The sequence below is a fragment of the Glandiceps talaboti genome, chromosome 10 (genome assembly GCF_964340395.1).
Source record: "Glandiceps talaboti chromosome 10, keGlaTala1.1, whole genome shotgun sequence".
Lineage (NCBI taxonomy): Eukaryota > Metazoa > Hemichordata > Enteropneusta > Spengelidae > Glandiceps > Glandiceps talaboti.
Genome location: NC_135558.1, coordinates 2,148,611 through 2,220,699, shown reverse-complemented (window position 1 = coordinate 2,220,699; position 72,089 = coordinate 2,148,611). Strand labels below are relative to the sequence as shown.

The 72,089-nt window shown below is 33.9% G+C and overlaps 1 protein-coding gene and 1 long non-coding RNA gene across 2 annotated transcripts in view; one reads left to right on the top strand and one right to left on the bottom strand.

Annotated features, from left to right (window-relative positions):
- LOC144441381 (kinesin-like protein KIF21A) overlaps positions 1-30,058 on the top strand; it is a 57,945-nt gene extending 27,887 nt beyond the window's left edge. The window contains exons 20-37 of the mRNA XM_078130945.1: positions 441-641; positions 1,224-1,292; positions 1,508-1,696; positions 3,925-3,939; positions 6,422-6,523; positions 7,032-7,206; positions 7,788-7,842; positions 10,350-10,458; positions 12,126-12,367; positions 15,957-16,064; positions 20,653-20,769; positions 20,961-21,097; positions 21,560-21,743; positions 22,054-22,215; positions 22,652-22,772; positions 23,212-23,382; positions 24,149-24,348; positions 25,769-30,058. Of these exons, the coding sequence (XP_077987071.1) occupies positions 441-641; positions 1,224-1,292; positions 1,508-1,696; positions 3,925-3,939; positions 6,422-6,523; positions 7,032-7,206; positions 7,788-7,842; positions 10,350-10,458; positions 12,126-12,367; positions 15,957-16,064; positions 20,653-20,769; positions 20,961-21,097; positions 21,560-21,743; positions 22,054-22,215; positions 22,652-22,772; positions 23,212-23,382; positions 24,149-24,348; positions 25,769-25,871 (2,460 nt within the window). The 3' untranslated portion in view covers positions 25,872-30,058. The remainder of the gene's footprint in view (positions 1-440; positions 642-1,223; positions 1,293-1,507; positions 1,697-3,924; positions 3,940-6,421; positions 6,524-7,031; positions 7,207-7,787; positions 7,843-10,349; positions 10,459-12,125; positions 12,368-15,956; positions 16,065-20,652; positions 20,770-20,960; positions 21,098-21,559; positions 21,744-22,053; positions 22,216-22,651; positions 22,773-23,211; positions 23,383-24,148; positions 24,349-25,768) is intronic.
- Positions 30,059-36,651: 6,593 nt separating this feature from the next.
- On the bottom strand, positions 36,652-71,076 carry LOC144441502 (uncharacterized). The gene is made up of 2 exons (XR_013481246.1): positions 70,603-71,076; positions 36,652-37,164 (listed from the first exon to the last, which is right to left on the bottom strand). It is a non-coding gene; the product is annotated as an uncharacterized LOC144441502 (long non-coding RNA).
- Positions 71,077-72,089: the final 1,013 nt, after the last annotated feature.

Below are 72,089 nucleotides of genomic sequence, written 5' to 3'. Positions count from 1 at the left end.
ATGAACACTGAATATTCATGATTTATCTAAAGGTAATAAGCACGTAGGAGTCTTGATTATTCAGTATTCATCTAATGCATATGTATGTCTGCTAAGACCCATGCGGCAATGGTAGACCACTGGAAGAAGAAGAGAGATGATGACAGAAGCTAGCCAAAGTATAAAATCATTCTCAGGTAATACTGCAGATCATGGCGCCCGATATGTGTAGTTTGCCCTAGTGTAATCTGGAAATCAGAGAAATTAGGAGACTTAAATTTTGATGAAGGATGATGACACAGTCGAGGTTGATGGGATAGTTATAAAAGCATCTATTCAATGCGAACATTGCTGTAGCTGTTAGGCTTGGCAAAGGTCATTCCTGTGTTGTGTGAGTTCTGGTCTGTTTTCTCTCAAATTCTAACCCAATAGTTGAAATTATCATTGTGTGTGTATGACAGGTTGCATCATTGAGACGTAACCAGAAACCAATGTCTGATAGAGTAGCTGGTAGAGTTAGTAGAAGAAATGAAACAAGTCGTAGGAATGTGATGGAAACAAAACCGCTATCAGCAGCCACCAGGAAAAGACATCAAAGAAAGGGAACTAGTGAATACTCTACTAAGGCAGCAAAACATAAATGGCAGTCTGTTGAGAAAAAGGTAAGTTGAAATTCTGTGATTGTTTTCAGTGTCAGTGTGATGTTAGTGCAACACAAATATCTGTCAAATAAGTTCTGTGGAATTAATATAACATGGTGAGTTATTGAATAGCATGGCTGACTTGGTTCGAGCCTTGCTGTAGCTGTTTGTTTCTGAATGGCTAAAGTCTCTCAGTCAACCAAACTGTAGAATTGGGGACCTGGTAGGATATATATGAATGCTTTAATCCTATGCACTTACTCAAGCTGCAATAGATTGTATGCTGCACAGGGAGTTGAGGAAATATAAAGGGCCACTGTGTCGCTATAGATCTATGTCTGGGGTAATAATTGTAAAGCACTAACTTTGAGCACAGTACGGGGAAAGTACTATATTACAAACTCAGATGACCTGGGTGCAATAACCTTGAGATAAACAAGGGCAGTGATTCGTCTTATAACTTGCCTCATCCATAATGTACATTGTGATTCGTCAATATATGATCACATGGTATTGATCATTTTGTACATTTCAATGCTGAGTGACATCACCAGTTAATACTCAAATAAATAATGACTATTTATATTTGTTTTGTGTATTCAGGTTCAAGAGATAGTAAGCCGTCGTCAAACTATTCAATGTATGGAAGATGACATGGATAGATTTATGCAGGTAAATTTACACATTTTAACTTTTCAAATATCTTTCTTGTTATGTTTTCTTGAGATGCAGTTATAGTAAACCCTAAATCGTGATATCTTTCTGATCATATCATATTATATAAATGATATTTAATATCTTACATTATGTCAGACACAATATTTTGACACATCAGAATGTCAACTTTACTAATCACATTATGTACCTTATCTACTGTCTTTTTGTAGAATCGTAAGATGTTGTGTAAAGATCGCAACAAGTTGGTAAGAAAACGGAATGTTGCGGAGTCAATGGGCCAAGAAAACCTTATGAGAGACTTAAATGAACAGGTTGACAGTATTTCAGCCAATATCGACTACGTTCAAGAAAGTATCCAGGAATGTCAAGCCAATCTGGTAGAAATCACAGAAACTAAGGTAAGATGTCTACATATGTACACAGACTTATCAAAGTTGTTTGTCGTTGATAGTTTACCATGCAGTGCTGTGTTATTGTTATCAAATTATATAGAAATGTACAGGGCAAGAGTTTGGAATGCTGTGTCAAACGTACCTTTATATATATCCAAGCCTAGTTGTTAACACTACCAAAATGACGTAGACGCTGACATTAAGGTCATGGATGTATTCTACTAGTGTGGTAAAGTAAACATTGTAATTTTACTCATATATTCCATTGCCAAATTGTTAGTACTTGACAGGATAAGCTGAAATCCAAGGAACTGTATGTATCTATAAGATGTAGTATTTAATTACAATGAGTAACACTAAAGTAAAGCACTTTCTCTATGTGTTACACTTGTTTATAGCATTCATATTACAACTGGTAACACTAAAGTAAAACACTTTCTCTATGTGCTACACTCATTTATAGCATTCATATTACAACTGGTAACACTAAAGTAAAGCACTTTCTATATGTGCTACACTCAATTATAGCATTCATATTACAATGAGTAACACTGAAGTAAAGCACTTTCTCTATGTGCTACACTCATTTATAGCATTCATATTACAACTGGTAACACTAAAGTAAAACACTTTCTCTATGTGCTACACTCATTTATAGCATTCATATTACAACTGGTAACACTAAAGTAAAGTACTTTCTTTATGTGCTACACTCATTTATAGCATTCAAATTACAATGAGTAACACTGAAGTAAAGCACTTTCTCTATGTGCTACACTCATTTATAGCATTCATATTACAATGAGTAACACTGAAGTAAAGCACTTTCTCTATGTGCTACACTCATTTATAGCATTCATATTACAACTGGTAACACTAAAGTAAAACACTTTCTCTATGTGCTACACACATTTATAGCATTCATATTACAACAAGTAACACTGAAGTGATGCACTTTCTCTATGTGCTACACTCATTTATAGCATTCATATTACAATGAGTAACACTGAAGTAAAGCACTTTCTCTATGTGCTACACTCATTTATAGCATTCATATTACAATGAGTAACACTGAAGTAAAACACTTTCTCTATGTGCTACACTTGTTTATAGCATTCATATTACAACCAGTAACACTGAAGTAAAGCACTTTCTATATGTGCTACACTCAATTATAGCATTAATATTACAACAAGTAACACTGAAGTAAAGCACTTTCTCTATGTGCTACACTCAATTATAGCATTCATATCAAGTGTAAAAGTATACTGTTTCAATTGGTTTATTTACAAGCCTAGCATGTAGCATTTCTAATGTGGTCAATTAGAAATGAAACAGTATTCTTTTACACTTGATATGGATGCTATAAACAATTGTGGTGCATACTTTTTCTTCTTAGTAGTGTGGATCCTCATTAGTCAGAGTAGTATCCAAAAATGGTGTCCATACATGTACTAAGGTCAGACAAATTATGAAGACCAGTCCAGTCCTCAACAGCTGATTTAAGTGTGTTTACATACTGAAAACGCTTTACTTTGGTGTTATGGGTTGTATATTATAAAATAATGACATTATAAAAATTGATGTTGTATTCTTTCCATTGTACCGAAAGTTTTACAACTGCTGACATCAGACCGTGGACGAATGGAACCTGTCACATACAGGGAAAGTAAACAAATGAATTGGATTAATAACACTTGGCTTAGTATTACACACCATGGTTTGATAAGAACAGTTTTATGGCCTTTTTATGTGTACGTTGAGTACCAGGGGAACTGGAAATCTGTTGGTGAACATGAACTATTATGTAAAGTGGCGATAAAAAGTGTTCTTTATCAAATGATGGAATGTAATTAAGTCTCTACTTCCAACATGCTAAGCCAGGTGTTCAATTCAGTTGTTTACTTATCCTGTTACAAACTCAGTATTTTTGTCCATGGTCTGAAGTCGGCAGTTGTACAATGACTCTTTTTGTGATTCTACATGTATTCACAATAGTGTATAAAGCACACATTCAGAAGATCTTAACAAATGCAACTTTTGACAAGAAATGTACATACTGGTGGGAATGCACAAGCTATGTATAACCCCTTTCACTGCACCTCAGCAATAGATGTTTGTGTTCTTAGTTAGATCACATCATTGCTGCACACTGTCATGGCAGTCTTGGTGTCTGCTGTGTTTTGTTAACTCACCAACTCTGTCTTCATTTCTTATCTTTTCTTACCATGCAGGCCTGGGATGGTGCGGTATGTCTTTCTTTTCTCCTTACTTCCTAGATTCAAAATATTCTACTTTCAGGTTTCTTCACATAACCATCCTCAATGACTCACAATTCTGTAATCCTCCAGTCAATGACTCATAATTCTGTAATCCTCCAGTCAATGACACTAGATAAATGACTCATAATTCTGTAATCCTCCAGTCAATGACACTAGATAAATGACTCGTAATTCTGTAATCCTCCAGTCAATGACACTAGATAAATGACTCGTAATTCTGTAATCCTCCAGTCAATGACTCTAGATAAATGACTCATAATTCTGTAATCCTCCAGTCAATGACTCTAGATAAATGACTCATAATTCTGTAATCCTCCAGTCAATGACTCTAGATAAATGACTCATAATTCTGTAATCCTCCAGTCAATGACTCTAGATAAATGACTCATAATTCTGTAATCCTCCAGTCAATGACTCTAGATAAATGACTCATAATTCTGTAATCCTCCAGTCAATGACTCTAGATAAATGACTCATAATTCTGTAATCCTCCAGTCAATGACTCTAGATAAATGACTCATAATTCTGTAATCCTCCAGTCAATGACACTAGATAAATGACTCATATTTCTTCAACCCTCCAGTCAATGACTCTAGATAAATGACTCATAATTCTTCAACCCACTAGTCAATGACTGGAAATGAATGACATAATTCTTTGACCCTCTAGTCAATGACTCTAGATAAAGGAATGGCATTGTGTATATCAATAAAAGTCACTGCAAAGAATGAAACTACATAAAATTATTAATACGGTAATACCAGTGTGTTCCTGGAATGTCATATTACAGAATGTGCAATGATAGTGATGGGGAAGGATAAAGACTGCCTCCTTGAGTCATTGTAACCATCAATGTTATGGGAGCCATTTAACAATTGAAGTGTGGATCAAGCGTCCACATTCACATATTCATGTATACATAGTGAAGACTTACCTTGACTCAAGTGTAAAATTCCATTATACCTTATATTGAATGTGATATTTGTCGACGACTTATGCCTTTATAACTATGAATATGTCATGACTGGTGCTTGACACAGATGATCAAACTACAAGATCTGTGTACTTAGTTGTGGCTTTCAGCAATGGATATAAAACTTGGCCTATAGGGTACTAATGGGAGGATGTGAGGTTTCACATGGAATAGTAGTTGGGGTGAGGGGTGGGGTTTCATAGTACAAGTTGGGGAGCAGGTTTCACACACAATACATATGGGGATGTGGGGTTTCTCATGGAATACTAGTTGGGGTGAGGGGTGGGGTTTCACAATACATAACTGGTTTCACACAATACTAATTGGGGGAGGGGAAGGGGTCAAATAAGAACATTGAACAGAGCAAGAAATTAAGTTTGAACTTTTATCATTATGATGTGATGATTTATATGCAAACCAAATCTAGAAAAATGGTTGATTTCAAATCATAAAATGTACTAAACACTTAACAATTAAAAATGTATATTACAGCAAGTACCTTTGAAATGACATTATCTTCTAATATTGGTAAATAGAATGCAAATTAATATTAAGACATCAATTATATTAGGAAGCCCCATTGTAATAGAATCCAACAATGGAAACTTTGATTTATCATAATTTTAACAATAAGGTTAATAATGAACTAATCAATGACAAGTAGTCATGATGGTCACATAGTATAGCTAGGATTATTGGTTCAGAATCTGCAAGATGCTGGTTTGAGCCTCAATGCTACTTAGTTTTTCTGAAAAGACTTTGGGCAAGATTTAAACCATGATTGTGCCTCAGTCAACTGAGCTGTGTAATTGGGGACCTGGTAGGATAGAGGTTGCAATGTGAAGGATTTAGTTTTATGTGCTTATACAGGCTGCAATTGATTGTTTGATGCCCAGGGTGTTGGGAAAGTATGGGGAGCCTTTATGCCAGGGATAATAATTGTATTGTGCTTTTAGAAACACAGTATGGGGAAAGGGCTATGTAATAAATGACATTATTGTTGATATTAATACATGGTGAGATAATTGGTAATGAATGATAACTAGAGAATGCTTATATCTGTAACCAGTGTTCATATTGGATGTATAATATTGTGTTAATGGTTTATAAAACATAAGTCGTGTGTGTGTGTGTGTGTGTGTGTGTTTGTCTGTTTGTTTGTCTGTCTGTTTGTTTGTCTGCTTGTTTGTGTGTTTGCTTCTGCTTGTTTGTTTGTTTTTCTGCTTGTTTGTGTGTGTGTTTGTTTGTCTGCTTGTTTGTGTGTTTGTTTGTCTGCTTGTTTGTGTGTTTGTTTGTATTTATGCATGTTTGTCTGTGCATATGTATGCATGCATGTTTGCCTCAGCATATGCCTGTATGTAGATTTGTGCCTACTGACTGCATTATAATTTTTTACAAAATTGAAATGAAATTTGATAATGTTGAACTGATTCCACAGCATTTATAGTTTTCATTTCTTTCCTTATATGCTGACAGGATGACAGTGAAAGTTTAGAAGTCAATGCTGTCATTAATTCGTGTACATTGAGTGAAGCAAGATACATGTTGGAACATTTCTTAACACTTTCAATTGACAAGGTAAGGATTCTCAGCTTTGACAAAGTTATGAATGAACTTTCACCAACCTACTAAAACACATTATCCATGTGAGGAACATTGATTGATTGATTGATTGATTGATTGATTGATTGATTGATTGATTGATTGATTGATTGATTGATTGATTGATTGATTTGTGGTAAATTCTATACTTGGACAGTCAACTGAGGTTGTATCATATTGATGCTATACCTAGGGGGTCTGTTGTTGTAAGTTGTAATCTTAAAGGGTCTACTGAAATTAGGAATGTTTCAAGATTAATGATTTGACACTTGATAAGTTTGTATGTTTCATGTTTATTTACAGGGTCTTTATTAGTCCCAAATAGATGAACATGATTTGACTCTTGATAAGTTTTGTACATTGGTTATCACTACAATATTTTATTAGGGATATGATAACATTTTGTACATTGTGCCATTGCCTTTCAAAAAAGATGCATAGGACACATTATGATAAGTTGTCTATATTTTGTATATATCCACAGGGTCTTTATGCCTCTCAGAAAGATGCGTTTGTCAAGGAACTTGAAGCCAAGACTCACCAGATGGAACACACAATTTTACTACAGCAGCAGTTATTACAACATGTATTAACAGATTCCGACCAATTAGAAATTGACTCAGAAGTAGCTGGTATTCTTAGTAACCCTATGACAGCTGGTACGAGCTACCATCATTGTATACTATATTCTTCTCATATACTGTTACAGTAATCATATTTATTTTCTCACATGAAAAATTTGGCAGAATGATGATTTAGGAAGTGACAGGCAAGCTTTAAATTGGCAGACAATGCACAGGAAAAGCAGACACTACTTGTAAATAACTCATCCCATCAGCCTGCGTATTCAGTGTGACTGTTGTTGACACCTTTCACAACAGCTGAATGTATATGACACCTCTGTACAAATATATTAGTGTGTATGATAACATCTCCAGCCACACCATAGATACCATGGTATCCTATATGTACAACACAAGTTAATTTGCGTAATGTACATTAAGTGTTAGCAGGACATATTTCTGCGAAAATAAATCCAGCACCGAAATATACATGACTACATTAGATAGCTCAGGTTTTTCGATAGTGAAATTGAATTGATATGTTTAATCATGGCTTCACTGAAATCCAGAACTGTGACAGTATATAGAAATTAGAAATCTACAAAAATCTAGTGAAATGGTCCATCTCAAAATGCTAGAGTTGCATTGCCCTTTATCTTTGATCTCTTGTATTACAGACCAGGGTAGCAGTAGTTCTGAAAGTTCAGCAGCTCCATCACCAGTGGACCCCAGGTAAGTCAGAATAACTAGATAGGAGTCTTGTAAGGTTATGATGATACAGCATAGATTGGATAAGTCAGGGCTGTGCCACAGTTTCAACAATATTCTGTTGTCCATCTAGACAGTACTGAGACAGTGTTATTGACAGAATACGAGTGTGTTTCAATGATTTCAAATATTGATAGTTTATATTTGTAAAATATATGTTTACTTTCAAATCCTGGTATCGGGTTGTTATATACATGTACATGTATACTAATTATTAAAGTCAGGTACAAAATACAATGCAGATATGATGAAGGGGAGAGGTTACATTTGATATTCTGATATTCTGTGTCAGACATATGTTAATGGAAAAACAGAACCAAGTGTGATGAGTTTAATGTTACAGGGTTTGAAATCAGCAGTGGTCAAAACCGTTTTGGATCACCCAATTCATTTTATCAGTGGTTCATTTTTTTATTGTAAAAATTAAAGCATTAGTTCAATAAAGTATGTAGATCTATGTCAGACAAAGTAAGAAATTGACTTCACTCCACTTTGAGTTCTAGGTTTTCCCCCACATGACCACTGACTAAAAAAGTGAATTTCTAACCCTGTACACTGTTACAATGTTTTTTTTCTGTGGTACACATATCATTAGTTTATATATGTACAACATATTAATTAGCAATTTGATTTGGATACATGTTTTGTCAGAATTGAAGAGACTGTCATTTTTGTGACAACATTCTAATTGCACCCTAGCACACATTGCCTCAGTATGACTTATTTTATATTAGTTTCATTATAGAAAATTACAACAAAATTTGTATCAATAAATTTGATTTTACCCAGTGTGAATAGTTCTCATTGGCAAATTTTAGAACTGTTAGTGTTACTTATTTATATTAACTCCTAAATTATCTATGTAGGGACTTCTATAGTAACTTTTGCCATCTTTGCATCTTTGTGTAGCCAGTTTCTGTGCCTTGCAACAGCTAATTCATTCAAACTTTGCACAGAGATGAATAGCCATTTTCTGTACCTTGCAACAGCTAATTCATGCAAACTTTGCACAGAGATGAAGAGCCATTTTCTGTGCCTTGCAACAGCTGGTTCATTCAAACTTAGCACATAGATGAATAGCCACTTTTTGTGCCTTGCAACAGCTGATTCATTCAAACTTAGCACATAGATGAATAGCCACTTTTTGTGCCTTGCAACAGCTGGTTCATTCAAACTTAGCACATAGATGAATAGCCACTTTTTGTGCCTTGCAACAACTGATTCATTCAAACTTAGCACATAGATGAAACATAACATTGTACATTTGATGTGCACATTACTACTATTGACTATTGCTTGATGTTGAATTTATGTAGTAGTATTATTAACAAAAAGCAACAATTTTTGTTGTAAAAATGATAAACTACATAAAATCTCAGAAACATTAATTCATAGCTACTCCTAGGAATTTTGACATATATTATCAGATTCAAGTCAAATTATATACTTGAACATCACAGAGTCTTTCTAATTTAGACTTACAAGTACAACCAAAGAGTTCAGAGTAGATTCAGTTACCTTGTATTGACAATTTGTTTCTTAAATTGTCTAGTAATAATGAACATGTAGTTTCAAGGCCAAACTCTTTCATGCATAAGTTCTATTCCGGTATATTAAGTTAAAATACAAGTGTCCACTACTATGTTTCTATCTAATTAGAATATCTAGTTTCAAATCACATATAACCACTGACTGGCACTGTATTCTTGTTTAGCCACAGCTGTTTATCCAAATACTAAAGCCAATCTCTAAATATATTTCACTGCCAATCCATTTTTACAAAAATTGTTGCTGAGCTGGAAAAGCATATGATTTGACTACATCTATATTGACTCTATTTGATACCCAAATTTCATTGTTTTTGTATGTTGTGTGTATCTTTGTGCGTCTATCTTCTCTTTTTCCAGCATCTTTAATTCTTGCTTTTTCCTCATAAGTGTGTTATATGCTGCTATTGTTTGCTTGTATTCACTTGTCTTGCGGCCTGTGTATGTTTCAATTGTCTCACTTTTCTAACCCATATAATATATTGTGATACTGACATTGTTTTGTGAATGCCAGCAAAGTGAACGCTCACACAAGCTGTTCTGCTAAAAGCTGCCGTATTAACACATCAAACACACCAAACTTTTGATGATAACACCCTCCAATAGTGTTTCCCTTGAATAGCATTATTGATTATTAAATATTAAAATCATTTTTTGAGATATGATTTAATAATATCAACCCTTTCAAGGAATGTGTGCTCAATATTTCAAATGGTAAGCAATATCAAATCAATAATACATAATGGTTTGTAATCATTTCTGGTAATTTCTTTTTTTTTCATTTTTCATTTTCTTTCCTTCCTACTGCTGCATGTGAAACCCATTGACAATAATCATTGCCTCTACTCCTACTACTACTACTACTACTACTACTACTACTACTACCACCACTACCATGATTTACTACTACCTGTGCTGCGCTAGTGGTATAAGCAATGCAGCCATTATTAATATTCCCTTTATTCCTGATATACTGATGCAACCACCTTCACCATCATCACCCACTCAACAACCGCAACGGAACAGAGAAAAGGTAAGATATAACTTTTGATTTATTCACCATAAAAAATCTTATTTATATCATGGTTCATCAATGTATTTGGATAACATTGACCACTAAGATATCAGTCAAAACTTACAAACATATTGATTCAGGACACCAGAGGTTTTGTTGAAATGACCGTAATTTGTTCAGGATGTGATTTTGTAGTGGTTACAGTTCTTCAGAAAGGTCCTTAGGAGTTCATAATACCAGACATAAGATGCCTACTGGTTTACAAGTATAAAAACAAAACTACCCTTGCTAAGTTTGATGCTATATATGGCTAGGAAACTGTTATGTTAGACGTCTATGTGTACATTGAGCTACTGACTTGTACATATGTTAACATTGTTTAGCATAACAAGTAGGAATAACATGTTGCAGAGACAGCATTGATCATTGATATTGTCACATTGCCAACATAATCACCATGTCATTGACAGAAACACATAATCACCATGTCATTGACAGAAACACATAATCACCATGTCATTGACAGCCACTCATAATCACCATGTCATTGACAGCCACACATAATCACCATGTCATTGACAGCCACTCATAATCACCATGTCATTGACGGCCACACATTATCACCATGTCATTGATGGCCACACATAATCACCATGTCATTGACAGCCACACATAATCACCATGTCATTGACAGCCACACATAATCACCATGTCATTGACAGCCACACATAATCACCATGTCATTGACAGCCACACATTATCACCATGTCATTGACAGCCACACATAATCACCATGTCATTGACAGCCACACATAATCACCATGTCATCAACAGCAACACATACCTCCCAGTCATTGACAGCCACACATAATCACCATGTCATTGACAGACACACATAATCACCATGTCATTGACAGCCACACATACCCCCTGTCATTGACAGCCACACATACCCCCTGTCATTGACAGCCACACATAATCACTGTCATTGACAGCCACACATACCCCCTGTCATTGACAGCCACACATACCCCCTGTCATTGACTGCCACACATACCCCCTGTCATTGACAGCCACACATAATCACTGTCATTGGCAGCCACACATACCCCTGTCATTGACAGCCACACATACCCACTGTCATCGACAGCCACACATAATCACCATGTCATTGACAGCCATACATAATCACCATGTCATTGACAGCCACACATAATCACCATGTCATTGACAACCACACATAATCACCATGTCATTGACAGCCACACATAATCACCATGTCATTGACAGCCACACATAATCACCATGTCATTGACAGCCACACATAATCACCATGTCATTGACAGCCACACATAATCACCATGTCATTGACAGCCACACATAATCACCATGTCATTGACAGCCACACATACCCCCGTGTCATTGATGGCCACACACAATCACATTGCCATTGACACCACACATACCCCCATGTCATTGACAGCCATACATAATCACCATGCCATCGACAGCCATACATAATCACCATGTCATTGACAGCCACACATACCCCTGTGTCATTGATGGCCACACACAATCACCATGCCATTGACACCACACATACCCCCATGTCATTGACAGCCACACATAATCACCATGTCAATGACAGCCATACATAATCACCATGATGTTGTCTTTTTTGTTAGGCTCGTCGTCGCACTGCCACATGTCAAGACTTGCTGTATGCAACAGGTGCACAAGATGCACTAAGTGAACCTCCTACAATGATTCCACTGCCAGAATTCAGCCCACCCAGTGATGCTATACCAACTGTACCAGTCTTACCTGACGCATTCTTGATGAGACCACCACCACCACCACCTCCAGTACCATCACAGACAGTTCCAATCAAAGTAACCAGTACTGATATCACCAATGACCTTATAAGGTAAGACAGCCTGAATTATTACCACTAATAACCATATCAGGTAAAGACAGCCAGTACTAATATCACCAATGACCTTAAGAGGTAAGACAACCAGAAATTACATCAATGGCCATATAAGTATATGTTATTTGCCAAATACGCGAAAATATTTGCTGCGAGAGATAATTTGTTCTGGTAATAACCGCGAGCCGAAGGCGAGCGGTTATTACCAGAACAAATTATCTCGAGTAGCAAATATTTCGCGTATTTGGCAAATAACATACTTATACGTCACCTGCCACAGTGAAAATCGGTAATAAAGCAATTTCTAGGAGAGTACGTCTTACTTCCGCATTATTTGTGTCTGCGAAGTGATTCACATATACGTTTAACAATTGTGATGCGGTTTGTTTTGTTGTCTGTTTATCCAATCAAACGTCTGAATTATTTGACCTTTGTTTACAAGTTCACTCACACTTGCAAATTCATCCACGCTATCGCTACAATGATCACCATGCTATATTTGTTTCAATACGGCATCCCCGGTCCAGCCCAGAATGACCGTTTTCGTTATTTTATTTCGAACAATAACAATAACAACATCGAATGATGAGATTATATATACTATGTGCAGTTTGTGTACTCACAACGATTGCTTGTGACATGTCGAAAAGTCTGTTTTTAGGATACTGATTACCAGATCACGCTCCGGTACGTGGTGAGTAATATAAGTTTACCAACGTCGTAACGATAAATATAACGAATATACATACTAAAATTGTGTAATTTCTAACTCTAAGTTTGTTCAAATTTACAAAATGTAACACATTTGAATATGGAAATACCTATTTATCTCGTGGGTTTTTTTATACAGTGGGTTAAGTTTGTATTTGGGTGTTCACTTTCCGAAAATTTGATGTCCTCGGATCATGGACAAATCCCGGGACAAATATTCAACTGGCTTCGTAAATAACAACATTATTAATAAATCTAAATCTAATAGTAACAATAAACACCAATGTAAGAAGTAACGTGAAATAACGTTGTTCTTGTATTCCGATCCCTACTTATTATTAGCTTCAAAGGATTGGGTTGATGGTTGGATGTTAATGTTGAACACGCCGCCGCTAATAGTTGTACCGGCGAATAAACCACCCAGCTGTTGATGTCCTGTATTTGGGTTCGGCGTCGAATACGTCGTCGTAGTACTAGTAGCTGCAGATGCACTTGAAACTCCAGTGTCTGTCTGAAAAATAATTGTAATCACATAATATTACAATCTTCATTTACCAGGAGATATTATTTTAAATATATTGTATATTAATGTTGCGTTCAGACTTACGATATGCTTTTGAAAAAATAACCACGTTCACAGTCAGTACTGAATAAACACAAATTGTAAGTCCATCGCACGCTAGAAAAAAGCAAAATAACTGTTGTATTAGTTTGAACATTACCTGATTGTTTTGTCGACTTAGGATCATGGACATACTTTCTTGCTGTCTCATACTCGCTTTGGAATAGGTGTTGATACTTTGAATGTTGCGATGTCCACTCAGCTGGGCAACTTGTGTAGGAGGAACACCGGCGTGACATAGATCGGTTATTGCTCCTTTTCTGGCTGCGTGGTTCGTCAATTTTCCCGACAGTCCGGCCTTTTCTTTCATATTTTTCATGATACTTCCAAGACTTCTTTCCCCCAGTCGCGACACTTTAAACCAGTACTTTGGACTGTTATCATTAGCGGCGATGTAGAAGGGAGATGAGTCAGATAGTGTTTTGGGTGGTCTTCGGTCACGGAAACGTTTATATGCTGCTACGGGGCATCTAGCATTTCCCGTGGCGAACATCTTTGGTTTAAACGCACGCTCCTGAAGTGGTGCACCGGTACGTGTTTTCGTTAACCTTTCCTCAAACTGTAGAAACTCTTTTCCACAAGTTGTCGTTTGTAGTGTTACATCACCCCACATCATGTCATAATGTTCTGTCACGCCGCGTAGACCAAAATGTTTCGTATTGTTCAGCCAAACCGTATTTAACAATGCTCGGGGATTCTGTACACCAAGCAACCCCTTTTCATACAACACGGTTTCGTCGTCGGCAGAAAAGGCAATGCTTGCGTTAGGTTTTCGACCCTTTCCTTCCTTCTTCAACATTTTTCTCTTTGCTGCGAGTACGTTTCTTGATGTTGTAAATTCGTCATCCAATACGATACTTCTGCCGTAGTTATTCAGCCTGAGATGACGATCGACAGAGCGCTGGAAACTCGACAGCGTATCTGGCTCAAATTCGCTCCCATCTTTTTTGACGATATTCTTATAAAATCTTTGCAGATATTGATCCAAAATACTCGGTGGAATTTCTTCAAGGGGCTTCGTTTCGTCGTACCGATCGTGTATATAACTTTGGAATCGACGTACATCGTAGTTAGTTTTCTTCACTGTGTTTTTGTTTTGTTGTCCGCTGATGAATTCGCTGATTTCTTCGGCATCAAAACTGAACTTCTGCTGTAAAATTTCATTTTGTTGTACACATGTAATGTCGATGTCGCTGATATCATCTTCATTCTCTGACGGAATGTCCAAACACTTTACCTTGAAATCAGGCATAATACCTGTTGCTCTCATGCGAGCCATGACTCAATTTTAGTTTTGTACGAAGTTGTATGTCAACAAATGTCGTCTGCTAGCTACGTAAGTAGACCGATGTAGTTGACGTATAGTACGTGACCATGACAACAAACCACGAACTGTCAAATTTTTAGTAAAAATATCCCTACTATCAATTTACATAACAACAAATCAAACATGCTATTGTATTTATTTATTTATTTATTTATTTATGTATTTATTTGTCTAATCTAAGAATATAATTAGTGTTTTCTAAACTAGGAATTAGCACTATTTTGTTTGTTTATGGAAGAACTACTTTTGATCAGGTGATACAACAAGCAAAAATACGGCTGTTGGTGAAAAATACGCCTGTGTATCTGCAGGGCTCTCGACCAATCAGAATGCGAGATTGGTGACAGGTGACGTATAAGGTGTTGTAGCTTGAAATATTATCACAATAACCATATGAGGTATAACAGCCTAAAATTATATCACCAATGACCTTATAAGGTAAGACCACCAGTATTGGTATTACCAATGACCTTATAAGGTAAGACAACCAGTATTGGTATTACCAATGACCTTATAAGGTAAGACAACCAGTATTGGTATTACCAATGACCTTATAAGGTAAGACAACCAGTATTGATATTACCAATGACCTTATAAGGTAAGACAAACAGTATTGGTATTACCAATGACCTTATAAGGTAAGACCACCAGTATTGGTATTACCAATGACCTTATAAGGTAAGACAACCAGTATTGGTATTACCAATGACCTTATAAGGTAAGACAACCAGTATTGAAAGTACCAACGACCTTATTTTATTGCTTATGACCTCATAAGGTAATTCTACCTGTACTGATCTTACTAATAACCATATATGGTAATTCCAAACCTAATGTACATATTTTACAAATTGATAAATCGTAGCCATGTATATAAGCTTTCATTTATATCCTAAATATATTTGTTGATTTGTTCTTTGAATTAGATCCAGCCAAGGTTCTGACAATGGAAAGGGTAAATCAAGTGACTTTGAAGAACAAGATTTGATGAGACCAAGGAGAGGTAGTTTTACAATCTCAAGGTCTAGTTCTCAGTAAGTTCACTATTCTCACATGTATAAAAATACATTTCAGTTTGGAAACTATTGTCCTGCCACTAATCCTCCGTCAGTAGTGTTTGTACAAGGTTAGCAAGAATAGATGCTCTGTAGAAGAAGGCAAATTTGATATCCACATACGGGATGTATCTAATTTCAAAAATAGCAAAAATTGGACAAAGTAGGTGATAAACTTGAACTTGTGAATCTACACAGCAATGGATATACAGTTTTATAAACACTGAATTTTTAAACACAAAGTCCTGAAAAAGTAGACAGACTACTCTAGAGTAGCTAGTTGTATTTGCTGACTAGCAGCTCTTATTTACACCCCTGCTCATATTAAAACAAAGATCGAAGAAAAGCATCCCAATGAGTTATTAGGGTGCCAGCCACTAGGGTTTCTTTGTTCATACAATCATCTAGATCTATAGAGCACACTTTCCTTGCCAGCCTTGAAATTCAAATATGTTCTAGTACGCACCACTGATTCTGTTCTTAGCCATATTCTGAAAATATATCACAGACCCCAAGCTTCAGTTACTGCAGAGATTCTTGTAGTTGTACTAATATGTGCAAGAAAAATAAAGGGACTTTTAGTTTTGAAACCAAGAAGCAAAGTTGATGTACCACATACCTACTCAAACTTGTCAGTAAAATATTTAGTTTACTGTAACAATTTGGATATGTAGAACCTGTTATTAACTGAATTTGCTGTATCTAGTGAGAAATGCAAAACATGTTATTAATTATTTATTGGAGTGGATATGAATGGATTATTTTGGAACACTGAAATCAAGGAAATCAGCAAAAATAAGGAAAAAGTCATTTATACTGTATAAGATTGTTCTCAATGCTGCCTTTATATTCTCCCATGTGGTTTCATTGACAAGTTTTTGCTTTTCTAGAAGCAAATCGACATAAAGGATAATTTGTGGTTTGAATAGGATAAAAATGAGTTCATTAGCAGAAACTCAGTTATCCTAAATTTATGTTTGCATTACTTGTTTTTGTACTGGCACAACTCCTTAAGTATAGATGTATGTTTTCTACAGTGTAATGTATATAGGAATTATGACCTGGAGGCTTGTCAAACAACAGTGTAGAGATTGTTTAGTGTTATGGTAGCTGTCAATCGTCGTAAGATATCCCATACATTGATTAACAGTTTCCGACATCTGTATGTAAGAAGAGTGATGCTCAGTTTGACTCTACCGAACAATGCACGTTTCCTCCTGCTTTAGGGACTAGGACACTGCTCTATTGCAACAATTAAACAAGTTTCCAATTGTATTTGGATCAATAGAGATTATCATTATACATGTAGAATAAGAAATCAGTCTTTGTTTAAAAAATTGGTTGAATTTGATTTTTGCTAACTTTACTTTTGGTAGCAAAGTCATTTCACAAGCACCAGGACCCAATTATTTATACATAGGCTATGACATACAGCAAGAAGCCATACTCTTATACTTTAGGAGTTGTTTAAGTACACTGTTAATGTTTTGTTTTGTCTCCCTGTGTAGAATTTTGTGTATATATGTTGTATGTTTTGATTTCCTTTGTTAGTTTCACCAAAGTTCATGGAACCAAATCCCACTCGCCAACTTTAACCAACGGTCGTCTTTCAAGACTTAAACCTGCGTAATGTTGCTTTCAATAGTTGCTTCAGCTCATCCTTGTAGAGTGTTTTCAAATAAATGCATGCTGTAGAAGTAAAGAGTATTTGAGTCCATTTCATTGCTGTCAGATAAAAATGGTTTCTTAAAGTTAAATCATCATGTTAATAGTTGCATGGGTACAGGAGATAACACCTACATTGGGAAATGAAGAAGATAACTTATCAAGTTGTTATTGTCAATTTTAGATATAAACCTTTTAGAAAATAATCTAAAGAACAAAGGTTATTTTTACTGGATCTGAAAGCCAATATCTTTAAATTAGTCTCTTTCATTGCCCATTGTCAGGTGGAATTCTTCTCATAAATGTTTTAGTATCCCTTTTGCCTTTTCAGGTGCATTGCCTTCAGCTCTGTTTAGTACTCCCTAGTTGTCCGATTTTGACACATTCCCTTCAAATCTGTTTGGGTCTCCCTAGTTACCCTATTTACATAATATCCCATCACTGTTTAGGTCTCTTAGTTGCCTCTTTAGATGCATACCTTCAGATCTGTTAGGACTCCCTAGTTGCCCATTAGATGCATTCCCTTCACATCTGTTAGGACTCCCTAGTTGCCCTATTAGATGTATTCCCTTCACATCTGTTAGGACTCCCTAGTTGCCCTCTTAGATGCATTCCCTTCACATCTGTTAGGACTCCCTAGTTGCCCTATTAGATGTATTCCCTTCAGTTAGGATTTCCTAGTTGCCTCTTAGATGCATTCCCTTCAGTTAGGACTCCCTAGTTGCCTCTTTAGATGCATACCTTCAGATCTGTTAGGACTCCCTAGTTGCCCATTAGATGCATTCCCTTCACATCTGTTAGGACTCCCTAGTTGCCCTATTAGATGTATTCCCTTCAGTTAGGATTTCCTAGTTGCCTCTTAGATGCATTCCCTTCAGTTAGGACTCCCTAGTTGCCTCTTAGATGCATTCCCTTCAGTTAGGACTCCCTAGTTGCCCTATTAGATGTATTCCCTTCAGTTAGGACTTCCTAGTTGCCCTATTAGATGTATTCCCTTCAGTTAGGACTTCCTAGTTGCCTCTTAGATGCATTCCCTTCAGTTAGGACTCCCTAGTTGCCCTATTAGATGTATTCCCTTCAGTTAGGACTTCCTAGTTGCCTCTTAGATGCATTCCCTTCAGTTAGGACTCCCTAGTTGCCCTATTAGATGTATTCCCTTCAGTTAGGACTCCCTAGTTGCCTCTTAGATGCATTCCCTTCAGTTAGGACTCCCTAGTTGCCTCTTAGATGCATTCCCTTCAGTTAGGACTCCCTAGTTGCCCTATTAGATGTATTCCCTTCAGTTAGGATTTCCTAGTTGCCTCTTAGATGCATTCCCTTCAGTTAGGACTCCCTAGTTGCCTCTTAGATGCATTCCCTTCAGTTAGGACTCCCTAGTTGCCCTATTAGATGTATTCCCTTCAGTTAGGACTCCCTAGTTGCCTCTTAGATGCATTCCCTTCAGTTAGGACTCCCTAGTTGCCCTATTAGATGTATTCCCTTCAGTTAGGACTTCCTAGTTGCCTCTTAGATGCATTCCCTTCAGTTAGGACTCCCTAGTTGCCTCTTAGATGCATTCCCTTCAGTTAGGACTCCCTAGTTGCCCTATTAGATGTATTCCCTTCAGTTAGGACTTCCTAGTTGCCTCTTAGATGCATTCCCTTCAGTTAGGACTCCCTAGTTGCCCTATTAGATGTATTCCCTTCAGTTAGGACTTCCTAGTTGCCTCTTAGATGCATTCCCTTCAGTTAGGACTCCCTAGTTGCCTCTTTAGATGCATTCCTTGAGATCTGTTAGGACTCCCTAGTTGGCCCATTAGATGCATTCCCTTCATTAGATGCATTCCCTTCTGATCTATTAGGACTCCCTAGTTGTCCCATTAGATTCATTTCGTTCAGATCTGTTAGGACTCCCTAGTTGTCCCATTAGATGCATTCCTTTCAGATCTGTTAGGACTCCCTAGTTGTCCCATTAGATGCATTCCCTTCAGATCTGTTTGTACTGTTAAATTCCCAACTTGTCATCGTCCAGTGTTTGGTAATACCATCAACTAAACTGTACATAGCAGACATTGTATACTGATAGAATGTTGACTGCTATCCATAATGTACCGGGATGTTATCCTAACATAGATAGAATCACTCTACTGGCTTTCAAAGGCATGTTAGATTATGTTCAAGTTCATTGTCATGTAATTGCATCATCAGTATGTCATCCCAACATCATGTCAGTCAAATAGAAAAGAAAACATTGGAAATAATGCATAGTATGTATATACGACACGATGTACATACATACATACATACATACATACATACATACATACATACATACATACATACATACATACATACATACATACATACATACATACATACATACATACATACATACATACATACATACATACATACATACATACATACATACATACATACATACACACACACACACATATATACATACATACATACATACATACATACATACATACATACACACACATACACACATATACATGCACACAACACACACACACACAAGTGAAATGCAATGTTAGAAATGCTATTCAGGAACAGCTAACAAAGTAGTATACATTATAAGTGTTAAAAAAAATAGCAATATCTGCCTGCAAGATAGAACTTAGATGACTCTAGATTTAAAAGTTTGAATTGTTGATGTTTTCAGTTGAATAACAATAACGGTATGTTATATCTGATAGACTTCTTTCTTTTTGTGTACTGTTCAGTCCAGAAGCTCTCATTCATGTAGATTTGTAATTCCTGTCATTACTATCCTTCTCATTGTGTGTTATACCTATACTTCCATCCTTTATGGTCCTGCTGTGAATAACAACTATCAGAGGTCCCTGTCAAAGTACTGTCAAGTCATTCATTGCCATTGTTTTTGTACACCTCTACAGGGAAAATTTGATGACACCGCCAGGCTCACCACCAATTCGTCGTCGATTTGGAGATGGTAAAAATGTATTTTCCAGATTGTCACAGAGTCAGTCTCCCAGTCACTCTAATGTTAATAGGTAAGTCAACCACAGAGACAGTAGTTATGATCTTGATAGGTTATTAGGTCAGAGGTCAATCTCAATTATTGTGACCAAGGTCAAGGAGTCACAATAAGCCTCCAGTGACAATACCAATGAAAGTATTGCCTTGTAAGGATATGTCTTCAATAAAGACCTGTATAAATTTTGTTGTTTTTGTTTGTTTTCAGGGGAATGATAACAAGCTACACTGGTAAACAGGGTAGTAGTAAAGCACCATTGGTATGTAGTCATACAGCTGAAGGACATAACAAAGCTGTCCTTACAGTACAAGCCACTGAGGATTTACTATTCAGTGGTTCTAAAGGTAATATGATTTGTATTATATGGTTTAGATATATCATTGTAGTGAGAGGGGGAGGGGGAGGGGTTACATTATACCAGACATTTGTCTATCAACTGACTGTGCCATCAAAATCTCACTGAAGACTGAAAACCATTTTCAAGACAAAATGACTAATTGTGGATACCATCTCCCACCTGTCTACTGTCAGGTGATACCACTAGGAGGTCACCTGACCAACCGTCAAAGCATCATTACACTAATAATGTCTGAGTGATTCGGATGAAAGCTATATAGTCGCTTCAAAAACTAGATGCTAATAAAGTAATTGTACTACAACTAAAATGACTAATTTTCCTGTCATATTTTACCATGATACATCTGTAGATTGGGTTTTATTTTTCATGATTTCAAATGACTTATTTCTATGACCTACCTATTGTGTAATAGTATTTCAAATAACAAGTTGTGTTTTTATTTTGACAGATCGTACTGTCAAAGTGTGGAGTCTAGAGACTGGGCAGGAGATAATGTCGTTACTTGGACATCCAAATAATGTAGTAACTGTGAAGTATGCTGAGAGATTAGGATTGGTATTCAGTGTATCAACATCCTATATCAAAGTATGGGATATCAGAGATAGCCAGGCTACATGTATCAAAACTTTAAGGTGAGTATACTATATTTACAGGATACATGCTTTACAGAGTATGAAATATGCCAGAGAGAGGGGGGGAGCTATTGCAATGGGTTCTGTCCATTCTTCTGTCTGGCTGTCTGTACACTTCCATATCTCTGACCATTGACCCTCCAACAACGTTGGCTGGAGGGTCTATGCTCTGACATGCAATGGCCAATTTCTTTCAAACCTGGTACAAAGGTGTCACACCATGTGTAATGATTACTATGTATTTCACCTGTAGTACTATTCATATCCTTTGTTCATTAATCTGTATGATATGTATCGTTATATTTTACAGTTCTTCTGGTCATACACTGGGTGGTAGTGTAGCCCTTACCAGTAGTAGGACATTGTCTGTACCAGTTGGTGAGACTAGTATTAATGCCATTGCTGTCAACAAACCTGGTACAATGCTGTACTCAGCTGCTGGTAGTACTGTTAGATTCTGGGACCTTAGAAAGTAAGTCTTTGCTTGATTTGCAATGCAACAGTGCAGATATCATCAAAACTAAATCTTAAAGTATAGTTTAGAGTTTAATAAAGAGAGGTCTTCATTGGATAGGTTTGGTCAAAACGAGTCAAAGTTTAATATGCAGGAAGATCTCTGTTATCGAAATTTAACCAACGTAGAAGTCAACCATTGGTTGGTCTGATTCTTGACAGCATCAAAATTGTCAAGTGGGGACTTATACAACAGTGTAGTATGCAACAGTGTTGCAAAATGAACTGTTACAGTGTTAGCATGTTGGTCTGTTTGAGAAGGGGAAAGCCTAAGCAATTGTTCAACTGTGGTCGTGGAAGTTATCTGACAAAAGTATATATGTTACAAGTCTGTCAGTACCGTATTATCTTAGTGCATGAATTCACATTTTGTTTCTTGTATATTTTGATATTAGTTTCCAGGCAATGGGTAAGTTAGTAGGTGGACATAGTGCTGCTGTTATGACATTGGCTGTGGAGGATGGAGACAGTGATATTGATACTGTTATTACAGGATCTAAAGATCATTACATCAAGGTATACAAATTAATTCTATGCACTTCTACTTAATATACGAGAGAAACAAGTAGAGAAGAAAATTTACAAGGGAACACCACGCCAGGCAATAGACATTTTTTCATAAACGTTATTCTGACATGTATCAGTTGATTTCATTTATAATCATTTATTGCATCTAGGAGTGTCTCCCTTACAACACTAGTGATGGCAATAAATATCTTGAATTCCCATGTTTCTGAAATGTGTTGATTCACTGAGTTTTGGGATTTATAAGTTACCCAGAACAAGCATTGTGATTGGCTATCAGATGTGTGACTTCACTAAATGATGATGTTTTCAGTACAACTGTTGTGATTGGCTATCATGATTTTGATTGTTTGGTAAAATTCTTGTGATTGGCTATTGCACGTTTGATGTTAGCAGTGCTTTTAGTAAAATTCTTGTGATTGGCCCATAGGTATTTGATGTACCAGAAGATGCCGGTGGCGTTGTAAGTTCAAAGTTCAATTTAGAACCACCTCATTATGATGGTATACAAAGTCTTGCAGTCAATGATACGACATTATTTAGTGGTTCAAGAGATATGTGTATCAAGAAATGGGATCTACGTCAACAATCATTGATAAAGGTAGATCCTCTATAATTATTCAGGATTTAAAGATCAATGTCAGATTAGGATTAAAATCTAGGTGTAAAAACAAACAGTTTTCATGACAGAGCTGTATGAAAAGTTTGTCAAAAGAATAATCCTATGTAATCCTCATCGCTCCAGTGATAATATAACAGTAATGTGAGAACCTGACATTGAAACCTTGACCTTTAACCCTGGGGTTTATATATGCCAGTTTGGAATTCTAACAACTTGTGGAAAGATGTTTAATGTCCTGGAATTTCAAACAATTTCTGGCAGGTCCTTCAATGTTTCTAAATTTTGAATCCCTTTTCAGCTATACAACAGAACAACTTTAAAACACTACACTAACGTCTTTACACTAGCTGTAACTGAAACATTTCCTTAAAACTATTTTGTAATGATATACTCATATCATATACCCTGAACAGTAGTGAATCACCAGTTGTTAAGCATATTAGTGTATCAGTACACTTAGAATGGTGCAATGTATCCAATCAAATGTGTATAGGTCAGTGCCTCCAATGAAATGTGAGTTGGTATTTTGACTGTCAATAAACAAATTTCACCTAATGCTATACTACATATCTAGATAAAATAGACCTGTAATGTACAGTTGTCTGGTCAGTGGTATTTTAAGAATCTTTAGTGAATATATTGTTCATTGTCTAATCAAAAAAAAAATAAGTAAAATTAGTTTAGGTTGAAATTGTTATCTTGTGAACTATAGTTGATATCAAATCCAATATTGTTATTTGTATAGTCAATCAACTCAGCTCACAAGGATTGGGTGTGTGCACTAGAAGTATTACCAGAACGGAACTGTCTGCTGAGTGGATGTCGTGCAGGCACACTGAAACTTTGGCAGATTAGTGATTGTAATTTAGTTGGTGAAATTAAAGCCCATACCAGTCCTATTAATGCAATTGCTGTTAATTCTACATCTGTGTTTACAGCATCCAGGTATGTACAGCCTTATATTAACATAATATGGCATTTCAATGTTTTAGCCTAATTTTATGTAGAGAGAATTCACAGAATAACATTAATTTTAAAGTCACTAACAAATGTTATGGAACATAGAATAATCTATTTCAGTGATTTCAAATCTCAAAATAACAGTGAATATGGTAATTTCAAATCTGACAAATAACAGTGACTACAGTTATTTCAAATCTGACAAAATAACTGACTACTTATTTCAAAGCTGACAAAATAACTGACTAGTTATTTCAAAGCTGACAAAATAACTGACTACTTATTTCAAAGCTGACAAAATAACTGACTACTTATTTCAAATCTGACAAAATAACTGACTACTTATTTCAAATCTGACAAAATAACTGACTAGTTATTTCAAAGCTGACAAAATAACTGACTAGTTATTTCAAAGCTGACAAAATAACTGACTAGTTATTTCAAAGCTGACAAAATAACTGACTACTTATTTCAAAGCTGACAAAATAACTGACTACTTATTTCAAAGCTGACAAAATAACTGACTAGTTATTTCAAAGCTGACAAAATAACTGACTAGTTATTTCAAAGCTGACAAAATAACTGACTACTTATTTCAAAGCTGACAAAATAACTGACTAGTTATTTCAAATCTCATAGAATAAGTGACTAGTTATTTCAGATCTGACAAATAACAGTGAATGTACAATTATTTCAAATCTTACAAAATAAACTGATTACAGTTATTTCAAATCTTATAGAATAAGTGACTGTACAGTTATTTCAAATCTCACAAAATACAGTGAGATATTTATCCTCCCAAAATATTTATATTTTTTTGCTTTTCATGATCTTTCTACCACAGTACACTCATTTATTAACAAGATTTTCAACTTTGTATTTCTCTTCTTCTCTTTGATTTTGTCATGTCTTTCATATCACATTACATCATATCACACGATATCACATCCCATATCAAACGATATCGTATCACATCATATCCTATCATATATCATATATCATATCGTATCACTCCATTATTATTTTATATCATTGCTAATTTTGCATACCATACAGTGGTAACATCAAAATATGGCGTCTTCCGAAAGCCTTTCACAAAGAGCAATTAATCTGACCCTCTATAAGTAAATATAAATCTCATCTCTATAGCTTAGTCATTATGACAGGTCTATCATCAATATTGAGTAGTTTATTATATTAAATACATATAAATTTAACTTCTATATTATCCTTCTATTATTACGTAGTATTCAATGCATGCATTATATAGATCTCATATATACCAAATATTATGATAAAAGTTTTCATTTTCTTAAAGCTTTCCTTCATTGCATGCATTGAAATGTTTTGTTTTCAGTTTTGTCATATCCTTAGTTTTTAGTTCTTTTGTTTTTATTTACTACAGTGATCGTACCATAAGTATATGGCGTCATAGAAGTAATTTTGAATCGCCATCGTCTGATACGGCTACCGACAAGGAGGATGATAATATATCTGTCAATGCGTAAATGAACAACTGTGTCAGTGAATAAGCCAGCAACAGTGCATCCGTCAGTGTGAGAATCGACAAAAGTGCACTGTGTAAACCAAGAACAGTGCATCTGTCCTTGTGTAAAGCTATGATATGGCATTTGTAAGTGCATAAACTGACAACTTGAATCCATCGATGTGTACACCACAACAGTGCAACATCACTGTGTACACTGCAACAGTGCAACTATCAATGTGTTCACCACCAACAGTGCATCCATCAATGTGTACACCGCTACAGTGCAACGTCAATGTGTACACCAACAACAGTGCATCCGTCAATGTGTACACCAACAACAGTGCATCCGTCAATGTGTACACCGCCAACAGTGTCGTTCGTCAATGTGTACACCGCCAACAGTGTCATCCGTCAATGCATAAAACAACTCAGCGTTCCTCATATTGACAATATATGCATAACATGAACATTTCACTTCATAGCCTGTGCAATTCCTTATGCCGTAAATATCTTCACTTTCTAAGAATCATGACTTCCTGTTCTCCAAGCAGCAGCTTACATGTGCTGTATGTGTGTTTCCAATTCTCATGTGTTAATAAGTCAGTGAAAAAACTTGTATTCATTTTAATGGAAATATACATGTCCATAGTAATTTACATATGATTGACAATCTTTGATATGTAACTACCAGAATGTAGTCATTACATATTCATTGTGTAGTAGTTGATCAATTTCATGAAATGTACTGTGTAAACTAAAGAGATAGCCTTGAAGATATACTGTAGGGACCAATAGCTAACAATTCAGGACCAGACCAGAGGTGCTATGCTCTGTAGAACATGTTAAACAGTTGACATTTGTAGACACACTCCCCATTCTGACTGTCTTTGTCCTTCTTCATCTCTCAAGAAACTAACCCTAAATATTTCACGATATCTTGATTTCTTGACAAAACTTAATTTTCTGTCTACAACACACATAACCTGTATGTTGGATGATTTGATATATTATTTGGTATCATCTTGTTGTTTCTTTTATGTCAACTACCGGTGCATGAGCGAACCAAATATCTCAGTGTACGAGTAATGGAGTAATACTACTGTTATCGAGAAAACAGTACCTTGCTGTTGTCATAGAGATAGTAACCAGGTACTACTTGTTGTCATAGCAACAGCATTTGGTTATCACCTGCTGTTGTCATAGCAACAGCAACCAGTCACAGCTGTATACTGTTTACTGGACATAATGTAGTTACTATATGTATCACAAGTAGACCATGCCCAGATGTTGTCAAAGACACAGTAACTACTTTTAATAGATTGTTGTCATAGAAACAGTACGTTAGTCCATTTACAATATTCCATAAACTAGTTTGTTTCCCTTTGTATAGGATATTGATACTTCAAGTGACTGAACACTATATTTACTGAATATTTTAATTTGAAGTCCACAAACTTTACTCACTCAGGTATAAAATAAGGACTTTCACAGCTCACCTTTCAAATGATGCAATGGTTACTTAGTATTAAGTATGTAAGGTCTACTATGTTAGGGCGCCCTCATACATCAGCCAACTCCTTTCACAACACGGCCGTTGAGGGCGCACTGACTACATAATATTGTTTAGTGCTTATCACGTTCACCTAGATTATAAAACTTCTTCACAATCTTTTTTAAAAGAGAAGACTAGCAATGCCCCTAGATGGAGTCAGGAATAACATTCCTTGTTCCACATTCATTTTAAATAGACAGTGCCTACGGTTTATAATTATTGTGTTTATATTCATTTGGAAAATTATCCTTTAAAAAGTGTCTTATTTTGAAAACTCCACTTTGGAGAGTAAGTTACTGTTGACATGTAAGTTTTTATTGACTTAGTAGATGTGGAGTCCAGTGTGATGAATAGTACAGGTAAACATTGTATACTTTTAACAGTTAGTGTCAAGTTGAAGTCAGTGAACATGCAGTGTAGATTTCTAGCAGGTGTGTATTTGACAATGCAGGCTGGCTAAGACATACGGTAACTGAAATGTTGTCTCATCTTGTCAAATTTGTCAAAACAAATACATTTTGTAATGCAGGTCTGCCAAAAGATAACTTAGAAACTAGTCTCATCTAGTTCAATGTATTATACAGGTTATCAAATCTGTTTTCATCAAAAGGTAAATCTACATGTTTCATTTCAAGAACAGTGTTCTCCCTGTAATCTTTTCAATTACAACATTTGAAGACTGGTACCAGTAATTCTTGTTGCCTGAAATAGATGTTTACTCCCTAGGTGCCTCGTAAAATGGGCATGTACCACCTAAGTGCATCATTAAAAATGACAAAGTAACAATTGTCCAATTTCTTGGTAGACACCATGACTCAAGGTGCTACACACGCATTAGTGTAGGCACACATGAGAATATTAATCAGCCTTCTAATACTGTTTTGACCTAGCATGAGATAAAATGTTATTACAGGTACTCAGCTACTGAGAATTGTGATCAGATCTCAGCTCTCTTGGTAAATGGTCTCGTGAAGAGATGTGGATTTCAAAAGACAAACATTGTAAATTGAATCAAATTAAAAACAGGCTGAACTGATGCTTACACTGTGTCAAAGACATTGTGAAATTTCTCCAAGGTGCTCCTTGCTCAGGCAGAACACTGACGCTCCACTCCCACAGAAATATTAGGCATGACAGAAATTACGTAGTTTTTTAGATGATAGAACATTCAGGAAGAGGGATATTAGAATTATTTGTTAAAACATGCAATATTTACACAATGGAATCAGAAAAATGCTTCCAGCTCTAACAAGTCAATGTATTTAAACAATGATAGATTTATGTAAAAAGTAGTATTGATTGTGTCAAAGTTTACATAGTGTCAAGTTCAAGTTGTAATAACTTCTATAAAGATTTGTTTCAACATTTTGTTTGTATTTGTTTTGAAGTTTGCAACTCCAATAATGGTTTTAAACTGCCATTCCATTATAAGGTAATATATTTTATGTCTGTGTGAAAACAAACCGTTTACAGTCTGTATGTATACATGAGTTGTGTGTGACATTTATTGTGTGTTCCTTGGGATGTATGGTTATGTTAATTTGTTGTATTATTTTCGTAGATTGTCATAATTGTTTAGTTTGACAACTGACAGTGATACATAAATGGTCACAAATACTGTAAAATTCACTTTAATTCATGCCTATGACTGCCTATGTACAGATTACTACTATAGAATTTGACAATAGACAGTCATCCAGGTATGGTCACAAATAGTTAGTCAATATTTAAAGTTCAATTGTCGTCGGAAAGCATGTCAGGATGAAGTACTTTTAGGGTTTTTTAACAAAGGTGATATGTCGCTGTGTTTACATTCATTAAGTAAGCGATTTACTCTCCCAAAGTTCCAACCATCATGTCAGATTTAACGTATGTTAGATTGTAAGATACATTGTGTCGTTGCGCCCTCTCCAGGTTGATTGATGTGAGGTTACAGCGTACCTTACAGACTAGGCTTATGTGTGCCTGACTTCATTTCAGTTAAAAAAATCTTTTCGTATATTACGTACATTTTTGCTCAGAATATGTGAGCAGCTATTACTAGCTAAGATTTAAGATTCCATAGCATGGGACCCTGAGATGTGTGTGTTTGAATTATACAACTGCCGCACTTCACCCGAAGCCATAAGTAATCGTAACTTCATATATACATCTGAATTCCTGTACAAGAGTTGTTTTGTAGATGGTGAAACAAACATATTTAAGATAACAACCTTACCCATAAATGAATTGGTAATGAAATGTTTAATTTATTGAGAAAAATCAATAAATATTACAGCCTTGTGTACACCATTTGTTTTGGCTAGAATTTGTATAAATGTCATGATGTGTACTCGTGACACTAAATTGCATTGATATGAACATGAGGAAACGTTGTCCTTATAAACAATGTATTTGTTTGTCAACAATATTTGAAAATACGACGAGTAAATGTCAGATGATTTTGTTGGCAATGTCTACACTCCTAGGTATGGCCAACTACTAAGGTAAATATGATATGTATGTAATTTGTACAGTGATCCAAATAATTGTGTCAGTGTGTCAGTGTGTGTCTGTGTGTGTGTTGACAGCAAGCTGTCTCCATACATGTACCTTGATTAGCTATACACATTAGTTGTACAATCAAGTAATGACTTTATAGGTTATTTACAGCATTGCTGGATATTGTCTACAGTCATTAAAATTGTTACTTCATAAAACAAGTAGTCTTTGTGTCAATTTTTAACACAACTGAACTTCTAAGGTTTAGTAGTGATATGGGCATTTAACACAACTGAACTTCTAAGGTTTAGTAGTGATATGGGCATTTAACACAACTGAACTTCTAAGGTTTAGTAGTGATATGGGCATTTAACACAACTGAACTTCTAAGGTTTAGTAGTGATATGGGCATTTAACACAACTGAACTTCTAAGGTTTAGTAGTGATATGGGCATTTAACACAACTGAACTTCTAAGGTTTAGTAGTGATATGGGCATTTTGTAATGTCTGTGTGTGTGTGTGTATATATATACATATATATTTGAACAACAGTGAGATTGATTACCTTGGTATTTGGTGGAGACATTTATTTAGGTTGTGTAAGAGGAATTTGTTCAAATGAAAATGATCACATCATGGATGTGCATTTTGGGTCATAAAATGTGATTTTGGTAAAAAACAAAAAACAAAAACTTAAACTCCAACTGCTGGTCAGATTGGCCTGAAATTTGGTGGGGGATGGACGTTCTTGTTCTTACTTAGGGAGGTGTATACAAAGAAATGCACATGACATGCTGATCCCATCAGTGATATGCAAATTAGGTCTAAAAATGTGACATTTTGATCAAAATCTTTCATTCCAAAACTACTGAGCAGATTGGGCTGAAATTTGATAGGATGTTTCTGGGTATATGTAAATGAAGAATTATTCTCAAGACATGATGATTAAACTAAAATGGTTCCACATTTTAATGCATAATGAGCCCGTGGGTCGTAGCCTAGCTGGTCGGTAGCCTGGTGGGTCGGTAGCCTAGTGGGTCTGTCAATATTGATAACCATTTATTAGTATTTAGGCCAGATAAAAAAAAATAGTATATTTCTGATAACCTGACCAACCCTAGTTTAAGCCACTGACTCTAAACATTTTTTTTTACATGCAAAAAGATTAAAATTATAACAATTTACTTCTATACAAGCAACTGGAATAGGATACCATTTGACCTCACGAGGGCCTCCTTCAGAAGGGATTGCAAGCATGTGGAGTTGTCATCAGATGTGATGAGGGATCGAGCTGTCAGCAATTTCTATCATAAATGAGAAGGGCGCCCTCTAACAACATACCTTTTTTCTTTTTTCTTTTTTCTTTTTTAAGTTCATACCTACTATCACAATGAATTGAAGCATACTTTGCAGAAATGTGTAAACACTAATTTATTAACTTTTAATAACAAAAACAAAAATACTTTGATTTACAAGTAACAGCATTGTTTGACATAAAAATGCAAAATAAAAAAAAATTACTTGGCACTTGATAGAAGTGAGATTACTCGTCAAATAAAACATATCTTACATCAGACATAAAATCTTGCAATACAAAAATATACAGCCTATAGTCTCTCTCTATTGTATGGCTTATTTTAATACTTGCAGCATACACCTTGGCTGAACTAGTCAAATTCATTAATATCAACAAAGTATGACAGCAAAAAAACATTCAAACAAAAAAACACAAATTAATTTCTTTTGAACAAAATAAACCACCGTGACCCGATGCTTTTACCATACCACTCAGTCTCTGAATAAATCCTGAGAGAAGGTAACAACCTACCATTACACCATTCAAGTTATCACAGAGGAAAAAAACAAATAAAAATATACAATTCTCTCACTCAACCCAATTGAGGGGAATTTGTAATTGATACCCCTATTTTTAAGCAATGGAATATTCCATTATTTCTACTAGTTGGATTATATAGGGATTTTCAAATTATTCAAATCAAACATCTGTTTCTGAAGTTACTTAATTTAAAATGCAGTAATGATTGGAACAGGATGGTTTTTTTATATTAATTTTGACATTACCATGGTAATGCAAGGAAAATGGGTAGGGTCAAAGGGTAAACCCATTTTTTAAATCAGTGCTTAAAGAATCAAGAAGTAATCGGTATTTCTAAATTGCTATCAAAGATGAAATCAAACAAAATTTGTTATTTTGTATAATGGCTCTGAAAAGTACAATAACTTATAAATCTCTTGAAATGAAAGCTAGTGAAATAAAACAATATTCTAATAATATTTAATAATTCATTTTACATCAAAATAACAATTTACAATACAATTTATAATCTGTACATTAAATAAATAGACCTGACTCTTCTCATCATACTGTAGAGTATATTGTTTAATGTATAAGTACTCTTACCAAAAAAAATCACATAAAGGGTTTTGTAACAGCTGATAGCATTGTTTTCAACAAACAGTGTGACTCAGTGTGACAAGGAATGAAATTCATTGTCAGTTATCAACTGGTCAGATTTACAGACTTATCAGCCAATCAGATATACTAACAGTTATCAGCCAATCAGATTTATGGACAGTTATAAGCCAATCAGATTTACAGACTTATCAGCTAATCAGATATACTGAAAGTTATAAGCTAATCAGTTGTACTGACTTGTCAACCAATCAGATTTATTGAATTATCAGTCAGTGAGTTTTCAGCCAATCAGATTTAGTGACTTATCAATCACTTGGATTTATTGACAGTATGCTATCAACCAATCAAATATTGAGTACCATGTTGTGAACCAATCAGAAAGCACTCATTGAAAATCATAAACTTTAAACAATTTTATTACAGCATGTTTTTAATACTTACAATAATGAAATCTTCACTAAAAAACATTTTACACATTATATACACTGATAGAACGCTAGATTTATTGACATAAAAGACTGAAAATTTCAGTTTCAAATATCAAAAACAATGTTAGACATTGTCACCAATAAACAGTCTACATTCAAATAACATTGTCTGTGTACCTAGTTGACTTTACAGAGGTTACATGTTGATTTCCATTTTTTAAAAAGACAGCGGCTAATGAAGTTTGTAAGGTATGCTGTGATGGGGCGCCCTCACACATCGGTCGATGCAGAGGGCACAGCATCATGTCATATCTTATAGTTTATAGTTAATGGAACCTCCATATTGTTTTTTTTTTTATAGATTTGTAAAAATGCAGGAAAAGATAAATTTACATCAAGACTTCTCTTGAGTTAAATGTTCCAAAACTACAAATAAATAACACAAGAAAATAAAAATATTCCACAACAATAGATCCTTATCACTGAAAAGTAAGTTTACCAGTAAGCTCGTCAGAAATAAAACTATCAAAATAAATAGATTATATAACAACATTAAAATGATGACTTGAATTTGCAGACAAATCCATTTTTTTTTATCTCTGGTACAAGTCACAATAAATATATCAAAGTCACACCTGAATTATTTACATCATACGTATCCATAGTTACAGCATTACCTGAAATAAACGGTCCATCATCATGACAACATATGTAAACATCTATAACAGTTTTGTTGCTATGGAAACAGACTCATTGATTTTAATACATCTAAATCACAGGTAAGTCTGTACATCAACAGTTCTGTTGCTATGGAAATAAACATTATAGACTAACATCAAAGTCACAGGTTATTTGGTTGGCTTATTTTAAAGCTACAATTCCTGATTAACTTCATTTGAAAAAAAAATTGTAACATATTACATCAAGTTGTGTTCTCTCTACTTGTCCAAAACTTGAACCTGAACATTTATAATAACATGTACACTATCTTGACACTGAGGGCGCTACCACCATACACACTTTGGATTCAAAAACTTAACAATACATTGCATTTTTGTTCAAAAATGATTTTTCAAAACATGTCATATTTTCCTGCCACTTTTTGTATATTTCACAACCTTCACCAGTTAAAAAACCCACTGGATTTAGGTTCTTCTTTTCCATCATGTAGTGGCTTGATTCAGGGAGTGTATCCCCTTGAAGTCCAAGAAAATTACTGAGGATCCTAGGGGGTCATGTAACCATACAGTATATGGCATCCTACAAGTGAAGTACTGACATGTACTTGAGTTTCCCTAGACTGAACAAAAAAAGTGTATCAAATAAAAATACCTCAGACTGAATTCAGTATGTTGTTGAAAGCAGAGGTTGTCAGTGGGACCGCGTCACCCTTTTTCATTTCACCTCTCATCTAGGACCAGTGACTCTTGATAAAAACTGACAATGCTTGTAAAAATGTTCTCTGTTTCTTTTACAAAATCTATTTATGCTGTGGCTGAATTATTTATTTGATACAAGAGAAAATAGAATCGCCTCTTTGAGTTGATACTTACAAACATATTTTGCTCATTTTTTTCTCAATATTTGAAATAGGAATTTTAATGATTAAGTATGTAATGATAAAAGGAGTGCACCTTTTCAAGCAGGAAGCAGACTGTGAAACAAACACAAACAAATCCATTACTTGAAGTCCCTTGACATTTTCCATTTTTGCTATTACCTAGTACGTAGTTTGACATTTTTATCTACAACAATACACTTTTACAGTTCATTTGGGCTCACTTCATCGTGATGAAAGTCTTTTTTATACCTGTCAAATTTTCTACTTTAATCATAGATCCCGTAAAATATCTATCTTGACATTTGAAACTCTCCTAATGATACACGAACTATTGACAGACTCATTTTCACAATTCACATCAAGTAAACCTATGTTACGTGATTTTACATTTTACGAGTATAAAGCACTAAGGGCCGATGCATTACTGACAACTTTTCTGATTTGCTGATTTGATAACAAAAGTGGTCAAGTGACCAATTAGAATGTACAATATATAAAAAGCCATACAATCTTGTACTCCTTTCCACAAAAGATAGCACCCAATGGTTTTTGTTGTAATAACCATAAATTGGATTACTCTATGTAGAAAATACTGATCAATGTATATTAACAAGAGACTCATCAAAAATAGTTGACTTTGTAATAGATTCTGTTCAAGGGAATCATAAACTTGGCAAACTTAGTAAGTCTAGTCCAGACTGGATCATCTAGAATCCAGACTAGTACTATTAAAGTTCTAAGTAACTTGTCTACATTAATGTGATTTTCCATGTCTTCTCACTAACCCGTCTACATCACAGTCTGTGTTTTCCATGTCTTCTCACTAACCCGTCTACATCACAGTCTGTGTTTTGCATGACTTCTCACTAACCCGTCTACATCACAGTCTGTGTTTTGCATGACTTCTCACTAACCCGTCTACATCACAGTCTGTGTTTTGCATGTCTTCTCACTAAGGCCTAATAAAAAAAATTGTGTGGTTCTGATTACGCTCAATTTTAGAATAGGTGGGGTAGGTAGATTTTTTATTATATTTTATTATTTTTTTGTTTTCATGTATGTGTGTCTAGTTGTAATGGTCTCTTCATATCAACTGTAAAGCCTTTACAGATTGGAAGAACAGTTTTATTTTGTCTTGTCAAGTTGATATCAGTTTCTGCATCCACTATTTCTCTGAGACTTCACAATTTTTGCGATTTTATTATTTTCTTCTTGAATACATAAAAAAAGTTTTGGGTTGGCAGTGAAAAGCTAGGTGGGGTCGGTAACCGGAACCAAACAATTATTTTTTTAGGCCTAACATGTCTACATCACAATTTGTGATTATGCATCACTTATCACTTAATTTTAATAGTATCAGTATTAACCTGTTAATTTAGCCATTGTGTAATGAGTGGATACAACTCAGTGATGGTTTTAATACTAAATGGAGATAAACATTATGTGAATAACTAATCTTATATAAATCCTAGTCTGGAGATACAACACATGGCCATACCTAGATTTTCTTTAATCTGATCATCTCTGTTAAAAGTTCATTTTTAATACGTTTAATTTTAAATTTTTAATACTGTCACCCCAATGAATTAATTTCAGGAGTTTTTCTCGTTCGAAAATGATGAACATACAATATCTCTCTCTCTCCATCCATAGATGATATGCATCAGTTGAAGTGCTTCAAGACATTACGTTCATCTTCTGTGCATTCACACCATACATACATATTAATAATTGATTGGGTCACCTACTGCTTGTCATAGCCTTCAGTTATTCAATTACATGTAATAAGTTCACCTTTGTGTACAGGAGATTAAGTCATAGATTTACTCTACTTTTTCCATGTCCACCTGGGGTTGTACATTCAGTCATAGATTTACCTACTTTTTTTCATATTTACTCTACTCTCTCCATGTACACACAGGGATGTACATTAAATCCTTAAGGTAAATCTTGTATTTTTTTCACTCACAAGAAAATGTCAGACTCTTTGTAGAGTAAATGTCAGAAGCAGAGATCACATTCAACAGCTAGGTAGTGGTAGATTCACCATAACTTGGGGGCTGCCATATCCACATTCAACAGCCATCTAATGATTATAGATCCACCATAACTTGGGGGCTGCCAGATCCTCATTCAACAGCCATCTAATGATTATAGATCCGCCATAACTTTTCAGGACTGCCATCATCAATCAACAGCCAGCTAATGTTAGATTCACTATAACTTGGGTGCTGCCACCACATTCAACAGCCAGGTAGGCTGCCACTTAATTAAACAACCAACTTATGTTAGATTCACAATAATTTGATTTACTACATTATACATGAGACTTGCCTCATCATTCAACAGCCAGCCAGGCAATATCAGGTCCCAATGGCATTATGATCAGTCAACAATCAAGTAAATGTTTGGTTCCCAATATGTTTGGGACATCCACCATATTCAACAGCCATGTAATGTTAGACCCATTTTCATGTTGGGACACCCACTATATTCAACAGCCATATAATGATCGATCCATTTCAGCTTGGAGTAGCCAACATTTTCAATGTCCAGGTAATGAAAGTTTCCATTTTAAATTGGGACAGCCCATCATATTCAAAAGCCAGGTAATGAAAGACCCATTTCAGCTTGGGGTAGCCAACACTTTCAATATCCAGGTAATGAAAGTTTCTCCATTTTAGGTTGAGACAGCCCACTATTTTCAACAGCCAGGTAATGAAAGATTCATTTCATGTTTGGAGGCGGAAACTACATTCAACAGCGTATGTAATGTTGAATTTCCAAGTTGATCTGTAAATGTGGCGCCATTCTTGTCTTTCACCATCCTTTCTGAATACAAGACGACAAGCCTGCAAAGAAAACACATATACAAATGAGATTAAAGCAGGCTATACTATCTTCCAAAGATTACATCCAAATCATTAGGCAAAGAAGCATTGACCCTAGGAATACTAACCACTTTCAGGCATCGATTTAAGTTGAGATAACTCAGTCAAATAATACACTTAGTGTAATGGCATTCCATCTTACTAATCATCTACACAGTATTTCTACATTATATTGATTTACTCTAATCTAAATTTAAGGGATATTTCTTTTTCTTATCAAATAAAAATCTTGTACAAATACAAATTATAGGATTACTTTTGGGGGTGGAAACAGAGTCTCACCTTAAAACCAGAACATATACCATGTAGATGTGAAGGAATTCCAATATTTTCCATAGTTTTATTATAAATGTAAAAATATCATGTATAAAAATATTCTATATACTCAAGATTTTTATCCCAAGATTCTAATCTTAATTTCAATTGTATACTGAGAAGTCAGATTAATACAATTCATAACTGTCAAATATTTTTAATACAAAAAATACATTTAAATAAAAATGAGGAAGTATAAAGGGCCGTTGTGCTACTATAGGTCCGTGCCAGGAGTACAATGTAGAAAAACGCTATATGAAAATCAACAGGTTATTGTTATTATTATTATTATGATTATTATTATTCTTTCAGTATTCTTTCTTTATTCAAATATCAAGCAAAGTATGTGTTGAAAATGTCATGCTTAGACATTAATTAGACATTTTATTAATTAATTAGACATTAATTAGACATTTATTTTTTGTCTTCTATTTTACATTTTTCAAATACATCATTATTTTCTTTACTATGTAGATTTGAGACACTTGATCAAAGTGTGATCAATTGTGATTGACTTTACTTGAAAACTTTATAATCATTTAATGTTTTGTCTGGTGCCAAAAATGAATTTCAATGTTTTTTTATGAATAATAACAAGTATATCTCATCTTCAGCTCCAAGGTGGGTGACTTGTTTATGAGGTATCTTTGGAATGATTTGAAAGATGAAGCAAAGTGTTTCAGTTGAGGGCGGTATTTCATTAGTAACAATTTCATGGACTTTTTTAGAGCTGAAGTTGAGAAACTGAGTAATTTCATCAGATTCGCCTGTCTCGTATATGAGATTCTACATACATTGTATTGACGAGTCTCATGTTATTTTTACTCTCAAGAGAGAACACAACACATTACTACAAAAGAGATTAATATTTGATGTGCATGTTTGGACCTGGGAAAGGAGAAACATTACTTGATGACAGACACTCACCTCACAAAATATCCCATTTGACAGTAAAATTCAAGCTTTATTTTTATATGTACATAAAAGAGGTTAAGATGGCATACGTCATGATGAAATTGTACTGATATCTTTGTATAGCTATGGCTTGGGGGAATCTAGGATTGAAAATACATTAACCCTTTCATGACTAGAGACGAGTTTTAAATAATATGGGGACCCAATTTATATGAATATTTTCATAATTACAATAATATTACTTTATTAGGAAGTAACATTTCTTTAATTCCAGTCTAAAATGAAGTTGATATATGCCAAAAACTTACATAAAACAAGAATTTTGTCCGAACAATTTTGGTGGGAATGTTTTCAGTATTGAAGGGGTTAATAACTGATTTTTGTATCTGGAAATTAATTTATTTATTTGGTTTTTATAACAGGTAATAAATTGAGGTGACATTTTATGGATGAATGTATATAAATCTTTTGTTGATTCAGTGATTTATTTTCCTCAAGGCTAACTCATTTGGTTATAATTGTATTATGTACACTACCTGTAGACTGATAACAATATATACACATCAGATATCTGTTGTGTTCAGAAACAACAAATGTAAAATCAATATTTACAATTTGTTATCTGGTAGCCATGCACTTGGACTTGACATGACATTTTGGAATCTAATGAATAGACATTTCTTTTAGACTACTGCATTTTAAAATTAGTTGATTTTTCCTAAATAATTGTGTAGCTTCAATACCTTTGAAAAAGAATTCAGAAATATTATTTTTTCTATGATGCATTGCTAAATGTCAAAAAATATGAATTTTTATAATAACACAGGATGCAGTTCATTAATCTTGCTTGTTCTATATCACAAAATGTCTGCCACTGTGGCACCATCACAATTTTTTCACTTTCCCGCCAAAATCATAAAGACAAAATTGTAGTCTGCAAGTCAATTTTTGGCACCTCTCATCTTATTTTTGTCAGGAATAATAAAAATTACCCCGTATCTATTAATTTTATCAAAATATGACTATGAATATAATAACTGTCAGATATTCCATAAACTAATTGATGCATATTTATCAGAGTCAGGCAGTGAAAGGTTAACTAGCTGTATAGATGCTAAGAATCAAAATGTAAATTTGAAAAATTCATGAATGATGGAAATGTATGAGAGGATGAAAGAATTTATGAGAGGCTTGTGAAAAGCTAAAATAGAAAATTAATCACTTTTGTGACAGTTTGTGTGATTTTGGTGTGATATAAGCACACATTCATCATGATACATTGAAAGATATTTACATTGTAAGTCAGAGTGACAACACCTGAATACATATACTGCTCTGTACAGAACTGCTGTCGATGTATGTCTAACATTTATAGCAAATAGATTTGAGAAGTGCATGTGATGCATTCTTGAAAAGAAATGTTCCATTTCTATTTGAATGTCCACAGATTATTGTAAAAGAAATGAAAACACAGCTGTATATGAATGGAAATGATTGAAAGCTTACAATGCATAAGAGGAAGTCCCATTATACTGCTGTAAGAACAGTATTTTGAGACTGTATACTACAGGAAAGTTACATATATATGCAAATTAATATATTTAATAACCAATGAATGGGCTAAATATCTAATGACAATATTACAATTTTAAATTATAATTGCCATAACAACCATGTATAGAAATCAGACACATTTCAATTCCAATTTTAAATCAAGGCAACGTTATTTTTACTCTATTGCATTCATTTATTTTCCCAGCATGTCATTTTAGTTTTTTACCCACTACTGAGAATCAGTTTCATTTCTTTGTCCCATCCATTGATGTCTCTTCAATATTGTTTTCTCTCATTATATTTTCCATTTTAGTTTTTCATCCAGTACTGCAATTTTTTTATTTCTTTGATTTTTCATCAATCCATCTATGAAGGTAACTTGTAGAATTAAATTGGGCTGACATTTTCTTCATACTTACGGTTAGGGGAAGGGGAAGGGGAACACAAAATTGACATAATAAAGACATTCCTTCCACTCAGAACTAACACAAACAAAATGTTATTATAATATTAACAATAACATTTATTCACCATTATGATAAGCTCAAAGAGAATGCATATCTAATGAGCTGTTCCCGTAGGAGAAATATGCATATCTAATGAGCTGTTCTTCAAAGAGAATGCATATCTAATGAGCTGTTCCTCAAAGAGAATTATGCATATCTAATGAGCTGTTCCTAAAAGAGAACATATATATCTAATGAGATGTTATAAAAGAGTATGCATAAAAAACCTATGCTGATTATCATTGAATGAGCTGTAATTCCTCCAAGAGAACGCATATTTGAGAACAAAAGAGAATGCATATCTAATGAGCTGTTCCTTGAAGAAAATGTACATTTAATGAGCTGTCCCTCCAAAAAAATACATTTCTAACAGTCATTCCTACTTTTATCTAATGACATGTTTATCAGAGAATGCAATGACTCTCATATCAGCTGTTCAGAAAAGAAAATGCATTAATTGTTCCTCAAAGAAAACGCATATCTAATGAGTTATTCCTTGAAGAAAATGTATATCTAATGAGCTGTTCCTCCAAGAAAACACATATCTAACAAGGTGTTCCTTCAAGAAAATTTATATCTAATGAACTTTTCCTCCTTCCAAGATAGCACATGTATAATGAGCTGTTCCTCAAAGCGCATATCTAATGAGTTATTAAACCAAGGGGAAATTTATTATTCTGTGACATTTCTCTTGCTTTACAATCTACTGATTCAGTACAAGTAACACTGGAAACTACTCTAAATATATCATTATACAATAAAAACTAGGAAAACGTCTTGATGCAATTTTTTTCCAATTTCATTAAAATTCAGCTTTAGAAACCCTACAAAAGTCTGGACTCAGATCTAATGAAATCAGAACTCAAGCCAACTACTCTACTGATCTCATCTGAGAAGGATTCCAGTTCCAAAGTGAAATGCTGACAGAATTGATAATGAGTATATTTTCAATTGATAAGAAACTCTACTTTTCAAGGTTTTCTACTTTTATCCTCTTCATACACGCACACTGCCTGATTATTGACACTGGGCAGATTTTCATCACCAATTGTAATTGCAGACATGCCCTCAAGACGTTTCTCTTTTGACATTTCAAACAAATTACAGATCAAATGTATACTCACAGCCTTGTAAATCAAGACATTTGTTTCTTCAACAGAACATGACTGATGTTGTGAATTCAAAGAGAGCTTGTAGCATGTGAAGTAGAATTCATCACGTTTCAATCAAATGATTTTCCTTATAGGATAAACAAAGTCAACTCTCAGTATTTCAATTGAAATATTTAAATCCTTCTGTAATTTTTTTTAACTCAATGCTCCTTGAAGGATTAAATTGGTTTATTCTCATAACCTGACATAGGAATTTAGAACCAAGAAGCATCATAAAAAAATACATCAATTATTTGATTTTTTAGTTGATACCACGACTTCCGCTCCACACTCTACACAACTGCATGTGTGCATGAGAATGAGTTAACTTTGTTGTTCTATTTTGACTATCTAGTGTAAGGTAAAATGCTATTACAGGTACTGAGAATTGGATAAATTGTCATTGCAGCATTATACAGGAATGGTGTAATAGTCATTTAGTATATGTCTACGTGTGTAAACGTTGATGAATTAAGTTATGCATAACATTACACTGTACTTTAATTGATGTCCAACTTGATAACTACCGTTTACAATGACCTGGCAAACACATCAATACTATAACTCTGGCTGTACACTAAGTTATCAACCTAGGATGAGTCTGTGTCAAAATCATTGTCTTAAAGTTATCTCAAGTCCTTAATGTTAGTAATAGTTTGGGTACAAGACATTCAAATAATAGCTGAGGCACTATAGATATATACAATACCACAGGCAATTGCTGTATTGTACTGGTAGTGAGGGTTATTCCAAAACACTCATCAAGGGTTGTAAAATTTTCCTAGTGTATGCTATCTAAAGTAGTTAATTTTTTTAATTGGAAATCCAAAATGAATACAATTTATTACCATTTGCCTTCAGTAACTGTCACACAGTGCCAATTATATCTAGTTATTGAAGATAGCAATACTTTAATTGATGACATTTGCCTTCAGTAACTGTCACACAGTGTCAACTATGTCTAGCTATTGAAGATAGCCATACTTTAATTGCTGTCACCTTTACAGGAAATTTGCCTTCAGTAACTGTCACACAGCACCAAATATGTCTAGTTATTGAAGATAGCCGTATGTTAACTATTCTTTACTACAATTTTTATTTCCACTAAACTGTCAGTCGTATTAAGTCTTTGCTTTTCATTCATCACAATGGGCCATTCAGACATGATTTCAATAGCATGTATGCTGTATTACAGAGTTCTTTCAGGCCATACTAGAGAGTATATAAATCTATGCACAGGTTCATGTGAAGTCTGGAATACCTATAAGAATTTAAAGTCTCTCATTTTATAATGCAAGGATGTGAGGTGGGGTTGTCAAAAACTGGACAATCACATGACACACTTCCAATTACTCTGAGTCTTAACTCTGTGAAAACACAAAGCACAAACACAAGTTGTTAGAATTAGATGGATTGTTTTATATCATGTATTATTGTACATCTATATAATGCAAAAAGAAACAGATGTCTTTATAGCTTCATGATACAGAATAAATGTCTAAGAAATCAATACAATTCATTGCCAGTCCCCTATAACATACATTTCAGTCAAATACTGTTAAATCACATATCCACATATCACGTTTAATTTCCAAAAATGTAGCGTAGAGTAAACATTATTGAAGACCTACTTTTTACTGGCATCAGAAATATGATTTAATCTAAAATGACTACAAATTAGTGAAGATGGAAATATATTTTACTAAGCTCCTTATTATGTGCAACAATGAATGCAGTAAAGTAGTTGAAAGATCTAAGTATAAATATCTGTAACTACAACAATGCGGTAGAAGTATGTGAATGGAATTTTGTCTGGCAACAGAATAAATTTTGCATTTGATAATGTCTAATCAAATTCTTCATAACACAAAAGAATATAAATTGTACAGTTTGATTTTGGTAAATGCTAAGAAACCAAATGGCTGATGACGTATTAGAATTGAATTTTAGTATTAAATGTGTGCATGAAGTATGAAGAATTGACAAGATGGTCAACAACTACAAAACAGTAGAACTGAACTTTGGCATTATGCCCAACTGATAAAATTAGCACTATGGAATTTAAAGAAGAGACAAAATGGCTGAGGAAAGTGATTGATGCATAAATTGTGCAGTCAGTGTCTGCTCAGGTGCTAGTCAATATAGATAAGTCTCTAGAGAGACAAAGAGAGGATTTACATGAAGTATATCGTCGTCTGTCATTTTAAATTCTGATCCAGTCATGTCTTAATTTATCCTGACAACATTCTTTCCATTAAACTAGCCATGTCTCACCATACATATACATACTAAGTGACTGTACATTAAACTAGCCATGTCTCACCATACATATACATACTAAGTGACTGTACATTAAACTAGCCATGTCTCACCATACATATACATACTAAGTGACTGTACATTAAACTAGCCATGTCTCACCATACATATACATACTAAGTGACTGTACATTAAACTAGCCATGTCTCACCATACATATACATACTAAGTGACTGTACATTAAACTAGCCATGTCTCACCATACATATACATACTAAGTGACTGTACATTAAACTAGCCATGTCTCACCATACATATACATACTAAGTGACTGTACATTAAACTAGCCATGTCTCACCATACATATACATACTAAGTGACTGTACATTAAACTAGCCATGTCTCACCATACATATACATACTAAGTGACTGTACATTAAACTAGCCATGTCTCACCATACATATACATACTAAGTGACTGTACATTAAACTAGCCATGTCTCACCATACATATACATACTAAGTGACTGTACATTAAACTAGCCATGTCTCACCATACATATACATACTAAGTGACTGTACATTAAACTAGCCTTGTCTCACCATACATATACATACTAAGTGACTGTACATTAAACTAGCCTTGTCTCACCATACATATACATACTAAGTGACTGTACATTAAACTAGCCATGTCTCACCATACATATACATACTAAGTGACTGTACATTAAACTAGCCTTGTCTCACCATACATATACATACTAAGTGACTGTACATTAAACTAGCCTTGTCTCACCATACATATACATACTAAGTGACTGTACATTACAGCGGCCCTTTTAATTCCTGTTTCTCTTGACCTGAGTGACGTTATTTTTTTTTCTCACTTGACCAAAAAATATCTAAGTGACCAGATAATAAATGGACACAACTTTACTTGTGGAAAGATTCACAAAATCACAAGCTTGTGTGTAAGTGAAAAACTGTTTATCACTGAAATTCAGCACCCCTTAATAAATCATACAGTTCATAGTATCCATCTGGCATTTAATCAATATGAGTTCAGTTTTCAAAATTGATAATTTTGAAATCATTTTGTGACTTTTGATCAATACTTCAACCTAAGTTTAAGTATTTTGAAATTTGGACCACAATATTGATATCATAAAATATAAATAATAAAAAAATACAAAGTAAAGAATAATTAATTAATAATATAAAAAGAAGCAATTATGAGTATTAACAAACATTTTCAGCTGATGGCATACAATTTCAAAGTTAGAAATTATTTTCAAAATTCTAAATTCAATCACATAATAATTATGAATTCTAAAATTTGGACTTTTATAACTGAAAGGATATGATAAAATGAATTATTAAAAACTCAATCTGAATTTTAATGAACCATTTCAACATGTAAAAAGGATATATTTTCAGAGAGATTCAAAAGATTGACCAGTTTATTTGGAATGACTGGCAGGCAGACAGTGTACACGGTTATAAAATGTATATATCAACACGACATTATCATATGATGTCAATATTAACAATAAAGTTGAAATTAAATTTAGTTATACTAAACTAGATTATTACTTTGATTGACAGTTTAACAACTCTCAGTAAGAATGAGATTTAGTTTACTATAATATTTGAATTATGTACACAATCTCAGTTATAAAACCCCTCTCAAATATAAGATTTACTCCACATATAATCCAAAATGTGTGTGTATATATTGCAAGTTAAAATCTAAGACCCAGCATAAACCCAGTCAATGCATCAATATTGTTCAGGTATATGCCTAATCTAAGTATAAGCCCAGTTCAAGTATAAGCCTAGTTCAAGTATAGATCCCACCTACATAGAATCCCAGTTCAGTTATAAGCCCAGTTCAGTTATAAGCCCAGTTCAGTTATAAGCCCACTTCAGTTATAAGCCCACTTTAGTTATAAACCCAGTTCAGGTATAAACCCAGTTCAAGTATAACCCTAGTTCAAGTATAGGTCCCAACTACATAGAATCCTAGTTCAGTTATAAACCCAGTTTAGGTATAAGCCCAGTTCAGGTATAAGCCTTATCTAGGTAAAATCCCAGCCAAGGTATAAGCTGAGTCCACATATAGGCCCTTCACCCATGTTATTATAACCCATGTCTGGATATAAGCCAAGTCAATGTATATTATAAAGCCCATCCAATGTCTATAGGTATACGCCCAGTGTATCCTGTCCAGATGAAAGCCGAGCCATATGTATAAAGCCATCTTTCTAGTTATACATCCAACATGAGTTATAACACACCAAGCATACATACATAAGCTTAACTTTTGGGATATCTAAAGGGGAGAGAAATGTTTCTAAAGTACATACTTGATATTTGTTAGACATGGCCAGTATAAAGGAAAGCCTTGAACAGCTAAATACATAATGCATTGATAAAATTATGAATAAAGGCAAAGGTCAGTGTTCATACATGAAGTAAAAGTATGTTTTATAAAGCTGAGTAGCATAGCAGCTGACAGCGTGACAGCTCATTAAATTCTGGCATTTCATAAAAAGCAGTCAATAAATACTCGACTGTACTAAACATTTGAAATATCAAAGTAATCTCCGAAGTCTCTTAAAATATGAACAGCTGTACGTTCTAATATTTGATCCGAATTGTACAGTGTATGATTGATGAGGAAATAGTTATGATACTTGCATGTAAGACTATACTGTACTTTTTACTCGTCTTTCGAAGGCCAAGATATGGGTTAATTATGTAGACCACAGTTGATCACTTGTACATCAATGCCTGAAGTGTGCGGTGGGGCCATTACGTGTTCTCAATATGAAATACAAAATAGAATTTTTTGGTTGATGATAATAATGATAAAATGATTTTTTTTAAACCAGGTCTTCTTGTGATCGCAGGCACAAACTATAGAGGAAAACCAAGTTTTGGTACATGATAATACTTTTGTCTATACCTGTCTTCCACTCTTAAATCTTACTCTGATCTGATGATTCTCTGTTAACAAGACAAAGTCTAGTCCGAACTTTTGGAAACCCTTGAGTTGAGTTTTGTTGAGACCATCCAGTTCTCATAGTGTCTTTAACAAATGCATTTTATTGGTATTTTCCTTTGTGAAGGAAATAATATCACATAATTTATTCTTTAATTATTAATTAAGAAACAAACACAAACCATTTTCAATTTTTAGGATTACTTGACTTGGTAATGTTTTCATTTTTTTAATGGGGGGGGGGGGGGACAGTGGGAAAGGGTTGGTGACCTTACACATATAGCTATTGCATGTAATTTTGGGTCCAATAACAATATACGATATACATTTGATTTCTGTATGCATAGCAATGCTGTGTTCTGGATAACACATCAAATATCATATTACACTACATATACAGCTATCTCCTTTGGGAAATACATAATATGTCAATTTTAATAGGATTTTCAACGACAAATATGACATGTTTGACTTTCATATCACTGATTCTATAAATCTCTTTGATAGAAATGTGCATGATAAATTTTTTATAATTACATGTGTTCATGTTTTCATATCATACACGGAATATATGATTATTCAAAATTAAAATTTGCATATTGTGTATTAACCTTTACCAGTGAATGTATTGGTCTAACACATCTATTAATTATTGATAATAGTTGTGATACCATACACAAGCCAAGTTATTGCCTTTGAACAGAAAATATAGATTATATACCCTGGTTGTTCTACGCCACAACAACCCATTATTAGCATAAAATGAAGCAATGTGATTTTCATTTAAACCGGAATCAAGAAATTACAAGAAGGCTTAATTGCACCCTTGTTATTCAAATTAATTAATTATTCAGAGAGACTCAACATCTCTGACTGTTATATAACACGAGATGTTGTAGACACAAGTATGTATATCTTTCTGAAAAATGCCGTGGCCCCAAAATACAACAATTTATTTGGGGTGTATTTCAGTAATAATTCACTTTGCAAGAATGATGAGCAGTGAGATATACACTAAGTAAAACAGTGCATGAGTGAGCATTCGTGTAATAAAGTAGATTCAATTTCAAGCTTTGTAATAATCAGAAATCTTCAAATAAAGATGTACATCTCTCTACGTACATAAGAAGATTTTCTGAGCCAAGTTTCTGGTATGCTTCAGAGATTTCTTTTGCTCTATATGTATTATTTGAAATACAAGGTGTCTGCATAGAAATGAACTGCTTTCAGTTCTAAACAGACTATTTCCAATATACACTGTCATGGGAATTTTAACAACTTAATTTTAAAACACTCGCTGATGCGTACGGTAATTTGAATTAGCTATTGTATGTTTTATATCACACCTGACCAGTCAATGAAATTTAACATCATGAGTTTAACTACACCATGGGCTAAGGCAAACAAATACTAACCTCAATGTAATGAAGAAATGCATATATTTATTTCGTTATAAATAAACATTTAAAAAATGCATACATTGAATGAAGACTTTTAGATCAAGAACAAATAATTAACTATCTACTGTACTAAATAGTTGGTGCAAGAGTTAGGGTGTATTAATTGTCCTTTGCTGGACAAACAAAAAATTGAAAAAACCAGTTGTTTCATAATGATGTAAATAAAATGTGAAATGTTTATTGTTCAAGAAACAACACAAATTTAAATATATATTGCATGTATAAACCAAAAGTTGTAGAAGTGTAGAGAAATTATTATCAGATTTAAAGTAAGTGTTGATAGAGAGTAAAACGTGAAAGAAAATGATGTCAAGTTAAAAATTGCCACAATAGCACAAGTAAAGCTGTAAAACGTGATGACAAGAGCCAACATACCAAAACCTCTATTGTAATACTTGATATATTTTCAATAACTGTTTGTGGAACTTTGTTACATTGGTTATCAATACCTTTTATATTCACACAATGTAAACAATGGCTGACCTTTGACCTTTTTGTTAACCGTCAACAATATTTTAGGGGTGAGTGAGTGAGTGAGTGAGTGAGTGAGTGAGTGAGTGATTGAGTGATTGAGTGAGTGATTGAGTGAGTGAGTGAGTGAGTGAGTGAGTGAGTGAGTGAGTGAGTGAGTGAGTGAGTGAGTGAGTGAGTGAGTGAGTGAGTGAGTGGGAGGGAGGGTGGGTGGATGGGGAGTGAGTGAGTGAGTGAGTGAGTGAGTGAGTGAGTGAGTGAGTGAGTGAGCAAGCGAGCGAGTGAGCGAGCAAGCGAGCAAGACTGTCAGTCAGTCAGTCAGTCAGTCAGTCAGTCAGTAGGCAAATAAGTACGTGAATAAGTTAAAGTACATTAGCGAGCAAATAAGCAAGCAAGTAAATCAGTGAGTAAACAAACTACTGTGTGAGTGAGCAAACCAATAAGTAAGTAGTTTTTTTTTAACTCTTTTCAATTTTTATATAAATTCAAGATGTAAAGTATACAAAGGTTGAATGGTGAGTAATAGGAGTCAGAAATATAGAATAATGCTAGTCAAGTCAAATCCCTCAAACATTAAAGTCTAAAGTTATAATGTTAGAATTAAGGTAAAAGAATTAGAGAGTAGAATAAAACAAATATTAAATACAAAATAGATAAATAAATAAATAAATAAATCCGGTATTACTGGGTATAATCCTCAATAACTGTAGTCATAACAATTCTTATACAAACTAATAAATTGATACCGGTATGTGGGTGACATCACATTAGTTATGGCTGCAGATGTCACCCTTTTGTTTTTGTTCAGTGAATGAATTTCTAATGGACTTACTAAAGGAAATTCTAGAAGGTTTTGATATGATGCTGGGTTTTAAATTATAGGTCAGAATACCCCTTCTGTGATAATTTGATGAAATATGTATGCAAATATTATGAGTACAAAAATGGGTTGTATCTTCAATTACGTTTACATCTCAGCCATCTTTTTTTTTTGCAAGAAGTTCAATTACATTCACATGCAAACAAATCTAATTCACTCAATAAAATATGTAAATAAGCTGAATAAAGAGTATGTTTTGATTGGTCGAAAAACATCAATATCAATTTAAGATATGGTTAGTGATTTGTGTTCTGTTGTATCTAGCAATCTGACATAATGTTATCATAAAATTCAATCAAGGAAGTACATAGTAATTTCATTGTACATTCAATCCATTTTTTATCTAATGATAGATGTTGTAGATAGTAGTGTTTCCTGCTCTTCACTATTCCATTAATACATTAAATTTAGATAACAAATTCCACTGCTGATATTGCTTTCTAGAGTGTACGTGTCCTCTTCAACATCTCAAATGTTCAAACTTTCATTTTTTGATAAAGGCAGCACTTTATTTCTCATGAGCCAACTGACCCTACATTTCTTCACGCTGGTGAAATAATAAATTAAAAAATCTACGCCCTCTATGGTAGGATTGGCACAACATCACATGACTGATTGTAAGACGCTGACCTGAAAATTATCATTTATTGTTTAAATTATGGACCTTTTGATAAATAAATGGTTCAGAGTTTCCTTCTGACTTTAAATTATCATTTTTTAAGTCATTCAGAAAGTTAAAGTATGATTATGAATTGTTATGTACATTAACAAATATGTTACACATTTATTAATCTTTTGCAATATTTTGAGTTACAAACACAGACTTTGTCAACATTGTTTCACATTGATTTTTCAAATAGGAAGCCATGATGAAATTGTTATATAAATTGAAAATCTGAAATAAATACCCAATCCTCATCCATAATGACCACTATTGAATCTGGTTTTGTCATATCATGCATATGTTATCAAGAAAAACATCACTCTCTTTACACAAGAGATGCCAGGCAGCAGTTTCCCTAACGTTCAAAACTGGCTTGTATTCTTATGAAACGGTTGAATTAGTTGAACTGGCTGAGTTCAGGAAGTGAAGCTGGTTTTGTCATATCATACACATGTTATTGAGTGTTGTATAGAGATGCCAGACAGCAGCTTGCCTAGAGGGCTTATAAAACTCGCTTAATGTATTTATGACAATACCAGCTATATACGGTAGGCTGTGAGATACATCATGCTATTCAGCCCTATCACTATCAGGCTTCTAAGTCACTAGCTGAGCGTGGAACGAATGTCTGTATCTAACAGACTACGGCTATACAGATCCCATCAGGGTAGTTGTAATATTCACCTTGCCTTTGAAGACCTTCTACCAAAATAAAATAACTTTAGAGTATAAATAATGTTTTCGACAGCTCACACTTTTTTTAAATTGATAAATTGACATTGATATTGCCCACACATTTTATCTTTACAACGTGAACACAAATAAACATCACTGTTGGATGACACAAAGAAGATTCATGTTTATTTGTTACAGTCAGATAAAATGTAACTTGTTATGTGTGTGCATGCCATCATTGTCTGTACTGTTATTGGTATAATTCCTTTAAAAATAATGAGATGTGAAAAAAAATCCTGTCGCCAATATTGAAACTCTAAAGTTACCTTAATATTAGTAGTAAACTGAATTTGACCATTATGCTATTTGTAATCACTTTTAACTGAATTTTTAAGAATCTGTTTTAATGTAAAGCAATATTAATACAATAATTTGTATTTTGTTTCATTTGCATAGACAACCTAGTGTTGTTGCCATAGTTGTAAGTATGAGACATTTATTTCAGGGTTTCTCTATCAACTAACTGAAGACCATTGGTCCACAATGCACACATGTACGATAAATTCTACATCAAGTAACTGAAGGCAGAGAACACTGCAAGCACTCAAGCAAATACACTGAGTAGGCCACACTTATTCTCAGATGTCATGGGGTTCTGTCATAATATGTACATTGATCCTGAAGACATTGATACAATCAAACTTGGCATTAGGATCTGATTCAAACTGCAGATTGCTACACTGTCCATATGATACTGATACTGTAATAATACATATACAGTTGGCGACAGGAATATTGAACGACTTTCAAATTTAATAATACACAAACCTGGAGGGTATTTGAAACCTGAAGGGTAGATGAAAAATATTGATAAACTAAACTAAAATGTAATGACTAAAGATTTGTTAATAATACTGCAGTAAATCCATGATTTTGATGTCGTAAGTTTTCATATATACATCAAACATATACATGCGATACATAAGACTGCCTCATATAATGTCGGACTTTACGTATGTTACACAGGCAGGTGTAATGAATAGAAAACTAATGCACCATAGTACAGTGAATTTGTTGCTAGTGCAACAAGAAAATGTTTAATATAAATAGATATATTGGATTATCTAATATAGTAGAAGTCAGATTTAGTGTGATAATGTAATATAAGAAAGAGATCTCAAAAAGGAAAGGGTTGGGATTAACAGTTTACGTCATTCATGAAATTGAAAAATTGCCACTTGTCTTCAAACTAGGATGGAAGGAAACACAAAGTGATGTTAAAAGTTATATGTGTACTAAATTTTAGACGGATTTCTACACTAACAAAGACAAAATAAAAGTCTGGGGTTAAAAGACCATACAATGAAAAAATTGTATCAATCTCTAAGACTGAAGTTATAGTCAAGATGAAAAGATAATGCTTACTCTAAAATTTAAAAATTTACTTTTTTTTGTTATAAAGTTTTGTTTTTTTACAAATTTATAGTACGTGCTCATGACTTCAATAGAAATTGTGGCATAAATTTATATACTCTGGAAATTACTAATCATAAAATAATTTCAGATTTTAACCAAAAAAATGTTAAATACTCCTAAAATAAAATTCAGGAAAGAGTCATTTTTTATGTCGACATTCTACTTGACACACACACCAGAACAAAATAGCACTAAAACTAAGTTTTGAAAAAAATTGGCAAAAAATCTGCTAATTTTTGAAGAATACTATCGATTTATGGTTGCACAATCTGACAACTGTGAATGTCAATCTAAATCATTCAGACAATCTGACAAGACTTTAACTCAAAGGAATAATAATCAATCAACTTAATTACTTTGCCATTTTTTGTCAATCTTAATAAAGTTACTGTTGAGTTTTTTAAGTATACCTTGATTACTTACACACAACTAATATTCTAATGGCATTAATATATTTGGGTCAGAAATACCACAAAATCTTCAGTGCTGATGACAAATTTCTCAAAATACATGGGTGACATTAATATGATAGATATATTGTTTCTGGTAAAAGCATCAAGATTGAAAATTTATACTTTTGGTCAAAAGTCACAACTTTGACTTGTGACAACATATATTGAATATCTGTCCATAGTACTAAAGGTTGAAAATATGAATTTGTGAAGTTGAAACTTATATTGAATATCTATCATAAACATACATGGATTGAAAGTGAACATTTTAATTAAGATAATATAATATTATACAACATATCTGTTGAACATTTATCATAGCAAAGGTTATAATAGAATGTGTCATGTTGCAATAATATAAAATGAAAAATATGAAATGACAGCTAGTCAAATATTCATAACAATATGTGTTGCAATGTATTAATTTTAATTTGTGTCAAAAATATGAAATGACAGCTATGTCAAAACATTTATTACAATATATATTACAAAGTATAAAATTTAATTTGTGATGTCAAACATGTAACGTAACAGCTATGATACAAGAGAATGAGAATTAAAATTAAAATAGTTTTTGATAGACAAGTTTTCACTCACAAGTGTCAATTTATATAACCAATGTGACACTAGTATTTACTACTAGTATTAATATATGCAAATGATATGCAAATGAGGGCATTGATCATTCCTTGAACACAGTATGATTTTTTACAGAAATTGGGATAAATATATTTAATATAACAGGACCCCATGTCATGTGATCAGTACCATTGTGGGTACTCATGGGTATTTAATTTGTACTTCATACTTCATAGTGTATTGTACTGCACTTTTACTTCCTTATACTCTTACATGTTAACAATATTTCCCAATAATTTTTCTTTGCTCAGCCAAGGAAAATATGAGTGAACTAAGGGGGTCTTTGTCATTACACGTCGCTAGACTTATAGTGACAACCCTTAGGTCATGAGTATTTTCCAGCTGAATGAAGAAAAATATTAGAGAATAACATAATTATACCAGTGCAGTAATATCAAAGAAAAAGTGGTGAAAGTAATGGCAATTTTGAAAGTTTTGACTCATATTTCAAACACAGCAGAACCAGTGATGTAGACACTTGTGTCATGACATAGATACGCATTGTCATGACGTAGAATGACCAGAATATATATTCCATATTTTTTGTTCAACTTGGTTCATACATGGTATAATCATGTACAACTGCAGAGAACACTCATTAGGTTCTGTCATAGTATTTATACAGGTCTTTCTTATTTACAATCCTGATATCAATACCTTGGTACACTGTCACACTTTAACCTTTACCCCAAAAAATAGCATATTATTGTACAACACTTAGGGGTCAACATTGCCATGTACACCCTCTATCTGATTAGACATTAGACATGGCGCCTGTATTATACCGATATTTACCGTCTTCAAATGGTTGCTGTTTACAATTCATGTCATGGATTTCCTCTTGAGAAATTATTCCATGCATTGATAATCAGCAGACATGACTAATAATCTCAAACAACTGATTCATATTTCCTGAACAAATTGAAATAAGATTTGTACCAAGTATTAGAATACAAATTAATGTTTAAATGTTGAGTTCTCCTTGATATACAAATAGTTGTTCACTATGAGATGGTGAAATTATTTTCAATGACGATTCAAACTAATTCAGAAGAAAATAAGTACAAAAACAGTCTAATTCTTTAACTAGTTCCATACCTCAGCAGTCATTTCCTGAAGTTAGATTCAAATTCCAAATAATTGACATTTGAAGGAATATATCATTTAATCATTTATGTATTGTAAGCATGTACAATCTTACGTAAATTTTTAAAAAAAATGTTTTTTTGAAATGACAATTCATATGACATTCAAAGGAATATATGGACGACAACTATCTACAATGAGAGTCCCTAATCTTATAAACATTTATTTTTAGAATATCTTAATATTAGAATCTGAAGGTATGTATGGTAACAATTCATAACTTTTATTATTAATCAAAAATGAATGTAAATTTTGTAAATAAAAGTTTAATGTTGATGTGACAATTCATATTGTTTGCATTTAAAGCTGTATAATATAATATTAATCAACGAATTTGTAATTTAAAGAAACATAATATTAATAATATTAGAGTTGAATTTGTAATTTGATAAAAAAAATGTAGAAAAACGGTTTTATAATAATATGACATTTAAAAATGGCAGTTGAATGAATATATAAACAGGTACGTACTGAGTGATATCAGTTCTCTTTTGACTGTTATAAAACTCTCTAAGGCCTAATAAAAAAAATAATTTGTGTGGTTCCAGTGACGCTCAATTTTAGTGGGGTAGGTAGATTTTCTATTTTATTTTACTATATTTTTATTTTCTGTGTGAGTGTCTACTTCAGGTCTTCCATTGTTTTCCAAATGGTCTCTGTATTGTTCATTTCTTCCTATCAGATCACAGTACAGCCATTACAGATTGGAAGAATAGTTTTATATTATCTTTTTAAATTGATGTCAGTTTCCGCATCCACTATTTCTCGTGAGACTTCACAATTTTTACGGTTTTATTATGAATATGTAAAAAAAAAAAGTTTCGGGTCGGCAGTGAAAAGTTAGGTGGGGTCGGGTAAGAGGAACCAAACAATTTTTTTAGGCCTTAAATACAAAAAAACTATCTATAGTGATAGTTCATATTAAGCATTTGAAAATTTTGCAAAAAAGTTGTAAATAGTGAGAAATTTTAATTGATATATACAACTAACAACTATCCATGGCAGTAATATGAAAATTTTACCAAAAATTGTTACTAATGAAATGATAATTCGCAAAATTGACATGAACCGACAACTTATGATGTTAATTTATAATTTGGTGAAAAATTGGTGACAGACATTGTACAGAGATTAGATCAGCTAAGAATTTACTGTGAGACATAAGTCTGAATCTGATGGCTTTAAGTCCTTCAGGGTATTCTTTAGTATTGCTGTCTTTATATCATATGACAAATCTTCTATATACTTCAACCAATTTATGTCATTTGTATAAAAACATGTCAATATATTTCATTTAAAATAATTTCAATTTATTGTAATGCTTCAGTTGCCATTGGTTACTATCAGAAATTGTAGATATAAAATATGAAATTGTTATCACAATGATTAAAGCTTAATACAGCTAATTTTACCTAGCCTTGCCAATATGTGTCACAAATGTAGTTTCATCTAGGTTAATAATACAGATAAAGACAACACTTCAGATGCTCTAACTCATCAAATTACAAACAAAATACAAATTATGTTACTCAGTCCATTGCAGCAGACTACATAAAATATAATATTTTGAGATACACTGCTCCTTCAATTAGGAACAGTCTTCGTCACTCTCTCTCTAAGTCTTCCTTCCACTCTGCCCTTAAAACTTACCCATTTCAATCTGAACTCTCACTCACTTACACACTTCTCTCTACATCCTTCCATATTTTCAAATTGTTTCTCTGTATCCTATCATTTTGTTAGTAGATCTGTGTCTGCGCCTGGAGCTCTTCAGAGAACAGATGCATTATAAATTGGCTTGATTATCATTATTATATGATTTCAGTGATAACAATGAATCACAATTATTTGTATATTGTAAAGAGTTGATGTGCCTAAAGTGTTGTCAATTCTATCAATATTTACAAACCATTCATATGAATATTTGTGAAACGATACTGTTTCGGTAAGGTTAAGTGACATTGGCTATATTTTAAAACTGTTCCAAAGTATTAATACACAGACAAAGAAATATACACAGGCAAAAAATTTGATGAAGTTCAGATTGATTTTTTATCATTTCTAGTCACTTTTCAAATATTCATGGTTTCTGATTAACAGTTTATTTATTCAGGGTAATAATATATATTTCATTTATTTATCACTTTCAAATGATCACATAGCCTCTAGTTGGCACATTTGATTAAAATTTACAGGGAGCATAATTTTGGCAATAATGTTTCCACAAAATCCCTTACATAAATAAATAATTACTTTCATAACCTCTAGTTGGTACCTACAAGGAAAAAATTACAGGGAGTTAATTAACACAAGATCAATTTTTGGCAGTAATTTTCCACAGAATTCTTAACATAAATCATTGAATGCTATTCAAGCTTCTTACTTGACACATATGACAAGTATATACTCTACATAAGGGATGTTTCACACATATGTAGAACATAAAAGTACAGAATTAAAATCTTTGGACTCTAGATAACTGACTAAAATTCCAATTGTAAATATAAGGAGTAGACAATGCACAGTATATACCAGGGAGTTAGCATAGGTATATTGAATTTTTGACAATAATTTTCCCTAAAACCCTTCACATAAATCATATACTTATACGCCTCTTAGTTGGCACATACAATGACGAAATATACCTGAATGTTTCACACATACCATAATAGTAATGGAATTAAAATCTTTGGATGCTTGGTAACTACGGTTTTTTAGCACCACTTGGACATTTAACCAAGGAGAAACATCAGAATTTACCATAGGACCGGACATACCCTGTGGCCGTGCATTACTTTGGCTCAAGGAGAACACAGTATTTCTACCGTGCACAAAACACAACAACATTATCAATTTAATATTGTAAAGTAGCTACACACAATGAAGTGAGTTAGACAACTAATGATGTAGCTAAGGTGTGTGGTTACTTTAAAGCGGTTGCTGGAAAGTCACGTAATGCTGCTATAAACGTAATGCCACACCGTCTGCGAAGTAACTGCGTACTTGCTACCTTGGTAAATTGAATGCAAAGTTTGAATGACTACAATTCAAATACTTGGGTTGAGTGGAAACGTTGTGTTACCCTGATGTGTTTTAGATTGCTGTAAACAATTGGTAGAGATAAGCCATGACACTAACAATGTAATATGCCTCCACATATATATCCATTTATCATTTTATTTTGTAACAATCAAATCCACTGTATGCGTAACTATACAACTTTGGTCTGTATTCATATGTTGACGGCAGGTTACAATTTGACTTGGTGATCTCAGTTCTGTATATATTAATAATTTTTTCATGACAAAATAACTACTGATATCAAAAACTATTTCAAGCTAAGACTTAATATCTGACACTGTAGGAATGATAATAAATTTGAAATTGAATAAGGCCTAACAAAAACAATTGTGTGGTTCCGGTTACTCTCAATTTTACACAGAATAGGTGGGGTGGGTAGATTTTTTATTTTATTTTATTGTATATTTTTTTTTCTGTGAGAGTATCTAGTTCAGGTTTTCCATTGTTTTCCAAATGGTCTCTGTGTTGTTCATTTCTTCCTATCAGATGTACAGCCATTACAAATTGGAAGAATAGTTTTATTTGTCTTTTTCAGTTGATAGCAGTTTCCACATCCACTATTTCTGGCCACACTTCACAATTTTCACGATTTTATTATTTTTTCTCGAATATTTATAAAATAGTTTAGGGTCGGCAGTGAAAATCTAGTTGGGGTCAGGTAATCGGTACCAAACAATTATTGTTTCTAGGCCTAAGCAAACAAACTCTTTTTATTGACTGCTTGGCAAAAAATATTCACTACTGGGTGCTCTCTTGTGACTAATGTACAAGGTAGACTCCATATTGAATCTGTATCTTATACATTATACATTATGTATCATTGCCATTAGCTGCATATGTCATCAATAATTTTGTATACTTGCAAATTTATCAAAATCATTAACGTTTTTTCAATTGCCATTTTAATGATTACTTTGCTCTGCAGTCCTCAAAATTTGCTATCATCAAATAAATACAAGGTTACATGTTTGTGTATAAATAATTATATAAATGAAATTTAAAAACTGGGAAAACAAAGGAATTACCTTGTCCTTGGTTACCTGTATGTAATTATTTACTAGCATTCATCCAAAGGACAATGGTTCTCAAAGTTTACTCTCTCCAAATAAAAAACAGACTTGTATTTTTGTAATTTGAAGAAAACATAAAAAATCAAACTACAGTTTATATTTAAGGAGTTAATATTACTTTGTCCTTGAGTTTGTTTAGTAGCCTTCAAGGAAATCCTTCATGTATGCAGTCTTCAAATGTTGCTTTTTCTTAATAAAAACAGGGTTGTGTTTTTGTTCACACATCTATAATTTACTAAAATTAAGAAACTATTGACTTCACATATCAGTTTATTTAATATAATTAAAATGTGTGCACTGAATTAGGAATGACACCCTTAAGGTTCAATTTAGCTTGAAATAGATGTATTGATTTGCTTCCTGGGTAATTAATTGGCTGCAGTCCTTCTACAAAGACTTAAGTAGTAGATCATTTTCTCCTGGAGTGGGAGGTAACCTTATAAATGACATCATCAAACACTTAATTATTTCTGTTTCTCTAAAGGATTCCTCTACCTTTCTGAAATCGGCCATTCTCTGTCAAAGCCATCAAAGCAAGTCTGGTGTGTATTGATATAATGTGTCTGATCTACAAACAGATCAATATTGGTGAAGAGACTAAAACACACAATTACAATACATTGCATTCCCTGTCTGGTACCCTCCGTATTTAATTATATTAAGATTGCAATCAAGACTTCATTCACTGTCAATGGTGTGTTTTGACTGAATTTAGATGTTACATTGGATAACTAATACCATTAGTGCACTTAAACTGCCAACATTTACATTACAAAAGTTGGATAGTATTTGTTTACTGGTGTTACAAAATAACAAACTGCTATTATCTGACTGTCTGATTCTATTCAGGTCATACCACAATTGATGCAAGTTTTGTTTTATTTATAAGCTGCAGGTACCAGCACAATAGTGACTCAACCAATGTCAAATAGGAAAGATCAAAGTTCTACTTCACTGCGGGTTTGAAAATATTAACATGCTTTGACGGTTGCTATGACAACCCAATAGTTGTCATATTGTCAATATTATACAAACATTTCACCTCTAAACAGGGTCACGGTAGACAGTGAGTGATTATTTAGACTCCTTGTGTTCTTATGAGGACGTTGAGTCATGGTTTTGACCCTCCCCCACAGCAATCTGAGCAAATTGATAATAGTATGCAAGATTGTTCTCTTTGATCTTTCTTCGTTTTATCATTTATAAAAATAAAGTCTAGCCTGTCTATTTGCTGAACCTCCTCAACACTCATTCACAATTTCCACAGTTTTGAGATCATTGCGGAATGTAGTAAAGAGAACAACCGTGGCGTGTAGACAGACTAACAAGACACTTCACTTTCTGTACAACCTATCGGTATTATCAAAGCTAGGGTTAACTTTATTTGAACTTATTTGATAAGTGTAAAAAGACAAGTATTTGAATTCAGTACAAATCTAGATTTTAACTTATTTACACAATATACATGTCAATCAACTGTCTTTTTTACCTACTATAAATTGGGATATACATGTCAATCAACTGTCTTTTTTACCTACTATAAATTGGGATATACTGATAAAAGAAATTCTTTATTTACTAATTTTCCAAAAAAAGAAATTTTACTTTCAGCAATATTTTAGTGAAATGCAATAAATGAAATGAAACTTAGTAGTTACCTATTCGCTGGTTGTCACATCATTCCAGAATTATACATAAAAATGTGCAAGACATTTTCTAGCATATTTAACGAACTTGCTTCCTCACCCCATCCCACCTCCATAAAAAAGTGCTCTAAATCATTTTCTTCAGTCTGTCCCACCACACGCACGCACGCACACACGCACACACACACACACGCACGCACGCACGCACGTGCACGCACACACACACATACACACACACACAACGGGGCAATTATTCCAAATAGCTTTCTTCAGCCAGACTGAAAATCTTATAACATATTAAGGAGCCTTAATTTATCAGTCATTTCCAACTTGAAGTTTCGTGTTTAATAGACCCCCTATGTCACTTGTAATTCAGCTGGAATATATTGAGTAATAAAATTTACCTTAAATAAATCATCTTCTAGTACTACTTTCTGAACAAAATGTACATAAAAATAACTCATTACAGTAACTCAAGACATAGTCAATTGTCTATTAAATTATTACAGCATTGTCATCATTCAACTCGACTTAAATTCTTCTGAACAACAGAAATAATGATTAAATAATAAAATAGAAAATGAAATGATTAAATTGAACTGATTACACGGATCTATCGATCAGTTCTGACACAGATTTTTATAAGGCCTCACAGTGAACTACAACTGTCAAATTAATTTTACAACCAAATTACATCAGCACCTGCAGGCAGCAATATTCCACTAAAAAATGTAATTTCAAAGTGAACAATTATAATTCTATTCAGTTTGACTGCCAGGCATAGAAGCAATATTTAACATCTTTTACACCTTTCACCCTATGTCCAAGGAATATTATGTTCACCTTAATGTCTACAAGGTATAAGATGGTCACAAATTCAGCGTTAAATTTACATACTTCATAATTTGTCAACTGAGCTGTTTCTGATATACTGTTTATTCAATATTTTCTCTCTAAGACTACCATTCAGTAACTTCACAACAAATATCTTGCCCGAAAATATTTGCTTAAATGTCATGCTCATATTATCTGTTTAATTTACTAGCTTTTCAATTTTTTTTTCCTTTGGCCAACATGAAAAATCTCTAATGCTCATGCAGTGTTTTCAATTCAAACTGAAAACATATACAACGGTTGTCAAACATGTGATCGTGGTCAAGCTTTCGGCCGTGACCATATGCGATGACATTGAGAACAATAGTGTTACTAAGTGTTTGACACTTTCAGCTTGACCACCCTCAAGTGGTTACTATGGACGAATTGGCTCATGCTGGATCTCGTAAGATCTGCTACGAGATGAAAAACAGCTTATTCAAATAGAAATCATCACTGAGATATTTGTTGAATTTTACAAGCTTTACAAGCTTTTTCCCATTGCCAGATAAGCAAATTTCTGGTATTTACACTATTTCCTTCATTTAAAAAGCCACCAGAGAGCAAATCAAATCTAAAACATATCTCATTTGAAAATATTTGCTCAAAAATAAAGCTGAAATTTATTACTAAATTAACAAATTTCACATTTTCTTTTTCTTTATTGCCAGATGTGAAGAACATCTGCTGATCGTAGTCTGTTTTAAGGTAGATATCAAATTTGACAGTAAAACAATCCTTAAAGCTGAAAATGAAGAAACTGAAAAAAATTCCATCCCTTACCTGGAAATAAAGGTATAAGCCTGTGGTAGAAAGAGTAATGAAGACTTGATTGTTTTTTTTGGATGAGGCAGCCAAAGCAGGTAAAATCTAAAATCATTTACAAATGTTTTAATTCCGTTGTTCCCAACTTGTAGTTTATTTGTGTACAAACAAATATTCCCCTTTCCCCTCCCTCCCTCCCTCCTTCCCTCCCCCTTGATAGAAAGAGGCTTAACCAGCTATGTACCTAAAGAATATCCCCCTTTCCCTTCCCTTCCCTCCCTCCCCCTTGGTAAAAAGAGGCTGAACCAACTTTGTACTTAAAAGATTTGTATTTTTACCAAAATTGTCATTTTCTGTTACTTTAATGTTCAAAATAAAGAATACACGTTGCTATGGTGTTTATTCACTTCATAACTTATGAAAATTGTATTTAATTCATTAATTTTAGAAGCAAAAAGTGAAGGCATACAAGTAGAGAAATTAAAAATGTTTGCATGACGTGTAACAAACCTCAGAAAACTGATATCAATACAAAAGAGTAATCTGTAATACATGATTATAAGGTCAAAGGTCAAAGTTGACTAAATGTTGACCCCAAGAGAAAAGAGAGTTTAAAAGTACCACACATAACATGTTCACCTTTTAATAAATGATGAAGTACTGGCCATTTAGATTGTCAAATGACTGTAGGGGATTATCTATGCAGTACATAAGGGAATCCTCTCAACGTGAGTTGACTGCAAGTCAAATCACAACAGAATTGTAATTGCACCATGCAGATTATTATCGAACATGACACAGGGCATTGACTTATTTATTACCAAGGAAATGGAGGATTTTCAGTCTGCAGTCACATCAATATACAGGCAACATTTAAAATCTATTTTCTTTCTCATCTTTCAACAATTTTGTACAATTTTATTGTTGGAGCCTGTTAATGGGACTTGTCCTGTGAGTCACCCTTGGAAATAAATAAATAAATAAATAAATAAATAAATAAATAAATAAATAAACAGTATTTTATTTCACCAAAGGAGAAAAAAAAAGATATTATGTCTGTGTTCGGTAAACCATAGTATTGACTTTTTTTTCCAAAGACATACTTGAAAACTGTACCTGAAATTTCATGTTCTTAATAGTGGATCAATCTGTTGACAAAGACTGAAGTGAGCAGTTGAAAATTTCAGGTACAATTTTTCAAGTTTGTGTTTGTGTTTGTGTTTGTGTTTGTGTTTGTGTTTGTGTTTGGAACACAAGTTAATAATTCAATTTCTGTGTTTGGCACAAAACTTAAATTTGATACTATTTGACAGTTTACAGTATTTAACACTTTACTCCTAGCTGACTCGCAAAATTTAAGATCACAATTTATAATTTGCTTCCATCCATACTGATGGAAATAATGTGAAATCAGTTGATGTATTAACAACCACAGATGGATGTCTTGTCTTGTCAAGTCATCCATTCAGCTGTAAGTAACAGTGTACAGAAAGTGAACACTAATTACTCCTGTGCTGTCAAAAATAACATTCTAAACTCCTTTGCACAAAGGATGCCGTACAAAACAACTTACTGTAATGAAAGTATAATTCAGTTTTGTGGGCAAGTATAGAGCTAGGATGTAGCTCAGTCTCAGTTACATTAAGGCAATGTATTACCAGTCGGTGAGTTTTACCCAAAGTTCCCCTCTAGCTCTGTTTCTTCTATTCACATATTAGGATGTAACTAATCTGTGTAGTCCCTGCTGTTTGCAATGAAACTATATACTGTCATTTTATGTCTTTTTTTGAAGTAGACAAGCAAACAATTTCAATTCCTTTAACAGATGTAAACATGATATGATGTCACTTTAACCTAATAAATAATTAGATATGAGTCCCCAATATCTTCGTTCAACCAAGGAAAATACAAGTGACCTAAGGAGCCATGTCACTACGAGTCACTAGACAAGTAGTGACAAATTGAACCCTTAGGTCACAAGTATTTTCCAACTGAATAAAGAAAAATATTGAGGAATAATATAATTATACCTCCTCAAGCATAATTTGTGGAAAATCAGAAAAATAACGGCAATTTGGATCGTTTTTGTCTCGCATTTCGAATACCCCAGACCAAGTGACAAGACACAGGTTAAATTGTTGTGACATAGAACAATCATGTTTTCTGTTCAAAGATAATAACTTGGTTTGTGTATGGTATAATATCTTTATATTCCTATAGCACACTTTGTCTTACAATTGAACTAAGATGCAGTCTACAAAATTAGAGATTTTAATTCTTCTACTCTATGTTTCACATCAGAATAATGTATGGATATCATTGTTGTCTTGGTAACTTAATTTAGTCTGTTTATGAATCAATTTTTTTTCATATTATACCATTAAAAATGAAGACAGTCTGCAAGAAAGAAAAATTCTCTAAAAGTAAGTTAATAAATACACTTTTATCTTATTTTCATGCCTATTCATTATAATCCCTACATCAAATGATGTTCTAGCCAATAAAAATAGTGCCAATGGCTTTGTAGCACAACTGTATAGTTTTTAAAAATATTTATTCACATGGTGATCCATGCTAGGTATAGGTGTTCATTTGCTGAATGATTATCCAGTTGCCTATCCAGCCCTGTTGTTATCTTTGCAATATAAATGATCATTTAGCTGTTGTTATGGGTGTGGTCATGTTGCTAGACATATTTGCATACATTTTTTGAATGTTTATTCATTTGTCTATGAATCCCTGATGTTATCTTTGCGGTATACATCATCATATGGCTGTTTCTATGGGCATGGTCTTGTTGCTAAGTATATCTGCATACAATTTTTGAATGCTTATTCATTTGTCTATTAATCCCTGTTATCTTTGCAATATACGTGATCATTTGGTTGTTGTTATGGGCATGGTCTTGTTGCTAGGCACATTTACATACCTTTTTTGAATGTTTATTCACTTGTCTATTAATCACTTGTTATCTTTGCAATATATTTGATGATTTGGCTGTTGCTATGGGCATGGTCTTGTTGCTAGGCATATTTGCATACACTTTCTGAATGTTTGTTCACTTGTCTAAGAATCCCTTTTGTTATCTTTGTGAAATACACCATCGTTCCGGCATTTGGTTGTTGCTAAGGGCGTGATCATGGTTGCTAGGGCCAGTTGTGGCAAAATATTTTGAACAAAATCTGCAGAATAACACAGCTAGAAACATCTCACCATATTTCAGTTTCATTGACCAAGTACTTTTTGAGATACAAGTTTTTGATCAAAATTCACATTTTCACTCCAAATTTGCATATCACTAATGAAATCGTATACTTAATATTTCTTCATCTATACAACCCCAAATGCATCTCTATTAAATTTCAGCCAAATCTGCTCAGTAGTTTGGAATTAAAGATTTTCGACTAAAAAGTGCACAAATTTAGTCCTAATTTGCATAATACTGATGGAATCATCATATCATGACCAAATCTTATTCTAAATACATCTAAGAATGTTCCCACCAAATTTCAGACCAATCTGAACATTGGTTTTTGAGTTCAGCTTTTTGACCAAAAATGACATTTTTTGACCCAAATCACATACCTGTGATGCAATCATTCTGCTTTGAACAACAAGACACCAAAAGTAGTATCCCCGCCAAATACTATGGTGATTGGTATGGTGGTTTTGAGTTTAACTCGTCCACACACACACATACATACACAGACAGACAGACTGACAGACAGACAGACGGACGGACAGACACCACACCATGCCTATAGCACTACTGAACCTTATCAGTTCAGTTGTGCTAACAAAAACTTAAAGATTATCTGAAAAGTAATAAGATTACATAAGCCTGCCTTGCACAATATATGATCATATCATATTCCTCAGATTTATGTTCACTCATCTCACAGCTCATCTCCAACATCTACTGAATATAATATATGGCCCCAGGTGTACTTTTTGTGTTCTGACTGCTGAACAAAGAACATCAGAATATACAATATCATTGTCACATTGGTGTCACAACAATTTATCACAGGAACTGTATATTTCCCTAGCCATGAAGAAAATAATCAAAGTATGATGAAATATCATTTGGAATAATCATGTAGTTGAGATATGACTCCCATGTGTAAGTTTTATGTTCTGACTGTCATTAGACAGTCTAATAAAGAAGATCAGAGTATGACAAGATATAAATTGTTGTCTTTGTAGTCTCAACAATTCATCACAAGAAATCTTTATATCCCCAGCTATGAATATAAATAATAAAAGTATATGATGAAGTGCCCTTTGGAATAATGAGTCAAATTGTGTAATATTTGTCAGGACACAAACAGAATAACCCTGATCAATGCATCTTGTCTGCTAATGATTTCTTTCAGAGCTGTATATGTCAATCAACACATTGATTCTGGATATGGGTTTCAGTGAAGTCATGACATTACTAGCATTAACTGTTTAGTTCCAAAGCTCCAACCCTTATCACTGACATTACTAGCATTAATCATTTACCTCCAACCCTTATAAGGAGTCCTACTATTAAAGCTGAACTAGCTATAAATAGAATGTTTTTTAATACTATGTTGTTTAATAGATATAATGATGTACTCATAATATTGTACACTCTGAACAGTACTGAATCAGTAATGGGGTAAATGTTATTTATGTAGCTGTGCGTGTATATAACATTGTACATGTACCATCAAGTGCAGCAGGAAACACTGCAAGCAAAAGTACAAATATCCTTCAGTTTTAATCTATACACTGACACTCACATGGCATTCAGTTCTGTTATTATTACATGTTAATTTCCATTTTAATTTCCACACTTATCTAGATAATGAAATTATTCATACATGTAATAAATTAAACAAACATTTGGGAGGGGGGGGGTCTTTTATCTTGTTTTATTCTACTATCTTCCTAGCAGTAGTACCAATAATACGACACAGTGATTTCCAGACAAGTGTTTTAGTATCTATTAAAATTGGATTATGTGTATGGCAACTGACAAAAACATTAATTTTCGATCCGTTTTCAGCTTCTTTCAAACACTTCTCCAGGTAATGATTATTTCCACGTCTTAAAATTTGACATTTTACGAAATGTGATTTCATCCAGTGATTTCATCCAGTCTTTTTTAACAGTGAGTCATAATTTTACACGTCAAGAAAACGATGCCAGACATACATGTCACTTGTCGCGTCAACTTACCTCGCTTCCCTTTCCTAGATTTATCTAAATCCGTTCTCGTGGGAGTTTAATGTCACGATGAATTAATAAAACCTAAAGAATTCGACATAAATTAAACCTACGCTCTGCATTATAATGTATATATACGCCTCACCTGTGTGATACTTGGCTAACAGCTGAAAACGCAGTTCCCACAGTGCATTACCTCAAAGTTCATATATGTAGGGCAAGGGTCACAAGTTTAAAGGTCAACGCCCCATTTATTACGTCACAAACAAAATAATTTCATTAATGTAAACAATTACGAGATTGGTGACGAGACAGTTGAACTTTAGCAAAATCGTCTGACCTCATAAAATGTATAATTACAAACTGTGTTATCATCTATCTGCAAAACTTCCCTCTGTACATGTTGTTCGAATACCATACTTCTAAACATGTTCGATTTTGCCTCAATCACTAAGTCCTCCCAAGTTATTTGCTTTCCTTCTTTTCGTATCATCACTTTTGATTGTCTGCAAAGTTGTTGTTGTTGTTGTTGTTGTTGTCGTCGTCGTCGTCGTCGTCGTCGTCGTCGTCGTTGTTGTTGTTGTTGTTGTTGTTGTTGTTGTTGTTGCTGTTGCTGCTGCTGCTGCTGCTGCTGTTGTTTCAGTATTTATATTGGCATCAAATTTAATATTCCACTGTCATGAAATGGACAAGTCAGCTAAATATCGTAGAATGTACGTTTCTATGTATATCTACACGCATGATACCTTTGCGAAGCAAATCGCCACATTCTTTCGTATTCGAGTTTTCGTCGTTAGCATAGCATCTACATCTAAATATGTTTTATTTTTTGCTCACAAGGACACATTTTCCAGTATTTTTCGACATTCAGACCCTGACTGAATTATTGTTCAGCATGTTCAAAAATAAATTTGCTCCTGTATCTTGCTGATGAAATAAGTCGAATCAGAGTGTGTTACGGGAGACATCTAAAGGCGGTTTTAGAAATAAGCTCAGATATCAAATGAAAATTTCTACTCACAGTCAAAATATTTTTAGAAGTTTTATATAAACGCGGAATTAAGCTTACCAAGCTGATCAACGTGTTCTTTCAAGTTTTTTACATCACCCAAATAAAATAAATGGAAATCGTGTTCCAGACGAGTTCGATTTTAAACGGTCTCATCCTCCTAAGAATTCGCTGTCTATAGCCCACCTGTAGACTACCAAAGAGTTCAAGTATCGGGTGTATTATTACTTGTAATGATGTGAAGCACATCTGCGTGTTACCGCAATTATAGTAATATCAGTAAGAAAAGTAACCATAGTGAATATAGGTCGTCTTTTCAGACGAGCGTAATAATACAATGATGACCGAATGATTGCAAAGTGACCTCCTTTGATTTACCCGCTAACTCCCATAACGCCAGTTGAATATCACTACAGCGTCGATCCTATGTAATCCAATACTTTTTCATACCCTAAAGACCCCGATATAACGAAATTTTCGTTGCTTTGAGAGCATTTCAGACAACGTTAATTATCGTCGGAATAAGAAGAAGTCACTTTTGACATCTTTGCCTTCCAGCTACCTCAACTAAGTTTGTACAAGTCAAAGCCCAAGGCTCCAGGAGTTTGGTTTCAAATGTTTCAGTGTGTGAGTATAGTGCAGGAGAGTAAATATTGAAGTCTCGACTAAAGTTCTACGATTATTGGTCGTTGACTTGTAGTGGATCGCAGAGAATCGATAAGGACATTGATATGTTTACTTTTGAAGTGAATACTTGTGACAATCGATGTTGTGTGACAAAGAAATGTGAAAGCTGTGATAAAATTGTCTTTTTCAACACAAAGAAAAGAATGTATCCCAGGGAGTTGCGTGAGCACTTTACAACATATAAGTGTGAAAACGGATTGATTCAATTTCTGTTATAACTATTGATTTTAGGGCATTTCCTTTAGTTTGTTCATTTCCCTTACCCCACTACATCTTTTAATCAGAAGGCTTCAAAAACTTAGCAATTTCAAATCCTTGTTATTAGTTTTTGAGTTTTTGCTATTCTAAAAAAAAATACTAGTAACATGACGAAAGACTAGATGTTTACATTGTTTTGTACAAGGTCTATTGAACCATATCGATTTTTCAGGTACTGGTTGACATGCGCTATCTGGGGTGATGCGTTTTGTCGTTTTGTTCCCCATAATAATTCATCCATGACAATGGCTATATCGGCAGGAATGTTTGCATCCCGCAAAGTTAACGAAGAAGACAAAACATTAGTTTTGGTCTAAATATTGTACTACCTATCGTACAAGGTGCAACAAAGGTCATTTATAATTTTCTCAAACGATCAGGAGCACGTTTACTTTAATGTACACACCAGAGCGAAAAATTAGGATCGTCAGATCATCCGATGTATATGAAAAATAGTGTCATTTCTAACATGGGTCATGACGAGATCTGTTAATTTTCGCATCGGTCTTATAGTAAGTTCGCTTCTCAGCCCACGCTATACTGTCGCCTTTTCATTCTCAATGTTACGAATGTTTTGAAATTAATTATCTTTTTCTGTAATACTAGAACATTTTTATCATTAAAGAAATATCTGTACTGTAGAGATAATTACGAAAGCGTGGATTTCATTAAAACCAACCAGGAAAGTCTGATAACAAAATTACAAATACACGTTATTATTTGGAAATAAACAAAATAAGGTATTCGTTACGTTTAAAAACTTTACGTGGATAAGAGGCGCAGTTTTTAAATGACATTTGTTCAATACTCAAGAATTTATGTATGGGTTCCTTAGGACAACTTATCCTTGGTAACCAAGGCAACGAAGTGCATCCCTAAAGAATGTAAATGAGATATCATTTTCGGTCCATGAAAAGTTACATGGGCATATCGAGTAGAAGAACTTTTAGGTTAAATTTAGTAAAAGATTTGTCTATGGAAGGACGGTGGATTTGTTTGGAACAAATACAACCACAAACTGAATAGTTCAGCTTAGCTTATATCACAACCGGTATTTATTTAATATGATAATTTGACTTCGATCTATACTAAATCTTGTGTAAATTTGCAGAAAAGATCAAATAATGACAATAGATTGGCAAAATTCCATCTTTCTATGAGGGGGTCACCTACACAAACCTAAGCTTGCCTCTAATTTGTAACTCCACACTAAGATTTAAAAAGAAGTCGAGACAAATTCTTACCTGTCTTTGCCCGCCCATGGTGATAGATCCATCAATCAATGTATCCATCCTTTTTCGGAATATGGATGCCAAGTCACTCCTAAGAATTGTTCCAACTTACGTCTGCATGATAGCTAAATTTGAAACCTCGCCAGGTTTACATCGATTGTTGGTGTTGTGGTTTTGGCATCATGCCAAGAATATATACAACGCAGAATGGTCATCAGAGTGTTTTGACATATATTCCATTTATAGGTGACCTTCGCTTGACCTCTACAGGTCGTTAAGAAGTACAGCCGTCGAAATGAACAACATCAGCCAGGCAGTCCTCAACAGGATTCATAAACACTGTGCTACCCTCTCGAATAGGGACTTAACGGAGTCAAAATATTGTGTGTATATATTGTTTTATGTTACGTTAAGTTTTGTTTATCAAATAAATCCAAAACAGAAACCAATCCATCGAAATTCGATGTGCTTTATACGTCCTCGAAGAAAACACGAACAGAATAGGAAATGATAAAGAGATGTCTGAACTTTTAGAACGTGAATTAGAAGAGTTCCATGACTAGATAATTCGATCTAAACTGTTATATCCGTCCACATTTGTTATATAGAGACAAATCGAATACACGGAAACGGAACTAACAATCCACTTGGCATTTTAGTACTTTTCTCCTTCATTTAATTCAAGAACCTGACGACAGTGTACAGAGTTCCCACTCAACACGTCATGCCATAACCACCTGTTGATTCAGACATACTTGTATCGAACTCGTGTGTTCCACTGAAATATCCTATTCATCGTTTATTTACATTCAAATGGGTGATAGCAATCCCCACATTAAAAGTAGTAGAGATTATATTTTATTTGTGACTGTCGTCTCGACGCCGAGGACTTCTAGGACTCCTAGGACTTAACATTTCTGGTGACTTTCCTGATTCTTCCATTGCTATGGCAACGCTGCTTTCTAATCGTTCGATTTCTGCATCTAGATCAATATTTGACAAGAGCTCGGGGTTAGAAACCCATCCAAGGGCATCTGGATCTGAAGTTGGCATTATAACACACATGAATTGTTTTCCCGTTGTCGCATCCACTGGATAGATACTCATAGGTGCAAAGCTTTCTTCATCCTCGACCCAGGCACATAATTTATTGTAGACGTGAGGATAGCGATGTCGTAAGCTAACACCGCGTTGTCGAAGGTTTCGTTGTATATTGATGAAGCAAACTTGACGAGCTTTTTTGTCAAGACCGCCTGCGCCTTCGGAACCAGGTGGTGCTGTTAGAATTAATGTGTCGGGTTCTTCGGGGATTTTCTGAGTAATTTCTCTTTTGGGGCTCATTCCCTGACTCAGTCTCACTTTCGAGCATTTCTTTATTGTTGTTCCCGAGTGTCGTGGAAGTGGTTTCACAGGTGGTTCATCACTTACAACTATGGCAACATTAAGTACGAATTTAGCTTCTGGATTGTAAGTTCTACACATTTGTATTAAAAGTTTCA